This window comes from Arachis hypogaea, chromosome 12, assembly GCF_003086295.3.
Source record: "Arachis hypogaea cultivar Tifrunner chromosome 12, arahy.Tifrunner.gnm2.J5K5, whole genome shotgun sequence".
Lineage (NCBI taxonomy): Eukaryota > Viridiplantae > Streptophyta > Magnoliopsida > Fabales > Fabaceae > Arachis > Arachis hypogaea.
The window spans coordinates 51,460,614-51,532,702 of NC_092047.1; the positions used below are offsets into that span (position 1 = coordinate 51,460,614).

General features: G+C 39.0%; 3 non-coding genes across 3 annotated transcripts; all 3 read left to right on the forward strand.

Annotated features, from left to right (window-relative positions):
- Window positions 1–8,591: 8,591 nt before the first annotated feature.
- LOC112732140 (small nucleolar RNA R71) lies at window positions 8,592–8,699 on the forward strand. The gene has a single exon (XR_003167877.1). It is a non-coding gene; the product is annotated as a small nucleolar RNA R71 (small nucleolar RNA).
- A 12,821-nt stretch (window positions 8,700–21,520) lies between these two features.
- Window positions 21,521–21,627, forward strand: LOC112732185 (small nucleolar RNA R71). The gene has a single exon (XR_003167921.1). It is a non-coding gene; the product is annotated as a small nucleolar RNA R71 (small nucleolar RNA).
- Window positions 21,628–63,336: 41,709 nt separating this feature from the next.
- LOC112731237 (small nucleolar RNA R71) lies at window positions 63,337–63,444 on the forward strand. Its single transcript, XR_003167025.1, has one exon. It is a non-coding gene; the product is annotated as a small nucleolar RNA R71 (small nucleolar RNA).
- Window positions 63,445–72,089: the final 8,645 nt, after the last annotated feature.

The window sequence follows — 72,089 nt, forward strand, 5'->3', positions numbered from 1 at the left end:
CCGGAGATGCCTCAAATGCATTTTCCTCCACAAAACTATTGGGAGCAAATCAACACCTCCCTAGGAGAATTAAGTTCCAACATGGGACAATTAAGGGTGGAACATCAAGAGCACTCCATCATCCTTCATGAAATTAAAGAAGATCAAAAAGCAATGAGGGAGGAGCAACAAAGACAAGGAAGAGACATAGAAGAGCTCAAGGACATCATTGGTTCCTCAAGAAGGAAACGCCACCATCACTAAGGTGGACTCATTCCTTGTTCTTACATTCTCTGTTTTTCGTTTTCTATGTTAAGTGCTTATCTATGTTTGTGTCTTACTACATGATCATTAGTAGTTAGTAACTATGTCTTAAAGTTATGAATGTCCTATGAATCCATCACCTCTCTTAAATGAAAAATGTTTTAATTCAAAAGAACAAGAAGTACATGAGTTTCGAATTTATCCTTGAACTTAGTTTAATTATATTGATGTGGTGACAATACTTCTTATTTTCTGAATGAATGCTTGAACAGTGCATATGTCTTTTGAAGTTGTTGTTTAAGAATGTTAAATATGTTGGCTCTTGAAAGAATGATGACAAGGAGACATGTTATTTGATAATCTAAAAAATCATAAAATTGATTCTTGAAGCAAGAAAAAGCAGCAAAGAACAAAGCTTGCAGAAAAAAAATGACGAAAAAAAAATAGAAAAAAAGGACAAAAAGCAAGCAGAAAAAGCCAAAGCTCTTAAAACCAAGAGGCAAGAGCAAAAAGCCAATAACCCTTAAAACCAAAAGGCAAGGGTAAATAAAAAGGATCCCAAGGCTTTGAGCATCAGTGGATAGGAGGGCCTAAAGGAATAAAATCCTGGCCTAAGCGGCTAAACCAAGCTGTCCCTAACCATGTGCTTGTAGCGTGAAGGTGTCAAGTGAAAACTTGAGACTGAGAGGTTAAAGTCAAGGTCCAAAGCAAAAAAAAAGAGTGTGCTTAAGAACCCTGGACACCTCTAATTGGGGACTTTAGCAAAGCTGAGTCACAATCTGAAAAGGTTCACCCAGTTATGTGTCTGTGGCATTTATGTATCCAGTGGTAATACTGGAAAACAAAGTGCTTAGGGCCACGGCCAAGACTCATAAAGTAGCTGTGTTCAAGAATTATCATACTGAACTAGGAGAGTCAATAACACTATCTAAACTCTGAGTTCCAATAGATGCCAATCATTCTGAACCTCAATGGATAAAGTGAGGTGCCAAAACTATTCAAGAGGCAAAAAGCTACAAGTCCCGCTCATCTGATTGAAGCTATGTTTCATTGATATTTTGGAATTTATAGTATATTCTCTTCTTTTTATCCTATTTGATTTTCAGTTGCTTGGGGACAAGCAACAATTTAAGTTTGGTGTTGTGATGAGCGGATAATTTATACGCTTTTTGGCATTGTTTTTAGTATGTTTTTAGTAGAATCTAGTTACTTTTAGGGATGTTTTCATTAGTTTTTATGATAAATTCACATTTCTGGACTTTACTATGAGTTTGTGTGTTTTTCTGTGATTTCAGGTATTTTCTGGCTGAAATTGAAGGACTTGAGCAAAAATCAGATTCAGAGGTTGAAGAAGGACTGCTGATGCTGTTGGATTCTGACCTCCCTGCACTCAAAATGGATTTTTTGGAGCTATAGAACTCAAAATGTGCGCTTCCAATTGCGTTGGAAAGTAGACATCCAGGGATTTCCAGCAATATATAATAGGCCATACTTTGGCCGAGTTTAGACGACGTAAAAGGGCATTGAACGCCTGTTCTACGCTGCTGTCTGGAGTTAAACGCCAGAAACATGTTACAAGCCAGAGTTGAACGCCAGAAATACCTTACAAACTGGCGTTCAACTCCAAAAATGACCTCTACATGTGTAACATTCAAGCTCAACCCAAGCACACACCAAGTGGGCCCCGGAAGTGGATTTATGCATCAATTACTTACTTCTGTAAACCCTAGTAACTAGTTTAGTATAAATAGGACTTTTTACTATTGTATTTAAAATCTTTGGATTATCTTTTGATCCTTTGATCACGTTTTGGAGGCTGGCCCTCACGGCCATGCCTAAACCTTTCACTTATGTATTTTTAATGGTAGAGTTTCTACACTCCATAGATTAAGGTGTGGAGCTCTGCTGTTCCTCATGAATTAATGCAAAGTACTACTGTTTTTCTATTCAACTCAACTTATTCGGCTTCTAAGATATTCTTTCGCACTTCAACATGAATGTGATGAACGTGACAATCATCATCATTCCCCCACGAACGCGTGCCTGACAACCACTTCCGTTCTACCTTAGATTGAATGAGTATCTCTTGGATCTCTTAATCAGAATCTTCGTGGTATAAGCTAGATTGATGGCGGCATTCATGAGAGTCCGGAAAGTCTAAACCTTGTCTGTTGTATTCTGAGTTGGACTCTGGGATTGAATGACTGTGATGAACTTCAAACTCGCGAGTGCTGGGTGATGGGATTTTTGTGGAAAAACAAATTTCCCAAAACACCAAAAACTAACCGGCAAGTGTACAGGGTCGTATCAAGTAGTAAAACTCACTTAGAGTGAGGTCGATCCCACAGGGATTGATGGATCAAGCAACTTTAGTGGGTGATTAGTTTAGTCAAGCTAACATTTAGGTGAAATTGGGTGAAACTTGAAGCAACAGAATGTAAATGACAAGGAATTATAAATTGCAGAAAGTAAATTGTGCAGAAATTATAAAGTGCAGTAAGTAAAATTGGACAGAAACTTAAAGAGCAAGAAATGTAAATTGCAATGACAAGAAATGTAAATTGCATGAAATATAAAGGGGAGTGGGTGCTGGAAATTAAAATTCAACAGGAAAGTGTAAATAGCAATCAAACAGAGAAGTAAAAGATGCAAAATCATGCAACAGATCTAAACAGAAGAGTAAAATGCCTTGAAGAATTTTAAAGACAGAAAAGCAATGCTTAATTTGCAGCAATTTAAAAGTGGTTCAAGATCTTAGGAGTGGAAGAGACTAGATAACAATTCTAGATCTCAAATCCTTCCTTGATCCAACAAGAACAATTGCAAAATGAAAATGAAGAGTAAATTGCAGAAGAGGAACAAGAGAAGTTGCAGATGGAGAATGAAAACAGAATTCCTTCCAATCTCAATCCAAAAATTCAAAACAGAGAAGAAAACTAAGAAAGAAAGCAAAATGAAAACTAAAGAGTGCACAACTCCCTATTGGAGCTAGCCTCTTTTCTAATCGAGCTCCCCTAATGAGATGGAATTGATGCCTTTATATAGGCTTTACAAAGTGAAAATAAAAATTGAAATTGAAATTCTAAACAAATTACAATTAAAATAAATTCCTAAGCTAACTAATCCTTGTGCCATTGAGTGATGATGTGGGCTTTGCTTGCTTTGGATTTGAGGAGAAATGGGTTTGGTTGACCTTGATTCAATTTGGAGAGGAATTGAATTAAAGAGAATTTTAATTGAATTTTGGCCCATGTGAAAATTGCTTCCAAGAGGATGCTCAGCTCACAAAGTGAGCTGAGCTTTGAGACTTAATGTGGGGAGGCTTTGCGTAGCGTATAATTGCTTGAGAGAGGCATCAGGGGAAAGCTCAGCTCACAAAATGAGCTAAGCATTGGTGCCTTGGTGCCAAAATTTGTTGCGCGCTTGTGTGCCCCTGGCCGTGTCAAGATGTTGCGCGCTCCACTCCCCTGGCCGTGTCAAATTGTGCTGCATGATGCCCATGGGTAGCGCTCAGCTCACTTTGTGAGCTGAGCACAATATGAGGCCAAGAAACAAGGAAAGGAAAGACCAAGCTCAGCTCATAAAGTGAGCATTATCGAAAGCACAGCGCTCTCTAAGTGAGTGCTACTTTGCCTTGGAGTGAGGTTCCAGCTTCGAGCCTTGGTGGAAGCATTGGCTGATTTTTTTGCTTGTTTTTAGCCCTTAAAGATGCATTTCATTCGTGCCACTATTTCATGCCAAATATAAGTTTCCATACATCGTTGGAAAGCTCTGAATGTCAGCTTTCCAACGCAACTGGAAGCACATCAATCAAACATCTGTAGCTCAAGTTATAGCCCTTGGAAGGAGGTATGATCATGCTGTGAGCGCCCAGATTTTAACTTAGCGAAAATTTTGCTTCCAAGTTGAAATTGCATCAGGGTAATGCTCAGCTCTCCAAGTGAGCGCAGCTTTGTGTGCTGATTGCAATTTTTCCTTTAATTTGGTCATGGGCCACGCTTTTAAAAGCGTGGCCTAAGGCTCCAAAGTGTACTCCAACTTCAAAGTGTTTCTCAAAGCTCTTTTTTTTCCTTTTTAGCTTATTTTGTGCTTCTTTGCTTCTTTTTCTTCTTATTTCCTACAAGATTTATAAAATTAAAAGATCAAGAAAATATATCATTTAAGCACAAAAGCATTCAATATTTAAGCACAAATCATCTATTTCTTGTATGAAAAAGCATAGAAAAACATGACATGGTGACATGTCATCACTGGGCGTAGTGACAGACGCAAAAGGAGGGTGAATCCTATTCCAGTATGATCGAGAACCTCAGATGATTAGCCGTGCTGTGACAGTGCATTTGGACCATTTTCACAAGAGGATGGGATGCAGCCATTGACAAGGGTGATGCCTCCAGACGATTTGCCATGCAGTGACAGCGCATCGGACCATTTTCCAAAGAGGATCAAAAGTAGCCATTGACAACGGTAATGTCCTTACATAAAGCCAGCCATGGAAAGGAGTAAGATTGATTGGATGAAGACAGCAGGAAAGCAGAGGTTCAGAGGAACGAAAGCTTATGCGTTTATCTGAATTTCTCACCAATGATTTATATAAGTATTTCTATCCTTATTTTATTATTTATTTTCGAAAACTCCATAACTATTTTACATCCGCCTGACTGAGATTTACAAGGTGACTATAGTTTGCTTCATACCAACAATCTCCGTGGGATCGACCCTTACTCATGTAAGGTTTATTACTTGGATGACCCAGTGCACTTGCTGGTTAGTTGTATCAAAGTTGTGAATGAAAAACGATTTATTAAGACGTGCGTACAGAGTTTCTAGCGCCGTTGCTTGAGATCAGAATTTCGTGCAACAGCTCTTTTGCTTGCTCCATCCTTTTCTTAATGATGGGCTTCTCTTCCTCAATGGGAATGTCTCCTTCTATGGAAGCTCCAGTTGAGTAACATAGATGGCAAATAAGATGAGGAAAAGCTAACCTTGTCCCAGGGGAGGGCTTTTCGGCTATTTTGTAGAGTTCAAGGGAGATGATTTCATGAACTTCTACTTCTTCTCCAATCATGATGCTATGGATCATGATGGCTCGATCCACAGTAACTTCAGATCGGTTGCTAGTGGGGATGATGGAGCGTTGGATGAACTCCAACCATCCTCTAGCTACAAGCTTGAGGTCCAGTCTTCTTAGTTGAACCGGCTTGCCTTTGGAGTCAATCTTCCATTGAGCTCCTTTCACACATATGTCCATGAGGACTTGGTCCAACCTTTGATTAAAGTTGACCCTTCTAGTGTAGGGGCGTGCATCTCCTTGCATCATAGGCAAGTTAAACGCCAACCTCACATTTTCCGGATCAAAATCTAAGTATTTCCCCCGAACCATTGTAATATAATTCTTTGGATTCGAGTTCTTACTTTTATCATGGTTCTTAATGATCCATGCATTGGCATAGAACTCTTGAACCATTAGGATACCGACTTGTTAGATGGGGTTTGTTAGAACTTCCCAACCTCTTCTTTGGATTTCATGTCGGATCTCCAGATACTCATTTCTCTTGAGCTTGAAAGGGACCTCGGGGATCACCTTCTTCTTGGCCATAACATCATAGAAGTGGTCTTGATGAGCTTTGGAGATGAATCTTTCCATCTCCCATGACTCGGAGGTGGAAGCTTTTGTCTTCCCTTTCCCTTTTCTAGAGGATTCTCCAGTCTTAGGTGCCATCAATGGTAATGGGAAAACAAAAAGCTTATGCTTTTACCACACCAAACTTAGAATATTGCTTGCCCTCGAGCAAGAGAAGAAAGAATAGATGAAGAAGAAGAAGAAAATATGGAGGAGAGGAGGGAGACGTGTATTCGGCCAAGAAGAGAAGAGAGGGTTGTGTGGTGTGAAAATGAGGAAGAATGGAGGGCTATATATAGGGAATGGAGGGGGGTAAGGTTCGGCCATAAGGGTGAGTTTTGGGTGGGAAATTGATTTTGAATTTTGAAGGTAGGTGGAGTTTATGAGGTAGGTTTATGGGGAAGAGTGGATGGATGTGAGTGGTGAAGTGGTGATAAGGAAGAGAGATTGAGGTGATTGGTGAAGAGTTTTGGGGAAGAGTGTTTATGGGATTGTGTGAAAGAGGGGTGAGAAGAAGTGAGTGGAGGTAGGTGGGGATCCTGTGGGGTCCACAGATCCTGAGGTGATCCTGTGGGGTCCAGAGATCCTGAGGTGTTCAAGGATTTACAACCTTGCACCAAATTAGGCATGCAATATACCCTTGCACACAACTCTGGGCGTTCAGCACCAGATTGGTGCTTGTTCTGGGCGTTGAACGCCCATTTGTTGCCCATTTCTGGCGTTGAATGCTAGAACCATGCTTGTTCTGGGCGTTCAGCGCCAGCTCTTCTCCAGGGTGCAATTCTGGCGTTCAAACGCCCAGATGCTGCCCATTTTGGGCGTTCAGCGCCAGAACCATGCTCTGTTCTGGCGTTGAACGCCAGCCAGATGCTTCTTACTGGCGTTTAAACGCCAGTAAGGTCTTCCTCCAGGGTGTGATTTTTCTTCTGCTGTTTTTGATTCCGTTTTTAATTTTTATATTTATTTTGTGACTCCACATGATCATGCACCTAATAAAACATAAAAATAATGAAAATAAAAATTAGATAAATAAAAATTGGGTTGCCTTCCAACAAGCGCTTCTTTAATGTCAATAGTTTGACAGTGGGCTCTCATGGAGCCTCACAGATGTTCAGAGCATTGTTGAGACTCCCCAACACCAAACATAGAGTTTGACTGTGGGGGCTCTGGTTGACTCTATTTTGAGAGAAGCTTTTTATGCTTCCTCTCCATGTTTACAGAAGGATGACCTTGAGTTGCAAACACAAGGGAGTCCTCATTCAATTGAAGGACAAGTTCGCCTCTGTCAACATCAACCACAGCTCTTGCTGTGGCTAGGAAGGGTCTTCCAAGGATGATGAATTCATCCTCATCCTTCCCAGTATCTAAGACTATGAAATCAGCAGGGATGTAAAGGATTTCAACCTTTACTAACACGTCCTCTACTTGTCCATAGGCCTATTTTCTTGAATTATGCCATCTCTAATGAGATTTTAGCAGCTTGCACCCCAAAGATTCCTAGTTTCTCTATTACAGAGAGGGGCATGAGGTTTATCCCTAACCCAAGGTCACATAGAGCCTTCTCAAAGGTCATAGTGCCTATGGTACAAGGTATTAAGAACTTTCTAGGATCCTGTTTCTTCTGAGGCAATGTCAGTTGATCCAGATCACTCAGTTCATTGATGAACAAGGGAGGTTCATCTTCCCAAGTCTCAATACCAAATAATTTGGCATTCAGCTTCATGATTGCACTAAGGTACTTGGTAACTTGCTCTTCAGTAACATCCTCATTCTCTTCAGAAGAAGAATACTCTTCAGAGCTCATGAATGGTGTAAGGAGGTTCAATGGAATCTCTATGGTCTCTAGATGAGTCTCGAATTCCTTTGGTTCCTCAGAGGGAAACTCCTTATTGATCACTGGACGTCCCAGGAGGTCTTCCGCACTGGGATTCACGTCCTCTCCCTCCTTTACAGGTTCGGCCATGGTGATCACTTCAATGGCCTTGCACTCTCCTTTTGGATTTTCTTCTGTATTGCTTGGGAGAGTACTAGGAGGGATTTCAGTGATCCTTTTACTCAGCTGGCCCACTTGTGCTTCCAAATTTCTAATGGAGGACCTTGTTTCATTCATGAAACTCACAGTGGCCTTAGATAGATCAGAGACTAAGTTTGCTAAATTAGAGGTATTTTGTTCAGAGTTCTCTGTCTGTTGCTGAGTGGATGATGGAAAAGGTTTACTATTGTTAAACCTGTTTCTTCCACCATTATTAAAGCCTTGTTGAGGCTTTTGTTGATCCTTCCATGAGAGATTTGGGTGATTTCTCCATGAGGGGTTATAGGTGTTTCCATAAGGTTCACCTATGTAATTCACCTCTGCTATTGCAGGGTTCTCAGGATCATAAGCTTCTTCTTCAGAAGATGCCTCTTGAGTACTGTTGGATGCAGCTTGCATTCCATTCAGACTCTGAGAAATCATATTGACTTGCTGAGTCAATATTTTGTTTTGAGCTAATATAGCATTCAGAGTATCAATTTCAAGAACTTCCTTCTTCTGAGGCGTCCCATTACTCACGGGATTCCTCTCAGAAGTGTACATGAACTGGTTGTTAGCAACCATGTCAATGAGTTCTTGAGCTTCTGCAGGCGTTTTCTTTAGGTGAATGGATCCACCTGCAGAAGTATCCAATGACATCTTAGCTTATTCAGACAGACCATCATAGAATATATCCAGGATGGTCCATTCTGAAAGCATGTCAGAAGGACACTTTTTGGTCAGTTGCTTGTATCTCTCCCAAGCTTCATAGAGGGATTCACCTTCTTTCTGTTTGAAGGTTTGAACATCCACTCTAAGCTTACTAAGCTTTTGAGGAGGAAAGAACTTGGCTAAGAAAGCCGTGACCAGCTTATCCCAAGAGTTCAAGCTATCTTTGGGTTGAGAGTCCAACCACACTCTAGCTCTGTCTCTTACAGCAAAAGGGAAAAGCATGAGCCTGTAGACTTTAGGATCTACTCCATTAGTCTTTACAGTATCACATATCTGCAAGAATTCAGTTAAGAACTGAAAAGGATCTTCAGATGGAAGTCCATGAAACTTGCAGTTTTGTTGCATTAGAGAAACTAGCTGAGGTTTTAGCTCAAAATTGTTTGCTCCAATGGTAGGGATGTTGATGCTTCTTCCATGTAAATTGGAATTAGGTGCAGTGAAGTCACCAAGCATCCTCCTTGCATTATTATTATTTTCTGTTGCCATCTCCTCTTCCTGTTCGAAAATTTCTGAAAGGTGCTTGCTGGATTGTTGTAATTTAGCTTCTCTTAGTTTCCTCTTCAGAGTCCTTTCAGGTTTTGGATCTGCTTCAACAAGAATATTCTTGTCTTTGCTCCTGCTCATATGAAAAAGAGGGAACAGAAAAATAATAATAATAGGGATCCTTTTTGCCCAAGTATAGAGGTTCCCTTATGTGAGTAGAAGAAAAGAAGAAGAGAAAATCTGAACTCAGAGAGAGAAAGAGGATTTTCGAAAATAATTTTTGAAAAAGAGTTAGTGATTTTCGAAAATAGTTTTTGAAAAAGGTTAGTAATTTTCGAAAATTAAAATCAAAAATTAAAATAATTAGTTAATTAAAAAGAAATTTTGAAAAAGAGGGAGATATTTTCGAAAATTAGAGAGAGAGGGTTAGTTAGGTGGTTTTGAAAAAGATAAAAAACAAACAAAAAGTTAGTTAGTTAATTGAAACAAATTTGAAAATCAATTTTGAAAAGATAAGAAGATAAGAAGTTAGAAAAAATATTTTAAAATCAAATTTTTGAAAAAGATATGATTTTGAAAAAGATAAGATAAAAAGATATTTTTGAAAAGATATGATTGAAATTAGTTTTGAAAAAGATTTGATTTTTAGAATCACAATTAATGACTTGATTCACAAGAAATCACAAGATATGATTCTAGAACTTAAAGTTTGAATCTTTCTTAACAAGCAAGTAACAAACTTGAAATTTTTGAATCAAAACATTAATTGATGATGTTATTTTCGAAAATTATGATATAAAATTAAGAAAAAGATTTTTAAAAAATATTTTTAAATTTTGAAAATAACTAAGAAAAATGAAAAAGATATGATTTTTGAAAAAGATTTTGAAAAAGATAAGAATTTTAAATTGAAAATTTGATTTGGCTCATAAAAACAACTGGATTTTAAAAATTTTTGAAAAAGTCAAATCTAATTTTCGAAATTTTAAGAGAGAAAAAGGGGAAGATATTTTTTTGATTTTTTAATTTTTTTATAATGAGAGAGAAAAACATGAAAATGATGCAATGCATGAAAATTTTGGATCAAAATAATGAATGCATGCAAGAATGCTATGAATGTCAAGATGAACACCAAGAACACTTTGAAGATCATGATGAACATCAAGAACATATTTTTGAAAAATTTTTAATGCAAAGAAAACATGCAGGACACCAAACTTAGAAATTTTTAATGCTTAGGCACTAAGAATTCAAGAATGTATATGAAAAACACCATACAACACAAAACAAGAAAACATCAAGATCAAACAAGAAGACTTACCAAGAACAACTTGAAGATCATGAAGAACACTATGAATGCATGAATTTTTCGAAAATTTTATGCAAGATGAACATGCAATTGACACCAAAATTAAAGTCTGACTCAATACTCAAACAAGAAACACAAAATATTTTTTATTTTTATTATTTTTTAAAATTTTTTTTTTTTGGTTTTTTTTCAAAAATTATATGAAAAAGAAAAAAAAATAAGGATTTCAAAATTTTTAATATGAATTCCAGGAATCTTCAATTCTTAGTCTAAAGCTCCAATCTGAGGGTTAGACATGGCTTAATAGCCAGCCAAGCTTTAGGAGATATAAGCAATTCCCTGACATGTGGAGGCCTCAGTCTAAAAGAATTTAGACATGGCTTTACAGCCAGCCAGGCTTCAACATGCTTCATGGAACACTAGAATTCATTCTTAAAAATTCTGAAATAATTTTCGAAAACATATGAGAAATTTTTGAAAGATTTTTTTGAAGATAAAACAAAAAGAAAATTACCTAATCTGAGCAACAAGATGAACCGTCAGTTGTCCAAACTCGAACAATCCCCGGCAACGGTGCCAAAAACTTGGTGCACGAAATTGTGATCTCAGGCAACGGCGCCAAAAACTTTATACGCACGTCTTAATAAATTGTTTTTCATTCACAACTTCGATGCAACTAACCAGCAAGTGCACTGGGTCGTCCAAGTAATAAACCTTACGTGAGTAAGGGTCGATCCCACGGAGATTGTTGGTATGAAGCAAGCTATGGTCACCTTTTAAATCTCAGTCAGGCAGATATAAAATAGTTATGGAGTTTTCGAAAATAAATAATAAATAGACATAAAATAAAGATAGAAATACTTATGTAATTCATTGGTTAGAATTTCAGATAAGCATATAGAGAAGCATTCGTTCCTCTGAACTTCTGCTTTCCTGCTGTCTTCATCCAATCAATCCTACTCCTTTCTATGGCTGGCTTTATGTAAGGACATCACCATTGTCAATGGCTACTTTTCATACTCTATGGAACATGGTCCGATGCGCTGTCACTGCATGGCAAATCGTCTGGAGGCATCACCGTTGTCAATGGCTGCATCCTATCTTCTTGTGAAAATGGTCCAAATGCTCTGTCACAGCACGGCTAATCATCTGAGGTTCTCGATCATACTGGAATAGGATTCACCCTCCTTTTGCGTCTGTCACTACGCCCAGCACTCGCGAGTTTGAAGTTCGTCACAGTCATTCAATCCCAGAATCCTACTCGAAATACCACAGACAACGTTTAGACTTTCCGGATTCTCATGAATGCCGCCATCAATCTAGCTTATACCACGAAGATTCTGGTTAAGAGATCCAAGAGATAATCATTCAATCGAAGGTAGAACGGAAGTGGTTGTCAGGCACGCGTTCATAGGGAATGATGATGATTGTCACATTCATCACATTCATGTTGAAGTGCGAATGAATATCTTAGAAGCGGAATAAGTTGAGTTGAATAGAAAAACAGTAGTACTTTGCATTAATTCATGAGGAACAGCAGAGCTCCACACCTTAATCTATAGAGTGTAGAAACTCTACCATTGAAAATACATAAGTGAAAGGTTCAGGCATGGCCGAATGGCCAGCCCCCATGATCTAAGAACTAGACGTCCCAAGATGTCAAATACAATAGTAAAAAGTTCTATTTATAATAATCTAGCTACTAGGGTTTACAGAAGTAAGTAATTGATGCATAAATCCACTTCCGGGGCCCACTTGGTGTGTGCTTGGGCTGAGCTTGAATGTTACACGTGCAGAGGCTCTTTCTGGAGTTGAACGCCAGGTTGTAATGTGTTTCTGGCGTTCAACTCTGGTTTGTGACGTGTTTCTAGCATTTAACTCCAGACAGCAGCGTAGAACTGGCGTTCAACTTCCATTTGAGTCGTCTAAACTCGGCCAAAGTATGGACTATTATATATTGCTGGAAATCCCTGGATGTCTACGGTTCAACGCAATTGGAAGCGCGCCATTTTGAGTTCTGTAGCTCCAGAAAATCCATTTTGAGTGCAGGGAGGTCAGAATCCAACAGCATCAGCAGTCCTTCTTCAACCTCTGAATCTGATTTTTGCTCAAGTCCCTCAATTTCAGCCAGAAAATACCTGAAATCACAGAAAAACACACAAACTCATATTAAAGTCTAGAAATATGAATTTAACATAAAAACTAATGAAATCATCCCTAAAAGTAACTAGATTCTACTAAAAACATACTAAAAATAATGCCAAAAAGTGTATAAATTATCCGCTCATCAATAGGTTATGTTAAAGCTTGGGTTAACTAAAGATTCAGTTTATAAGCTTACTTAGCCATATATGTATCCTTACCATTGCCTTGGCCCCATTACAACCTTGAAAAAGACCTCATGATGTCTGCATTGGTATATTAAATGTTGTTGATTGATTAGGAGAAGAACAAAAATTAGAAAGCATAATTAGAGAAGGATAGAGTGATTACCCTATACACTAGAGAGACTAGAGTGTACATACACCATCAGTGAGGGTTCAATGCTTGAAATTTTATGTTCCCTGCTTTCATGAGTTGTCTTCTTGCATTTTTAGCTGTTCTTATTGTATAAGAATTGAATTAGTGGAATTTGATTTGTAATTGTTTTGAAGAGCTTACTTACTTTTGATTAAGTGGACAAGAATCATATAGTTGCATTTACATATATAGGTTGCATTGCATTGCATGAGTTTCACATGTTCCTACTCATTTATTTTATCTCCTTCAACTAAGCATGAGGACATGCTAATGTTTAAGTGTGGGGAGGTTGATAAACCACTATTTTATGGTTTATAATGTGTTTAATTGTGTGGTTTTATCATGACCTTTACCCACTTATTCATATAATCAGCATGCATTTATATTTCCTTCCTAAAATTATTACATGATTGAAAACTTGCTTCCTAGAGACTTTTAATTATCTATTTTAATTCTCCTTTATTCCATTCGATACCGTGATCTGTGTGATAAGTGTTTCAGGCTTTATAGGGCACGAATGAGTTGAAGATTGGAAGGGAAGCTTGCAAAAATAGAAGGAACACAAGAAATTAAGGAGATGACCAACGAGAAGTGACGCGGTGATGAACGGAAACTTGACCTTTAACAAATCTCCCTCGGCAAGTATACCGAATTGTCATCAAGTAAAAACTCAAAATAGAGTGAGGTCGAATCCCACAGGGATTAATTGGTCAAGCAACTTTAATTGGAAGAATGTTCTAGTTGAGCTAAGTAGAAATTGGGTTGAGAATTGCAGGAAATTAAATGGCGGGAAAGTAAATTACAGAAAATAAATGACGGAAGGTAAATTGCAGAATCTTAAATGGGGAAGGGGAGTTTAGCATGAAAGTAAATAGCGGAAAGTAAAGAGAATGGGTAAGATCAGAAATGGGGAGTTCATTGGGCTTAGGAGATGTTGCATTATCCGGATCAAGTTCATTTTCATCTCTTCCTCAATCAATGCATTCATTGATCTCCTTGGCAATCTTAAGTGATTGAATTCCAATTCCTTGGTAATTCAATCTCTCAAATCAGATCAATAGCCAATTCCTTGGTCTAATTGCTCATGAGAAGAGATGAAGTGTGGTCACTGATTATACCATATGTATTTCCAAATTAAAGTATTGGAAGAATTATATGTCACCATATCCGCCCAAACCCCAATTTGGTCCAACATGAGAAAGCAATTCTAGCATGATATCTTCATTCCTCTTCCAAGGTTCAGAAGAGATCCAAGTATGAATAGCTTCTTTTCCAAGATAACTACTCAATTGGATGAAGATTGAAAGCTTTCTAGTAAAATCAAGAGAAAAGAGAGAAGAAGGATAATGAAAACTATTATTGATCCATCAAATTACAACAGAGCTCCCTAACCCAATGAAAGGGGTTTAGTTGTTCATAGCTCTGGGAATAAAAAACATAGATGGAGAGTACATTATGAGAATTTAACTAAAAGTTGCAGAGAAAGTAAAATACAGAGAGTAGTTCTAATAATGCCAAAATCTCCCTTTCTAATTCAAAACTACCCCTATATATACTATTCTTCTGATCTTCTAGTTGGTTCTTTAAGTCTTGGATATGGGCCTTTGGATCTTGAGTTTGAAGCAGTTATCCTCTTCAGTGGGCTTAGCTTTACTTGCAGAGAGAAAGTGTGAAGCAGGCAGGGACTTTAGCTTAGGACGTCAGTGGCGTTAACGTTAAGTGAAAGTGTGGGTTCGAGAACGTTAGTGACAATCACATTTTTCACTAACGTTCCTAAACCAGGGATGATCTACGTTATTGGGACTTATCTTTTCCAATAACGTTGAGAGTCCTCCCTTCCCCCTACGTTAGAGTTCACGTTAGTGTGGCTAACGTGACCTTTAACGTAGGCTTGCCAAATCTTCGAGAACGTTAGTGACACTTACCTTTGTCACTAACATTCTAAAACGCCCCTACTTCCCACGTTAGAGTCCTCCCTAACGTTGCCTCTTGGTCCTTCGCACACGTTATTGGGACTTATCTTTTCCAATAACGTTGAGAGTCCTCCCTTCCCCCTACGTTAGAGTTCACGTTAGTGTGGCTAACGTGACCTTTAACGTAGGCTTGCCAAATCTTCGAGAACGTTAGTGACACTTACCTTTGTCACTAACATTCTAAAACACCCCTACTTCCCACGTTAGAGTTCACGTTAACTAGGTTAACGTGACTTCTAACGTGGTAGTGATAGCCATCTCCAACGTTAGTGACAAAGGTGAGTGTCACTAACGTTGGCTCATCATTCTTTCCTCCACGTTAGCTTCCACGTTAACTAAGTTAACGTGGGAGTTAACGTTGCTCATAGTGGCTCATTCCAACGTTAGTGACAAAGGTGGGTGTCACTAACGTTGGCGATTCTTTGCTCCCTCCACGTTAGAGTCCACGTTAACTAAGTTAACGTGGCAACTAACGTGGCTCAAAGTGGCTTAGTCCAACGTTAGTGACAAAGGTGAGTGTCACTAATGTTGGCCATTCTTTTGCTTTCCCACGTTAGAGTCCACGTTAATTGAGTTAACGTGGCTCTTAACGTGGCCAATATGAGCTTGGTCCAACGTTAGTGACAAAGGTGAGTGTCACTAACGTTGGCTTCATTTTTTTCTTCCACGTTAGAGTTCACGTTAACTTAGTTAACGTGACTCTTAACGTGGGCTATGATGGCTTCGAGGATGTTATTGGCGATTACTTTTCTCATTAACGTTGCAAGCTAGCCCCCTTTCCACGTTAGTGGTCACGTTAGTTAGACTAACGTGGCTGTTAACGTGGTTCTTCCTTGCTCCCTTTGTCCTGAAATCAAGCAGTAGAGTGCATCAAAGTTCTAATCTAAGTCATGAGACATGCATCATCCAATTTGTCATTTAATTCATGCATAATTCTCATGAAATCATGTAAAGTGCACAATGTTTGCTTGAATTAAGATGTAAGTGAAATTCTACCCAAAACTTGCTTATTTCCTAAGAAAATGCATGAAACTACCCTAAAATAGTAAAGAAAAGGTCAGTGAAACTGGCCAAAATGCCCTGACATCACAACACCAAACTTAAAGCTTGCTTGTCCCTAAGCAAGTACTGGAACAAGAGATTGATGAATGGAATGCCAAGAGAAATGAATCATTATTGTGGAAGTCATGTCCTTGGTTTTATGGTGGTTTCATGCATAGCAACTTAGGTTCATTCCTTCACTGGCTTTCAGACCTTTATCATGTCTTGGAATACTCACTTGATTGCACCCTATGAGACTTTTATTCAATGATCCTTTTGTGGTTTTCAGGGTTTGATTGTGCTTTTTAGACTAGGTGCTCTGTGAGGGGCGACTCTTTAAGATAAGCTTTCTGCCAGCACTCCCGAACCAGTTGGTTCAAGGTGCTAGGTGTTAAGACACCCCTAAGGACTTACTCCCTCAAGTCTCTTTCCCCCATACATACACACCACATGCACATGGTTTGTTATTTTCTTCCCTTGAGGTCTTGGTGTCCAACACCTCTTTGGGTTACTAAATGTTCTGTAGCAAGGTTGCTCTTGATAGTGAATTTTCAGTTGATAATCCCGGGTTAGTTAACCCAAGTTACCAAGTGATGAAGCACTCCTAAGAACTTATTCATCCAAGCAGATCCTTGGTACAAGAGCACCACAGACACATCCCTCAAGATTCAAGCCCTTGGTGCCTAGCCTTATTCTTTATTAACTTTTCTTTCTTTTTCAACTCTTATTATTCTTTTCCTTTTTCTTATTAGGATCTTATTATTTAGCTAGTCTCATGGGGTGTGTTTCAAGCATATGATTTAGGACAGATAGTTGCCTTCCCACCTTGTTGGTGAACCAACTTAGCTAAGTGATTACTACACCACAAATCTAAGAACTCACTCCACCAATTGAACTCCACTCTGGTCTTTCATAACATCTCTTTTTATTTAGCTTAAAAAGGACAAGCATACAATAAGCAAGATGGAATTGAAAACAGGCAATTTGACTAGCAATCATAGACCTAAGCAAGGAGAATACTAAAAACAGAATTGAAAATTCTAAACTACCATGGAAGCATGTTCTATTTCATACATGATTTTCCTTATTTAAAACTTGAAAAAGATGGGACAATGAGGGAACTCCACCGCCTTTTACTCTTGGGGGTGCTCATGCTCTCCTTCCTGTTTGTCCTCCTTGTGTTTTTCTTGAGTGCTTGCACTCCCACTTCCCTTGCTTTTTCCAATCAACTTCTTCCAGAAGCCAACATCTTCCATCTTCTTTTTCAATGTTTCCTTCTGCTGTTTCACCTTCCTTTCCTCTTGTTCTGTGAGATCTTTTTGGACGTCATCATACCTAGGGATTGCAGAGTGTAGATTATGCATATGACTAGACATATAGTTCAACTTAGCTTGAGTGTTTATGTTGAACTCCTCCCTATGTAGTTGCCGTCCTTCATTCAGTACGCTAAACTCATTGAATGCCTTCGTCTGAGCTAACTGTCATTGATTGAGTTCTTGAAGGCGTTTGTCTTGACGCTCTTGCCTTTCAGTCACTTGATTGATGGCTTGAGTGAGCTGGGAGTAGTGTTCCATTTGCTGTTTCTACCACTCCCCTTGTTGATTCATCCAATTAGAAAACAGTTCTTCTTGACGATCCATCCTTTGGGCTTGAATGTGCAGTTGTTGTTCTTGTCCCTCCATATAACTCCTCGCTAGCTCCTCAATGGCTCCGTGAATGTGATTCAAGTTGATGTTGGTTGGATCATAGTACTCTTTTTGCTGATATTCTTCCTGTTGAGGTTCTTCTTGGTGAGGTTCTTCTTGTGGTGTTCTTCTCCCTATTTGAGGCCTTCTTTGTTGTTGGGCGGGTGTCACATGCGTTATACGCTGGAGTGTAACCATCCTTCCAGGGTTTACCCAAGTTGGGTTGCTGTCTTTGAAGACTACCTTGGCTTTCGTACACAGCCTAAGGATGGTGCTCGGGAACCAAAGTCTAGCACCTGGATCATTCTTCTCGGCTGATTCCTGAATCCCCTCAGCTATAATTTCGTTCACATTAATGCTTCCACCCTTTACTAAGCAGTGTACCATAGTAGCTCGAGTTACGTTGACCTCAGAATTGTTTGCAGCTGGGAGGATAGATCTCCTCACAAGTTCAAACCATCCCTTGGCTTCCGGGATGAGGTCTCCTCTCCTGATGAACCGAGGTCTTCTATCTGAATACCTTTCCCAGTCAGATCCTATAACACACATATCATTCACAATTTCTTCAAGTTCATTATTGTCGGGGCCATTACTTATTCTCACGTGATAACTGGGCTCATCAAAATGTGGTGATTTCAGCTGAAGAACCCTTGTTATGGCATTAGGGCTGAAGTCCACCTCTGTTCTTCTCACGTAACTTTTGAAGGTGGGGGCCTTGGTTTTGTCTTCTCTGACCATATTTGTATAGAATTCTTTGATGAGGTTTGCATTTATCTTTGCTTCTGGGTTCGTAAGCCTTTGCCAACCACTTTGTTCGATTTTTTCTCAAATCTGTGGGCATTCATCTTCGTTGAATTGGAATGTTAACTCAGGCAATATCTTCTTGAGCTTTATCCGTTCAAATTCACGTTCATGGAATGCAGTTTTGAACTTCCCTTTATCAAAAGGGTTGCTCTCAACCGGTTCCTTTCTCTTTTGCCTCTTGGAGCTTGATGATGCTATGAATGATTTTTGAAAAGTGAAGGTGTTGAGGTGAGTGATGAGTGGTGGAATTCGGTTGGGTTAAGATTGGGTGTAGTGAAGGGATTTGAGTTCCGGAGGAGTGGAGTATAAGGAATGGGAATTGGAATATGGAAGGGTTATGAACTAAGAACCACTTATATAGAGAAGTGGTGAGTGAATAGAAGGTGTGGATTGATGGGGTGGTTGTGTGATGGACGGATGGGGTTTAGCATGGGATGAGCACAAGGATCATCAACTTTATGATGGTGTTGGTTCAGTTTCCAAGCTTGTTCTTTTTCCAATGTTGCATGGCAACAATTCCCAATGTAATTCCCTTGGAGACACGTGTACAGTCCTCTCCTTTTGTGGTAGCCAAACCCTTCAATTGCCCCATCAATTCTCCTTTTAAAGTTTTTGTTTCTAACTACTATGTTCTGTTCATGAGTGCACACCAACTGACTAACTCAACATCCGTGTATGCAACATTGGCAACACCAAACTTAGTTTGGTGCCATGTGGTGTAAAAGATTTGTTCAAGGCCCCTAAGAGTGACATGATATGGGTTATATTTATGTTCTCTTAGTGTGCCTTGAACACCAAACATGTTCCTCACTATATGTTGCCCAAAAGGATTCATTTAAGTGCATGTCAAGTTGAGTTGAAATCCTTGAACCTTGCTTTATTAACTACTTTTAAAAGCATGTAAAACATGGGTTGCCTCCCATGAAGCGCTTCTTTAGCGTCACTAGCTTGACATTCTGCCTTTGTCATGGTGGTTGGTAATGCTTCAGATCTTCTCCTCTTACAGTAAACCTATATCCATTGGCTTCATCAATGATCTCCACATGTTCCAGGGAGAGAACTTTGTTGATGCTGAAAACCTTGGGTAACTGAGATGGGATGGTGGGGAGATGAGGTGGGATATCTAGGAAGTAAGCTGAGATCACTTTATCACCTGGAGATAAATCTTTTGTAGGGATCTTTTTATTCCTCCATCTCGTTGGTACTTTCTTCTTTGTTTCTTTTGCTGTTATCCTGCTCTTTGTGGTCTCTTTCCCTAGGGAGATTTTGTTGCTGGTCTCATATGATTCTGGTGGTTTTAGCTCCACTTGAGTTTCTTTTAGCTGTGACAGCTGTTGATTCTCTTGTTCATCACCCAAAGGAATTCCAGGGTGTACAGCTTGTGCTTTAATGCTTTTTTCTCCCACCATTGCTTTGTCATGCTCTGCTCTTAGTTTCTTGCCTTCCTGACTTGCTTCTTGTGAGGGTTTGAAGACGTTGAAGGTGAGTTGTTTGTCATGCATCCTCAGTATTAGCTCTCCTCGCTCCACATCTATGAGTGCTCTGGCTGTAGCTAAGAATGGTCTTCCCAATATGATTGGGTGAAGGTGACTTTCTTCCATTTCCAGTATGACAAAGTCTGTGGGAAGGAAGTAGTTCCCAACCTTCACCAGCACGTTTTCAACCACTCCAATTGCTTGTTTTTGAGTTTTGTCCGCCAGCCTGATGACTACGTCTGTGGGCATCAGCTCATTGATTTGCAGCCTCTTCATAAGGGATAAAGGCATTAAGTTGATGCTTGCTCCCAGATCACAGAGTCCTTTGTCAAACATTGTTTCTCCTATGGCACAGGGGATGTAAAAACTCCCTGGGTCCTTCCTTTTTGTAGGCAGCTCTGGTTGAATGAGAGCACTGCACTCCTTGTTCATCACTATGGTTTGTCCTCCCTTGAGTGAGCTTTTCCTGGTCAGCAGCTCCTTCATATACTTGATGTATGAGGGCATTTTTTGGAGAGCCTTGATGAATGGTATGTTCACATGGAGGGATGCAAATATGTCGAGAAACCTTGAGTATATTCTCTTCTCTACACCACCATTTAGTAATTGGGGAAAGGGTGCATAGAGCCTCAGCAACTCTTTCTGCGTAATTGTGGTTTCCTGAGGATTCTCTTCCTGCTTTTCTGCTGATGAATCTTCAGATTGTTCTGATGGTTTGTTCAGCTCTTCCTCAGTCTCCTTATCACTTATAGTAACCATCTTGCAATCTTCCCATCTGACTTTCTTTGCTTCACCTCTTGAATTTTTCTCTGTGTCACTTTGGAAGCTATCAATAGGTTTGGGAATCTTCTCAGATAGGTATCCCACTTGAAATTCTAGCTTCTTGATGGTGTCTCCTTGATTCTTGATATTGGCTCGCACCTCCTCTTTAAACACCTTGTTATCTTGAATCTCCTTGCATATGCCTTCATGTAGAGTCTCAATCCTTGATAGTCTTTCTTCCGATGATGGAGAGTTGAGATTGGAGGGATGAGAAGGGCCATTTTGACTTTGGTATGGATGTTGAGAAGTGTTGTTGGGGTGGTGTTGATATGATCTCTGTGTGGAATGTTGGTGAGCTGTATTGTTGTTGGGGTTATGGCGTCTCTGATCTTGGCCTTGGTCTTGTTGATTTCCCCACCCAAAGTTTGGGTGGTTCCTCCAACCAGGATTATATGTTTTGGAGTATGGGTCATGGTGCTGCCTAGGTGAATTTCCAATGTAGTTGGCTTGTTCCTGATCACCCTTTGCCTCTTCATTCACTCCTTCTTGAGTTGCTGCTGAAGTGGTGATTGCTGCTACTTGATTCCTCTCCATCTTCTTGGTGAGGTCAGCTAATTGCTTGGTGATCATCTTGTTTTGAGCTAGCAGTGCATCCACATTGTTCAGCTCTATCACTCCTCTAGTGTTGCCTATTTCAGAAGCATAGAAGTAGTCATTCTCTGCTACAGTCTCAATGACATCTATGGCTTCTTCAATGGTCTTCTTCTTATTCAGAGATCCCCTGGATGAGTGGTCTACTACCTTCTTTGATTCATATGAAAGACCTTCATAGAAAATGTGCAACTGCACCCATTCATTGAACATATCCGGCGGGCATCTTCTTGTCAGGTCCTTAAACCTCTCCCATGCTTCATATAGAGTCTCACCATCTTGCTGCCTAAAGGTTTGTACCTCAGCTCTCAACCTGTTGATCCGTTGAGGAGGATAGAATCTTGCCAAGAATTTGTTCACCACATCTTCCCAGGTTGCTAAACTTTCCTTTCGAAAGGATTCCAGCCATTTAGATGCCTTCTCCTTGAGTGAGAAGGGAAACAGAAGTAGTCTATAGGTGTCAGGATGAACACCATTAGACTTCACAGTATCGCATATCCTCAGAAAGGTGGTTAGATGTTGATTGGGGTCTTCTTGAACACTTTCTCCAAATGAACAATTGTTCTGAACAAGGCAGAATGGGTGTTTAACGCCCAGTCTGGCAGCATTCTGGGTGTTAAACGCCAGAATGGGCAGCACTCTGGGTGTTTAATGCCAGAAAAGGGTGTCTGGCGTCTGGCTGGCGTTAAACGCCAAAAATGGCAGACAGACTGGCGTTTAACGCCAGAAAAGGGTGTCTGGCTGGCGTTAAATGCCAAAAAGGGGCAGCAGACTGGCATTTAACGCCAGGAAAGGTAGCAGAGTTGGTGTTAAACGCCAGGATTGGCACACAGTGGGCATTTAAACGCCATAATGGTGCAGGGAGCAGAATTCCTTGACACCTCAGGATCTGTGGACCCTACAGGATCCCCACCTACCCCACCTCTTCTTCTCTCCTCTTCACACCTTTCCATAACCCTCTTCCCTAAATACCCTTGACCAATCACTTCAATACCTCTTCCCCATATTTTCTTCACCATTCACATCCATCCATCATAAACCCCACCTACCTCACCATTCAAGTTCAAACCACTTCCCTCTCTAACCCACCCCTTCATGACCGAATTCCCTCTCCCTCCTACCCTATAAATACCCCTCCTCACTACCTTCAATTTCACACATCATACACACTACTACCCCCTTGGCCGAAACCACTACTACCCTCCATCTCCTCCATTTCTTCTTCTTATACTCTTTCTTTCTTCTTTTGCTCGAGGACGAGCAAACCTTTTAAGTTTGGTGTGAAAAAAGCTCTGTTTTTTTTTTTCATAACCACTAATGGCACCTAAGACCGGATAAACCTCTAGAAAGAGGAAAGGAAAGGCAATTGCTTCTACCCCCGAGTCATGGGAGATGGAGAGATTCATCTCAAAGGTCTATCAAGACCACTTCTATGAAGTTATGGCCAAGAAAAAGGTGATCCCCGAGGTCCCCTTCAAGCTGAAAAAGAGTGAATATCCGGAGATTCGACATGAGATTCAAAGAAGAGGTTGGAAAACTCTCACCAACCCCATTCAACAAGTCAGAATCTTAATGGTTCAAGAGTTCTATGCTAATGCATGGATCACTAGGAACTATGACCAAAGTATGAACCTAAACCCAAAGAATTGGCTCACAATAGTTTGGGGGAATTTCTTGGATTTCAGTCCAGAAAATAGTGAGTGGGTTAGTCCAGTACAAGTGGTCTCGAAGAAGTCTGGTGTCATGATAGTGAAGAATGAGAATGGGGAACTTATGGCTACAAGGGTGCAAAATTCCTGGAGAGTGTGCATCGACTACAGGCACTTGAACTTGGCCACTCGCAAGGATCACTATCCACTACCTTTCATCGATCAAATGCTTGATCGCCTGTCAGGTAAATCGCACTATTATTGTTTAGATGGTTATACTGGGTATTTTCAGATCCATATTACTCCAGAAGATCAGGAGAAAACAACTTTTACATGCCCCTTTAGAACGTATGCATATAAAAGAATGCCTTTGGGTTTATTAATGCACCGGCTACGTTTCAAAGGTGCATGATGAGTATATTCTCAGATCTTCTTGAGCACTGTATAGAAGTATTTATGGATGACTTTAGTGTCTATGGTGATTCCTTCGATCTTTGTTTGGATAATCTTGCTAGAGTATTAGAAAGATGTGCTAGTTCAAACCTTGTGCTTAATTTTGGAAAATGTCATTTTTTGGTAAAGAAAGGTATTATTCTAGGCCATGTCGTTTCTAGTACAAGTATATCTGTTGATCCTACAAAGGTTGATGTTATTTCTAGTTTAACTTACCCCTCTTCTATGAGGGAAGTTCGTTCTTTTCTTGGTCATGCAGGTTTCTACTGGCATTTTATCAAGGACTTCAGTAAGGTTGCACTACCCTTTCCCATCTGCTGCAGAAAGACGTAGAGTTTGATTTGAGTGAAGACTACATGGAAGCATTTGACAAGATGAAGATTGCCTTGACCTAAGCTCCTATTGTGAGAGGGCCTGACCAGAATAGGCCGTTCAAGATCATGTGCGACGCATCTAACTATGTGGTAGGAGCGGCGTTGGCTCGGCACGAAGGTAAGGATCCTTATATTATTGCTTATGCTTCTAAAACTTTAGATAGTGCCCAGTCTAATTATACTACCACTGAAAAGGAACTGTTAGCCATTGCTTTTGCTTTGGATAAATTCCGGGCTTATTTACTTGGAATCAAAATGGTAGTATATTCAGACCATGCGGCTTTAAAATACTTACTAGCTAAGAAAGAGTCTAAACCAAGGTTAATCCGTTGGATATTGTTATTGCAAGAGTTCGATTTAGAGATCAAAGATAGGAGTGGTTCCCAAAATTTGGTGGTAGACCACTTGAGTCACATAGAACATATTAAAAGTGACTCCACTCCTATCAATGATGCATTTCCACTTGATAGCTTGCTTGCAATATATGAGGTGGTTCCTTCGTATGCACCCATAGCTAATTATTTGGTTAGTCGTACCTTCCCTCCAAATTTTTCTAAGCATCAAAAGGACAAGCTCAAGAGCAAGTCCAAGTATTACATATGGGATGACACATATTTGTGGAGATGTGGTGCTGACAAAATAATTAGAAGGTGTGTTTCACAATCTGAAATCCAATCTATTTTAGAGGCATGCCACTCTTCTGAGAGTGGTAGACACTTTGGTCCTCAAAGAACTGCAAGAAAGATTTTAGACTGCGGATTTTAGTGGCCCACACTTTTTAAGGATGCTAATATTTTCTGTGACTTTTGCCACCAATGCCAGAGGTTTGGAAACATATCCAAGAGGGATGAGATGCGCCAACAAATCATGTTGTTTTGTGAAATTTTTTATGTTTGGGGTATTGACTTCATGGGTCTATTTCCAAACTCGAATGGTTTTTTATATATTCTGTTAGCTGTTGATTATGTTTCTAAATAGGTGGAAGCAATTCCTACCCATACTGATGATACTAACGTGATTGTTTCTTTTGTTAGAAATAATATTATTTGTCACTTTGGATCACCACGAGCAATCGTGAGTGATCAAGGGTCTCATTTTCGTAACAGAAAAATGACAGGTTTGCTGAAGAAACATGGCATCATTCACAAGGTGGCGATGGCTTACCATCCCCAAACCAATGGCCAAGCTGAGGTGTCGAATAGAGAGATCAAGTGCATACTCGAGAAGATTGTTAAACCTTATAGAAGGGACTAGAGCTCTAGGCTTGGAGATGCGCTATGAGCTTATCGGACAGCTTACAAAACACCCATCGGAATGAGTCCCTTCCGCCTAGTCTATGGAAAGGCTTGTCAACTTCCGGTAGAGGTGGAACACAAGGCTTACTGGGCTGTAAAGGAATGCAACTCAGGATTGGGAGGAGCCGGTATTGAAAGAAAACTACAGCTGGAGGAATTGGAGTACCTTCGATTAGAAGTGTATGAAAACTCGAGGATCTACAAAGAAAAGGTGAAGGTGGTGCACGATAAGAACATCAAGAGGAGAGAGTTTAGAGCTGGGGATCAAGTCCTTCTCTACAACTCAAGGTTGAGGTTAATGCCGGGCAAACTGAGGTCAAGATGGAATGGACCCGACATGGTGGAGAAGGTGGAACTGTATGGAGTTGTCCACCTAAGTCACCCCTCAAGCCCTACCATTTTCAAAGTCAATGGCCACCGTTTAAAGCTGTATCATGGTGCGAAAGTGAAGAACAACAAGGAGATGGAGATCTTCCTCTTGAAGGATCCAGGAAAGGAAGAGGACTGAGCCTATGGACCGTCCAACTTAAGAACGTTAAAGAAAAGTGCTAGGTGGGAGGCAACCCACCATGGTATGATCTTCCTTTTTATTGTTCTATTTTATTAATTTGCTTCTGTTTATTTCCTTAGTTGTCTTTCTTAATTTTCAAATCAGCATGTTTTCCTTTTGTTCTGAGTTATATAAAAAAAAAAAACACATCCCACGCGTAAGCATCATCGACGCGCACACGTCATAGGGATGTGGGCACTCTCTGGTACATTTTTTCAAGAGTTAGGTTAGAAATGTGCTGGTGGGGTGCCCGGCGCACAACCCACCCCATGCGTACGCGTGCCCGATGCATACGTGTCACCAGCAATTTTTACATCTTATGCGTGTGTGTGAGTGACGCTCACGCGTCGTATGGCAATTCGGCGCACTATAGTACAAAAACCCAAGAGTTGTGCTGGCACTATGCTGAAGTCGTGCGTTTGGCATGACGAGTAGTCACGCATACAGGTGGCTGACGCTTACGCATCACTGGAATTTCTACTTACCCACGCGTACGTGTGGGAGACGCGCACGTGTCACAGCGTGAATCCAATTGAATTAGCGCGCCGCCCAAACCTCCTTCTTCTTTCATCCCTTTTTTCTTTCTTTAATTCTAATTCTTCTTCATTCTTCTTCTCTCTTCTTCCTTCCTTCTTACTTCCTTCTTCTTCTCCCCCCTCCACCACCACCGTCGAACCACCAACTCCTACAGCCACACTTTCTTTTCCTTTTCTTTTTCTCTTCCTTCCCCTCTTATCTCATTCTTACTCCCATAGTGAGATGCCAAAACTATTCAGAAGGAAAAAGCTATTAAGTCCCGCTCATCTAATTGAAACTGAGCTTCATTGGAAACTCTGAGATTTATTGTATCTTACTCTTCTTTTTATCCTACTGTGTTTTTAGTTGCTTGGGGACAAGCAACAGTTTAAGTTTGGTGTTGTGATGAGTAGATATTTTATACACTTTTTGGCATCATTTTTGTATAGTTTTTAGCATGTTTTGTTTAATTTTTATTAAGTTTTGATAGGTTTTAGGTTAAAATTCACATTTTTGGATTCTACTTTGAGTTTTTGTATTTTTGTGCAATTTCAGGTATTTTATGGCTGAAATTGAGGAGCCAGAGCAAAAGTCTGATTCAAAGACAGAGAAAGCACTACAGATGCTGTCCGGATCTGACCTCCTTGCACTCGGAAGAGCTTTCCATAAATATATAATAGTATATACTCTGCTTTATAATAGAAGGCCCAAAACTGGCGTTCAACGCCAGCCTCCTGCCCCATTCCAGGCGTCCAGCGCCCAAAGGAGGAAACCAACGTCCAAACGCCCAAAGAGGACCCCCTAGCCAGAGTTCAACGCCCTAGAGGCCTCCTAGCATGTGGGTCTCTTCAAAGCTCAGCCCAAACACTCACCAAGTGGGCCCAGAAGTGGTTTTTAGCACTAAAAGACTGTTTCACCCTTTCTTATGTAATCCTTAGTCATTAGTTTAGTATTTAAGGGATATTTTACATAATCTCAAGGACTTTATACCATATTTTCGTTTATCATTATGTTTTATATCAGTATGAGTTTCTAAACCTCCTAGGTTGAGGGGAGGAGCCCTGCTGAGTTTTATGGATTAATAAAAGTATTACTGTTTCTCTTCAATCCGTGTTTAATTTAATTTTAAGATGTATTTTCGTTCTTCGACATGATGAACAAGATGACCCGTGACAATCATCTTCATTCTTCATACTAAGACCGCGTGCCTGACAACCACCTGTGTTATTCTTGGGTTCGTGTGAATACTTAAGTGGAAAGAATTGAACCGCCATCTTGACTATACATCTTTTAGACGGCTAATCCACGACCTCGTTGAGGACTTCTCAAGACACCAGTTCAGCCAAGGTATGGGAAGATTAGGGTCTCTGTGGTCGAGGCTAGAACCAAGGCGCAGCATCCGGAAGATTCGACCTTGTCTGTGGCATTTTGAGTAGGATCACCAGAGAGAATGAACCGCAAGAACTTCACCCTCAATCATAATGGATATGCACTAACCCTGGGGAGCAGATCTAGAGGAGTATTGGCGGCTTCTCAAACCAGCGTCAATCACATACAGCCTGCCATAGAAAAAATCATTCACAATTGAAGAAGACAGTAAAACCAGAGTTAATCCAAACGGACAAAGCAACTCCAAGCCTTAACCATCTTCTTATTCTTAAAATCAAACCTTGTAATTCCATCTTCCATTCCTTTTATGATTTTAACCAAATTCAAACCAATAACTCTTCTATCCGCCTGACTAAGATCTAGAAGATAACCATAGCTTGCTTCAAACTAAAATCCTCGTGGGATCGACCTTGACTTGCTCAGGTATTACTTGGACGACCCAATGCACTTGCTGGTTCAGCTGTACGAAGCGTGGGGATTCGTGCACCAACCCCCTAACAAAAATTTTTGCCCTTGAAAATTTCGGTTACTAAAGAAAGTAGATGGAAGCACTCTCCGAATACCTCACCCTCGAAACAGTCGATCTCCGTCAGGTCAATTACCGTCTTCATCACCGTTTCTAGTTCAGATGTGTCGTCCTCTCAACCTGTAAAAGTAAAATTATATATATGTATATATATATATATATATAGTGAAAAAGATTAATAACTAGGAGCCTAGTGCACGGAAATTAACTCCGCACAATTGAACCAGCAAGTGCACTGGGTCATCCAAGGAATACCTGAGGTGAGTCAGGGTCGATCCCACGAGGATTTTTCCTACTGTCAGGCGATTAGAAAAGATAGTTTGTTCTGATAAACGCATAAAACATAAATAGGAATGAAATTACTTAATTTGAGTGAAACCAATGATAAGGGAACAGTTGAGGCTTCAGAGATGCTTCATTCTTCTGAATCAACTTTTCCTACTGTCTTTCTCCAACTGTGAGTGATTCCTTCCATGGCAGGCTGTAAGTGATCAACACCGTACGATCGCGGCCGCTGAATCTTCCTTTCTCCGGCCGAACGCCAGGTTTAGTGTGCGCCCAATTTGAAGGAGGGTGAAGCTCTTGCAGTTCATCTCCTTGGTGATCCTACTCAAATCGCCACAGACAAGGTCGAATCTTCTGGATTAGAGAATGCTTCACCTTTGGCTCTAGCCGCTACCACGAAGACCCTAATTTTCCCATACCTCAGCTGAACTGGTGTCTCGAGAAGTGCCCAACGAAATCGTGGATTATCCTTCTGAGAGATGTATAATCAAGCTAGGGGTTCAGTGATCTTTGATTAGGACTCACACTGAACCCATGTAGAATGAAGATGATTGTCACGAATCATCCCATTCATAAGGTTGAAGAACGAAGATACATCTTAGAATAGAGTCACACACAAATTGAATAGAGCAGTAGTTCTTTTATTAATCCATGGAAATCAGTAGAGCTCCTAACCTTAACCTAGGAGGTTTAGTGACTCATACTGTACATAATAGTATTTGAAAATATGATATGCTGGAGAAAGATCCTAAACATGGTTGATCTTCTCCTATATATACTAGTCTAGTAACTAAGGATTACAGAAATATGATAAACTAGTTTAATAGTTCAAAAATCCTCTTCTGGTGCCCAGTTGGTGAGTGTTTGGGCTGAGCTTGAGTGTCTCCCACGTGTTAGTGTCCCTTAGGGGCGTTGAACGCTGGCTAGGGACCCCCTTTTGGGCGTTGAACTCCAGTTGCTCCCTTGTGGGCACTGGACGCCAGGACTGGGGCTAATGGCTGGCGTTGAACCACAGTTTTGGACCTTCATTTCCGAAACAAAGTATAAACTATTATATATTTCTAGAACGCCCTGGATGTTAGCTTTCCATAGCCGTTTAGAACGCGCCATATGGACCTCTATAGCTCTAGAAAAGCTCCTTCGAGTTCACGGAGGTCAGATCCTGACAGCATCTGCAGCCCTTTCTCTGCTTATGAATCAGACTTCTGCTCAAGCTCCTCATTTTCAGCCAGAAAATACCTGAAATCATCATAAAACACACAAAATCAAAGTAGAATCCAATAATATGAATTTTTCACTAAAACCTATGAAAATATAATAAAACTTAAATAAAACATAGTAAAAACTATATGAAAGTAATGCCAAAAAGCGTATAAAATATCCGCTCATCAGAACACCAAACTTAAACTGTTGCTTGTCCCCAAGCAACCAAAAATAAAGTAGGATTTAAAGAAATATAAGGATGCAATAAATTTTAGAGTTCTCAATTAAGCTTAGCTTCAAATAGATGAGCGGGACTAGTAGCTTTTTGCTTCTGAATAGTTTTGGCATCTCAATTTTTATTGAGGCTTAGAATGATTAGCATCTTTAGGAAATCAGAATCTAGATGATTTTATTGATTTTTCTAGTTAAGTTCTTTTTAATTCTTGAACACAGCTTCTTTAAAGTCTTGGCCGTGACCCTAAGCACTTTGTTTTCCCGTATTACTACCGGATACATAAATGCCACGGACACTTTAACTAGGTGAACCCCTTATGATTGTGACTTAGCTTTGCTAGAGTCCCCATTCAGTGGTGTCTAGAGTTCTCAAGCACACTCTTTTCTTTGGACAACGACTTTAACTGCTCAGTCTCAAGTTTTTCACTTGACACCTTCACACCACAATCATATAGTTAGGGAACCAGTTCAATTGAACTGTTTAGGCTAAGATATTTCTTCTTTTAGGCCCTCCTAAGTATTGATGCTCAAAGCCTTCGATCATTTTCCCCTTGCCTTTTGGTTTAAAGGGTTATTAGCTTTTTGCTCTTCGCTTTTGTTTTTAAGAGCTATTGGCTTTTTTTACTTTTTATCTCTTTTCTGCTTGCTTCTCTTTTATATATAATATATATATATATTTTTTTTTTCTTTTTTCTTTTTTTTTTTGCTGCTTTTTCTTGCTTCAAGAATCAATTTTTGGATTTTTCAAATCATCAATAATATTTCATTTTTATCATCTTTCTTTCAAGAGCCAACATTCTTTACTCCAATATCAAACATGTACTGTTTATTAATACATTCAGAAAATAAAAGCAATGCCACCACATCATATAATTGAACTATTCTTAAGATAAAACTTGAAATTCATGCATCTTAATTTTCTTTTTCAATTAAATTTTTTTCTTTTAAGCAAGGTGAGAGATTCATGGAATATTTCATAACTTTAAGACATAAAGACAGATGATCATGCACTAGAAACAGACAATAAAACAAAATACACAGAAAATAGAAAATTAAAATAAACAACAGGGGAGTAAAGGGAACGAATCCACCTTAGTGATGGCGGCTACTACTCCTTCTGGAAGATCCAATGGAGTACTTGATTTCCTCTATGTCATGCCCCTGCCTTTGTTGTTCTTCCCTCATCACTCTTTGTTCCTCCCTCATGGCTCTTTGATCTTCTCTTATGTCATAGAAGATGGCGGAGTGTTCTTGATGTTCCATCCTCAGTTGACCCATGCTAGTGCTTAGTTCTCCAAGAGAAGTCTACAAATGATCCCAATAGCCTTGGGGAGGAAAATGCATCCTTTGAGGCATCTCAGGAATTTTTTGTTGAGGCAGTTGCACAGGTTCTTGTGCATGCTCTCTTACGTGCTCCATCCTCTTCTTGGTGATGGGCTTGTCCTCCTCAATAGGAATGTCTCCTTCTATGATAATTCTAGATGAATTGCATAGATAGATAAGGTGGGGGAATGCCAACCTTGCTAAGGTAGAAGGCTTCTCAGCTATCTTGTATAACTCTTGAGGTATTACCTCATGTACCTCCACCTCACTTCCAATCATGATGCAGTGAATCATAATGGCTCTGTCTATGGTCACTTCTAACCGATTGCTAGTGGGATGATAGCGCGTTAGATGAATTCCAACCATCCTCTAGCTAGTGGCTTGAGGTCAAGCCTTTTCAGTTGGATAGGCTTACCTTGAGCATCCCTCTTCTACTGAGCTCCTTCCACACAAATATCTGTGAGGACTTGGTCTAGCCTTTGGTCAAAGTTGACCCTCCTAGTGTAAGGACGTGGGTCTCCTTGTATCATGGTGTCTAGTAACCCATGCATTGGCATAGAACTCTTGCACTATCAAAATCCTAACTTCTGGGATTGGATTATTTAGGACTTCCCAACCTCTCCTCCAGATTTTTCTTCAGATCTCTGGGCACTCATTCTTTTTCAGCTTAAAGGGGACTTCAGGAATCACCTTTTTCTTTCCACTACTTCATAGTAGTGGTCTTGATGAGTTTTGGTGATGAATCTCTCCATCTCCCAATATTTGGAGGTGGAAGCAACTACTTTCCCTTTCCTCTTCCTAGAGGATTCTCCAACCTTGGGTGCCATAAGTGTGAATGGAAAGCAAAAAATAAGGCTTTTCCAACACCAAATTTAAAAGCTTTGCTCGTCCTCAAGTAAAATAAGAAGAAAATAGTAGAAGAAGAAGGGAATAGAGGAGATGGAAGGAGATAGTGGGTTCGGCCAAGTGAGGCTAGTAGTGTATGAATAGTGTGTGTTGGAGAGGTGGTTTAAGGGGTTATTTATAGGGGATGGGATGGGGTAGGGTTTGGTTATGGGAAAGATAAATGGGAGGGAAAGTTTGAATTTGAAATGGCTGGAGGTTATGATATTTTTGTGAAGTGATATGGATGTGATTGGGTTAGGGTTTATTGGGAAGAGTGAAAGTAAGAGAGAAAAGAAGTGGGGTAGGTGAGAAATCTGTGGGATCCACTGATCCTGAGGGGTTAGGGAATTCGAGTTCCCTGCCCCTTGTGGGCGTTGAACGCCCTTGAGGAAGCTCCTGCTTGGCATTCAACTCCAGGTCTGTGCTTCTGTTTGGGTATTGAACGCCCAAGGTCTGCCTCCTGCCTGGCGTTCAATGCCAGGTTTCTGCCCCATCACTGGCGTTCAACGCCAGTAATGTACTCCCTGGCTGGCATTCAACGTCAGCATTATGCTCCCTGGCTGGTGTTTAATGCCAGCAATGTGCTCTTCATGGGCGTTGAACGCCCACTCTGGCCTCCTGGCTAGCGTTCAACGCCAGTAGGGTCCCTGCTCTAGGGTGTTCTATTTTCATCTCTGACTGTTTCTGTTTCTATTCTAACTACTGCACATGATCATAAACTCAAAGAAAACATGAAAATTAATTGAAATAAAAATAAGAAAACATTAATTATTGATGAGTTGCCTCCCAACAAGCACTTCTTTAACGTCAATAGCTTGACGGTTATCTCCTTACGGAGAAGGATAGGGGCTCAGAATTTCGCCCCTTATAGTGAATTTCTTGCCTGTGCTCTCATGGATAAGTTCCACATGTTCCAGAGAAAAGATCCTGCACATAGTGTGTGGGATGACTGGATTGTCTATGAAGACACCTCTCATGGCAGGTGAGAGGCCTTCAATGGGGATCTTCTTGTCCTTCCAGCCTTTAGGTACTTTCTTTTTAGAACTTTTGTTTTCCAGTGCTTGATAATGGCTGCCCAAAACCATACTTAGAATTGGTGTTTGGGGGCTCTGCATAGCTCTTGACGTTGGGATTTTTGCCAGTAAAGAATTTCATGAAAATAGTCGCGTTGTAGATATAGTCTCTAAACCGACAGAAATCCCTTCGTACAAACGTTTTGGTTGTCACAATTAACAAACCCCTTTAAAATTGATAACCGAGTATTTAAACCTCGGGTCGTCTTCTCAAGGAATTGCAGGGAGGTATGTTCTTATTATTGGTTATGAGTTTGGTTATTGGGGTTTAGGAAGTAAGGTGGGAATATGTTATATGACAAATAAAATAAAATAATAATAATAAAATCTCTTGGCAAGGTATAAGAATTGGAATTCCTATCCTAGTTATCCTTATCAGGTGTGAAGAGAATTGGGTTTTAATCCCACTTGGTCATCCTTTATTAAACAAAGGAAGGTTAAGTGGACTGATCAGCTTGATTCTCAAGTCCTAGTCAACTCCTGTGGAGAGACTAGTGTTAGAGCAATCCTAGCTCAAGCAAAATCTGCCAATTTCAATCACTTGCTGAGTTTGATAACTCAAGTATTACCAATCACTTGACCAAAGCCAAAAGGGAGAAAAATATCTAAATTAAATTGAAAGCAATCTTAAATAGAGCAAAGCAATCTTAAATCTGAATGACCTCAAATAACATTAATTAAGAAAATTATATGTAACATGGAAGAGTTCATAAATTAAATAAAAATAAAGAACCTGGGATTGAGAGTCACTCCTAAAAACTAAGAGAAGTCCTAAATCCTAATCCTAAGAGAGAGGAGAGAACCTCTCTCTCTAAAAACTACATCTACTCCTAAAATTGTCAATATGAGAGCCCTCATTATGAATGGATGCATTCCCCTACTTTATAGCCTCTAATCTGTGTTTTTTGGGCCGCAAACTGGGTCGAAAACAGCCCGAAAATCGCTGGAGAAGAATTCAAACACGCTGATTTCCGTCACAGCAACGCGGCCGCATGGAGCACGCAGTCGCATCACCTAGCGTCAGAGAAACTATGGCATATTATATATCAAATCGAAGCTCTGGATGTTAGCTTTCCAACGCAACTGAAACCGCGTCGTTTGGACCTCTGTAGCTAAAGTTATTGCCGTTTGAGTGCGAAGAGGTCAGGCTGGACAGCTTAGCAATTTCTCCAACTTCTTGTATTCCTTCCACTTTTGCATGCTTCCTTTCCATCCTCCAAGCCATTCCTGCCCTATAATCTCTGAAAACACTTAACACACATATCAAGGCATCTAATGGTAATAAGAGAGGATTAATAATAAGCAAATATAAGATCAAAGGAGCATGTTTTCAATCAAAACACATAATTAGGAAGGAAATATAAAACCATGCAAATAGTATGAATAAGTGGGTAAAGAGTTAATAAAAACCACTCAATTGAGTACAAGATAAACCATAAAATAGTGGTTTATCAACCTCCCCACACTTAAACACTAGCATGTCCTCATGCTAAGCTCAAGAGAAACTATAAACATGAAGAGGAATGGTAAAATGTATGAAATGCAATCCTATCTATATGGATGCAACTAAATGTGAAATACTTCTTCCTACTTGGTTAAAAGTAAATCAAATCCTCCAAGACAAATACAAACCAATTTCCACTAATTCAAATCGTACAATAAAAAGCAAGTAAACTTGTAGGAAGATAGCTCATGAAAGCAGGGAACATAGAATTAAGCACTGAACCCTTACTGGTAGTGTATATCACTCTAACTTTCAAGTGTCTAGGGTCAATCACTCTATTCTTCCCTAGTTATGCTTTCTAAACCTTGTTCTTCATCTAACCAATCAACATTATTTAATGTACCAATGCAAACATCATGAGGTCTTTTCAAAGTTGTAATGGGGCTAAGGTAAAGGTGAGGATATATATATGGTTAAGTGAGGTATGAATTAAATCTTTAATTAACCTAAACTTTCACCTAACATACATATACTCTATATAATTCTAATTCATGCCTAGCTACCCAAAATTCCCACTTTTACATCACATACTCATGTATCAACTTTTTCTTTTTAATTTATCACATGTGCATTGATTTTTCATTAACTTAACATTGGGGTAATTTTGTCCCGTTTATTTATTTATTTATATTATATATACTTTTTTTCTTTTTTCTTTTTTTTTTCATTTTTGTTTTTTTTTCTTTTTTTTTTTTTGTAGAGAAATAAACATAACTTATCAATGCACATGGATTTTCTATTATTTTTCTATTTTGGTTTTTCATGAGTAGGTTCCCAAATTTCCAATATTCAAATAAATTAGAAACATGATACATTCCCTTATTAACCCATGTTCCACAGTTTCCCCACACTTAATTGTTACACAATCCCTATCTTAAGCTAACCAAAGATTCAATTGGGATATTTAATTATTTTTTTGCTTAAGGCTAGTGATGTGGTAAAATATAGAACAAAATAAATGGGGATAAAAAGGCTCAAGGTGGCTAACAAGAGTGATTTAAATGGTAGGCTTATTTGGGATAAGTGAGCTAAAATCAAACAATGGCCTCAATCATATGCAAGCATGTAAATACACTAAATAATGGACATATAGACTGAAACAAAGTAAAGATCACAATTATAGAGAAGTAAACACACAAGAATAAAATATTTATGGTTAAATAATGTAACCATATAAATAAGCTCAAATCTCACAGGTTGTATGTTCTTTAGCTATAATTCATGTTCCAAATACAACTTCCAAACAAGTTTTAACATAAAAAAAAAAATTTTTTCAATTTAAATTAGTGAAATTTTTCAAAAATAGAGTCCTAAAAAGAAATTTATTATTTTAACCAAGTAGTAACTAAATGCACAAAATCAAATAAATATACAATCAAATATGCAGATGCAACAATGAACAAATAAAGAAAATAAGATTATTGGTGTTGAAAAGAAAGTACTAACCCACGGAGATCGGTATCGACCTCCCCACACTTAAAGGTTGCACCGTCCTCGGTGCATGCTAAGATGTACAAGTGGACGAGCTATTCCAACTGATGCTTTTCTTCAAGATTTGTGCAGATGGACTTGTTTGTCTCCCCTTTTAAGCGTCTTCCGGTTCTCTTCCTGGTGGCCATCCTGAAAGAAAAAGGGAAGAAAGGTAACCCAATAATAGAGATAAGAAAATAAATGAAGTATGGTTGGGTTAATGCCAAATGATAAGGGTCTCATTTACATGGAAGCTTCAACATGTACGTGAGAAAACAAATAAAAGCACATGGCAATTCAAGAGTGCAATAAATTGCAACAATAGGGAAGAGAGTGTGGGTAAGGAGAGGTAATGTAAATTCATGTCAATGCAAAAAGTAATACAGGTATAAAAGATTGGCATTGATATAAATAATATAACCTATCCAGAATAAAACAAGTCACTAAGCACCCAAAAATAATTCAAGGGAAGATGCAACAGTTAAATATGAAAATTTTTAACACCAAAGGAAAAATAATTAATTTAGAAAAGAAAATAAAAATATGCACAAAATTAAAATGCAATGAATGAAAGTATGCAAATAAATAAAATAAAATAAAAGATAAGAAGAATGAGAAGGGAAAGAAATAAAGTAAGAAAGAAAGAAGAAAGAAGAAAAGATAGAAGAAATTAGGATTGGGAAAGAAAAATAAGATAATTGGCACTAATCTAGATAGGTTATGCGACGCTGGCGACGCGGACGCGTGAGTGACGCGGTTGCGTGGTACGCGATAAGGTCAGGTGATGCGGACGCGTGGGTCATGCGATCGCGTGGCCTGATTTGTGCGATTGGCGCGAGTGCAGCCTCGCATTCGCACAACTCTCTGTTTGAGATGTATTTTTGCAAAAAATCTGGGTGACACGGTCGCATGGTTGACACGATCGCGTGGATGGCCTATTTCCAATATGACGCAGACGCGTGGGTGACGCGTTTGCATGGGAGGGCTTGGGCTTCCAGCACGAGTCCAGCCCCATTCCAGCTTAACCTTCGGCCATGCACCCTTGTGACGTCAATGTACATGGCACGCGGCCGCCTGGGTAACGCAGTCGCGTGGGAGGCCAAAGTTCCCATGTGACGCGGACGCGGCGGCGACGCGGTTGCGTGGGTCGACTTGTGCCACTGGCACGTCTCCAGCCACGCTCCAGTGTGACTCTCTGTTCGTTTTTATTTTCTCCCCTCTCCTTGCGACGCGGACGCGTCGCTGATGCGGTCGCGTCGCGTGGCATTTTTTTATCTGAAAAGAAAATGCAGAATGCAGTGTTAATATGAATGTGATGCAAAACTCCAGGTTCAATAGAATAAAATAAAACTCAAAAACAAATAAAACTAAATAAAAATGAAAAAGGAACGATCATACCACGATGGGTTGTCTCCTACCTAGCACTTTTAGTTATTGTCCTTAAGTTGGACATTTGGGGAATCCTTTGTTATGGTGGCTTGTGCTTGAACTCATCCAGGAATCTCCACCAATGTTTATGATTCCAATGTCCTCCGGGATCCCAAACTAGGTGCAGAAAGCTTTCAAGTAAGTTAAAGCAAGTGACCAGGCCCCAAGAATGGTGATTTCTGGGATGAATTCCGTGGTCCCAGACCTTGGCTTTGCACCCGTCTTCTTGTTGATCATCATTTTTCCACTTGGGTAGTGAACAGTCGGAATTCTCACTGAGACATCCAAACAGCTTCCTAGACCCATTCAGTTGAGTTTTATACCAACCTTTGCATTTAAACTTAAAGCTTCCAACCATAATGAACCTTGCTTGACAATTCTTATCACTGGCCATCTTCTTCTTACTCTTAATGCCACAAAGAGCTCTAAGTTGACCATCTGTCTCCAGTAGCCTATATTCAAGTGGGATTAGAAAGCTATGGGATATGAATTTTACCCACTTGAATGTTGTGAAGGATGATGGCAACTTAGGGGAGGGGTTTCCAACAACTTTGGCAAGGTAATTTCAAGCTCCACTCCCTTGTGCTCTTCTTTGACATCTTCTACCTCTTGATCAACCTCTACAAAATCTTCAACCATGATCTGCCTTGGAGGTTGTATGCTCTTCTCAACATCAACATCAAACACCGTGGAAGGAGGCTCTGTGACTGGACTTTCCAATGGAGGTATAACATCTCTTAAGTCTGCAACCACTTCTTCCTTTTTAATAATTACTGCTTTGTCCAGTTGTTTAAGTATAAAATCGTACTCATCCTTGATGTTTTTCTTTCTATGACAACTCCTTTCAACTATTCTTTCATCTTCAAGGGTCTCTCCTACCCTTACCTGTAGGGCCTCCTCTAGCTCTTTATGAAGTATGGATTCACGAAGATGATTCCTTCTTTCCTGTTCCATATCAATAGCATAATTGGATCATCTTGCTCTTGGATTGATGGATGTGGGTGCTCTTCCATGGATGGTGGTGATGGGATGGAGAGATTATTCTATTGTTGACAAGGAAGTGCACTAGAGCTTGAGGGTTGATTGTTGAAGGTATTTGGTGGTCTGATTTGGGTGAAGAGAGCTTGTATAGTAGAGTTTAGATCGGCAAGTGCTTTCTCCATGGAGGTTTGGGGTAGATAGGAGGGTTCATTTGGTTCATAAGGTGGTTGGTATGGTGGATGAGGGTTAGGGTCATATGGAGGTGAATGGTGGAAAAGGGCTTGTGAGTATGGTGGTCCCAAGTTGTGTTGAGGAAGTTCATAGGCATATGATGGTGGTTGTTGATAGTCCATTGGAGGTGGTTGTTGCCATGAGGGTTGATCAAATCCTTGTGGCTCCTCCCATCTTTGATTGTTCCAACCTTGATGCCTGTTCTCATTGTCTTCCTGTAACATAATTGTAACCAGACTCATAGCCAAAGGGGTGAGAGTTCATAGTAGTAAATAAAAATTAAAAATGAAAATAAAAATAAAAATAAATTTAAATTAAAAGGTTATTTAAATTTTTGAATTTGAAAATTAAATTTTGAAATTTGATTTTTGAAATAAGATAAGATAAGATAAAAATTTTAAAAATAAAAATCTGAAAATTTTTTTTTTGAAAAAATTAATTAAAAATATTTTTAAATTTAATGAGGAAAGAGAAAAATAATAAAATGACACCAAATTTCAAATTTTTAGATCAAAACGAAGAAAACAACTAAGAACAGCTTGAAGGTCAAGATGAACGTGAAGAACAACTTGAAGATCAAGATGAACACTAAGAACAAATTTTTGAAAAAAATTTTTTTTAATAATTAAATAAAAACAAATAACCTCTTAATTTATGAAAAAGTAAAAATAAAAACAAAAATAAAAACAAATAAACAAGCAAAAGAAAAATATTTACAATAACCAATAATAAGGCACACGTTTGCAATTCCCCGGCAACGGCGCCATTTTGACGTTAGGATTTTTGCCAGTAAAAAATTTCATAAAAATAGTCGCGTTGTAGATATAGTCTCTAAACCGACAGAAATCCTGATACATGCTCGGAAAGACAACAGGGGCATTCTAAGACACAAGGGCAGAATGGGAATTTCACACTTCCAGAGGGCCCCATCACTAGAGCACATGCAAAGAAGCTCAAGGAGAGCTTTGGGAACCTGGCAGCGCTTATGCATATGGAGCTACATCAAGTTCTAACCAAGGAAGAATGGACAAGACCCATTGGGTTAAGTCAGGACAGCAAGAAGCCCAATAATGCTTTCCGAATTCAGTGGGAGGCATAATTTATCTTTAAATTTTGAAAATTCTAGACTTTTGTTTTAGTTTGTTATGTGGTCAAAAGTTGTTAGAAGACTTGTTTTATCTGCTATGCTTAGTAGTATTTTTAGGGATTTTTAAATTTAAATCAAATCTGATCTAATCTAATAAGATCAAATCTGATTTAAATTAGTTATCATATCTTTAGGATTTTAAAATTTAAATCAAATCTGATCTGATCCAATAAGATCAAATCTGATTTAAATTAGTTATCTTATCTTATCTTTTATCTAGTTTGTTTGAGGTCTATTTAAACACCTTCTGGTGAGACAATTTACATAACTTTGATGAATAAATTTTCAGTTGCTGTTAAGCACGTTTATTATGTGAGAAGTGAGGTGAGTGATTTGCTTCGCTTGTTGCATGAGGAAGATTGAAGGATCCAACACTAAGGTGATCTGCGTGGTGGTTTCTTTCAGTTTTCGTCCCTCTGATCTAGGTTGTCAAGGACAGGTTCTTTGAAGGTCTAGTAGGGAATCCTTTCCGGTGACCTAGGTTGCTAAGAACAGGTATCTTAGAGGTCTAGTAGGAAAAACCTTTATCTTTTATATTTCCGCTGTGTCTCTTTTTTTTGGCTAATAAATTCCTCTTTTAATCCCATTCTTTTCTGGTCCCCCTTCCATTAGGATTTTACTACTTTGAATGTATTCAACCCTTTATCTATCTTTTTTTTTATTTTCTTATCATCTGGTATCAGTTACAGGTCGTAGGTAAATTCTTATTTATCTGCACGTTCCAGGATTTTTTTTTTAGTCTCTTTAGTTTTCTCTATAATTTCTGCAAATTTACTTTAAAATAAAAAAAAATGATATTTTTTCTTAAGTTCTATTACTGCAATTTCTGTTTATTTCAGTAAAAAAAAAACAAAAAAAAAAAACAAAAACAAAAACAAAAACAAAAAGCAAAAAAAAAAACAAAAAAACAAAAAAACAAAAAAAAAAGAAATTTTAAATTTTCTCCTTGTTTTATCCTTTTCAATTTTCTTTGAGTTCCAATAAGGATTCAATTTTGCTAGTTTTGTCCTCCTAGTATCACTTCTTGCGTCCTTTGTCACATACTTTACTTATCCTCTTGTTAAGTTGAACATCTCTATCATTCAGATTATCTTAGTTTGGTGTCTCAATTCCTCATCTTCCGAAGTGCAACTTGTTAAAGCAATCCAAGAGTGGAAAAAGGCAAGAGTGGTGAGCTCAACAGAGGGTAAAAGCCACGTACTGAGTGAAACACGAGTGTCCTACTCTGAGTGATACACGTGAGAGGAGTGTTGTAAGGCCTTTTCTTTTTACTGGTTCATTGATGGCTAACACTGAAGAGAACCCCGATCCGCAACTAAATTTCTGCATCGACGCACTTACTAGCATCCTTACAAATATTCAACAACGTCTTGATGACATGGATTCCCGCATTAACTCTTTCTCTCCTAAGCGAAAAGCACGGTCACGAGAATCTGTTCATAATGATTCTACGGAGTCTGAGGAGGAGCCTTCATCCAGATCCCGGCCTCATAGACAATCGGCAGATGTTGATAGTAACCTTAATGCTATCAAGATGCGCATCTCAGAATTTAAAGGCAGAAGTGACCCTGAGGAGTACCTGGAATGGGAACGAAAGGTGGAGCTCTTATTTTAATGTCATAACTACTCTAATGTGAAAAAGGTAAGACTAGCAGCTGTCGAATTCTCGGATTATGCCCTTGTCTGGTGGGCCGAGCTGGACAAACAGAGGAGGCGGAATGACAAACCACCAATTCTGTCTTAGGAGAAGATGAAGAAGGTCATGCGACAACGGTTTGTCCCTTCTTACTACTACAGGGAGCTACATCAATGGCTCCAACGGTTATACCAAGGTTCTAAGTCTGTAGATGAGTATCATAAGGAGATGGAAATGCTACTAATCCAGGCAAACATCGAGGAGGAGTATGAGGCTACTATGGCACGTTTTTTAAGTGGGCTGAACCGAGACATTGCAAATACTGTCGAACATCTCCCATATGTGACTATGGAAGACTTGGTGAACCTAGCTATCAAGGTGGAAAGACAGCAAAAGGGAAAAGGGCTGCGTAATTCTACTTCAAGGTGGGATTCGAGAGGTGCTAATTTCGGGGAGAAGACTGGATCCAAACCTACCGAATCAAAGGAGAAGCCCACAGAGCAGCACAGGAAGACACACACGCCTAATTCCATTTCTAAACCTCCTGCACGGTATCGTGATATTACCTGCTTTAAGTGCCGCGGATTAGGCCATTATGCTTCCGAGTGACCAAATAAAAGGACCATGGTAATTAAAGCAAATGATATTTTCTCAGAATCTGATAACTCAGATGGGTTTGAAGACATGTCACATGCGGATGATGCTACAGATCATGAAGTTATAGTTGAGTATGCTGTTAGTGGCGAGACCCTTGTTACTAGGCGGATCTTAAATGTACAAGCCAAGGACGATCGTCTAGAACAGCGAGAGAACATCTTTCATACAAAAGTTTTGTTGGGAGATAAGGTTGGACTCATGATCATTGATGCTGGAAGTCATACAAACGTTGCTAGCTCTACGTTGATCACAAAGTTGGGGTTGAAATGCACCAAACACCCTAACCCTTACAAACTGGAGTGGCTAAGTGATGTGGGTGAATTGAAGGTTATGAAGCAAGCCCGCATACAGTTCTCTATTGGGAGATATAGTGACGAGGTACTTTGTGACGTGGTTCCCATGCAGGCTTGTCATCTACTTCTAGGCCGTCCATGGCAGTATGATAGGAAGGTGACCCATGATGGTTTCACAAACCGATACTCTTTCACCTATCTTGGGAAGAAGATTACCCTTGCACCTTTAACACCTAAAGAAGTGTACCTGGAGCAACTGAGCATGCGCAAATCTACTACAGAGTCTTTAGGATGTGAGAAAATTGAAAAACAGGAGGGTAAAGAGAGAGCTCTGAGAGATGAAACGTGTGAGAAAAAGAGTCAGAGTCTGAGTAAAAAAGAGAGTTTTAAAAGAGAAACATCTGTGGAGAGTGAGAGTGCTCACAAAATATGTTTTTATGCAAAAGAAAGGGATCTGAAGCATGCTAGTTTAAGAAAAAAAGCATTGGTGTTAGTACGATTTAGAGAGTCTTTACTTTCTACCATTGAAACTAACCATGACCTGCCTAGTGCTTTTATTTCACTCTTGCAGGAATTTGGCGATGTCTTTCCAGATGAGCTACCCCCAGGTTTACCTCCGTTACGAGGCATTGAGCATCAGATTGACTTTGTTCCCGGATCAAGCATTCCTAACCGGCCAGCTTACCGGACCAATCCTAAGGAGACAAAGGAACTACAATGGCAAGTCGAGGACCTTTTGGCTAAGGGTTTTGTGAGAGAAAGCATGGGTCCTTGTGCTGTTCCAGTACTGTTGGTACCAAAGAAGGATGGCTCATGGAGGATGTGTGTTGACTGCAGAGCTGTAAACAAGATTACGGTAAAGTATCGCCATCCTATTCCTAGACTTGATGATATGCTTGATGAATTACATGGATCTGTTGTTTTTACTAAAATAGATTTAAGGAGTGGTTATCATCAAATACGAATGAAGCTTAGTGATGAATGGAAAACAACCTTCAAAACTAAATATGGTTTGTATGAGTGGTTAGTTATGCCATTTGGTTTGACTAATGCACCTAGTACATTCATGAGATTAATGAATCATGTTTTGCGAGAATTTTTAGGTAAATTTGTGGTTGTTTATTTTGATGATATCCTTATCTACAGTAAATTCCTTGATGATCATATTTTGCATGGTCAATCTGTTTTAGAGGTACTTAGAAAGGAAAAATTGTATGCTAATCTCCAAAAGTGCTCGTTCTGTCTAAGTAAAGTCGTATTCCTAGGTTTTGTGATAAGTTCTGCAGGGATTGAGGTAGATGACGAGAAGGTGAAGGCTATTAGAGAATGGCCCACACCTCAGAGTGTCTCTGATGTTAGAAGTTTTCATGGTCTTACGGGTTTTTATCGGAGGTTTGTTAAAGATTTTTCTACTATTGCTGCACCTTTAACTGAAATCATCAAGAAACATGTTAACTTTAAATGGGATGACGAACAAGAAATTGCCTTTAACACCTTGAAAGAATTATTGTGTTCTGCCCCCATTCTTATTTTACCGGATTTTTCTAAAACTTTTGAAATCGAATGTGATGCTTCCGGAATTGGTATAGGTGCTGTTTTAATGCAGGAAAAGCAAGCAATCACCTATTTCAGTGAGAAGTTGAATGGATCCCGTCTCAACTACTCAACTTATGATAAGGAGCTTTATGCCTTAGTGCGAGCTTTAGAAGTGTGGTAGCATTATTTGCTACCTAAGGAATTTGTGGTACATACTGACCATGAATCTCTCAAACACTTGAAGGGTCAAGGGAAGCTAAACAAGAGACATGCAAAATGGATAGAATTCCTTGAATCCTTTCCGTACGTAATCGCCTATAAGCAAGGTAAGGAGAATGTGGTTGCTGATGCATTATCTAGAAGATATTCATTAATCACAACCCTTACTTCTAAACTGTTGGGTTTTGAGTGTATGAAGGAATTATATGCATCTGATTCTACTTTTGCCTCTATCTATGCTGCATGTGAACATGGTGCACATAACAAATTCTACAAGCATGATGGTTTTCTTTTTCGGGGTAATAGGATTTGTGTACCTTCTTGTTCTATTCGGGAGCTACTTGTTCTAGAATCACATAGTGGGGGTTTGATGGGTCATTTTGGTGTGCATAAGACTTTGGATATTTTATCTGAGCATTTTTATTAGCCCCACATGCGTAAAGATGTCGAAAAATTTTGTGCCAAATGCATTACCTGTAAACAAGCTAAATCTAAGTCCTTACCACATGGTTTGTATACTCCTTTACCTGTTCCTGTGCATCCATGGGTTGATATTTCTATGGATTTTATTCTTGGTTTGCCTAGAACTAGGAGAGGTCGAGATAGCATTTTTGTTGCGGTAGATAGATTTAGTAAAATGGCTCATTTTATTGCTTGCCATAAAACTGATGATGCCACAAATATTGCTGACCTATTGTTTAGAGAAGTTGTGTGCTTACATGGTGTTCTCCAAACTATTGTTTCTGATCGTGATGTCAAATTCTTAAGTCACTTCTGGAAAGTTTTGTGGAGTAAGTTGGGAACAAAATTTTTATACTCAACTACTTGTCACCCTCAAACTGATGGTCAAACTGAAGTAGTAAATAGGACATTGGGAACCTTGTTGCGTGCTATTGTTGGTAAGAATTTGAAAACCTGGGAAGATTGTTTACCTTTTATTGAGTTTGCTTATAACCGAACAATCCATTCTTCCACTGGTTTTTCGCCCTTTGAACTTGTCTATGGTTTTAATCCTCTAACTGTCTTAGATTTAATGCCTCTACCCTTGAGTGATCTTATTAGCTTAGATGGAGTAAGCAAGGCTGAAAAAGTTAAAGCAATACATGCAAAGGCTCGTGACCTCATTGAGAGAAAGAACAAAGCCACGGCAGAAAGGATTAACAAGAGCCAAAAGAATATAGTCTTCGAACCAGGAGATTGGGTTTGGGTACATTTGCGGAAGGAGAGATTTCCTACTCAGAGGAAGTCTAAACTTGATGCTAGAGGGGATGGCCCATTCCAAGTGCTAGAGAAGATCAATAACAACGCCTACAAGATTGACCTACTAGCTGAGTATAATGTTTCTGCCACTTTCAATGTTTCTGATCTCTCTACTTTTGATATGGACACAGATTCGAGGACGAATCTTTTTGAGGAAGGAGGGAATCATACATGCTCGGAAAGACAATAGGGGCATTCTAAGACACAAGGGCAGAATGGGAATTTCACACTTCCAGAGGGCCCCATCACTAGAGCACATGCAAAGAAGCTCAAGGAGAGCTTTGGGAACCTGGCAGCGCTTATGCATATGGAGCTACATCAAGTTCTAACCAAGAAAGAATGGGCAAGACCCATTGGGTTAAGTCAGGACAGCAAGAAGCCCAATAATGCTTTCCGAATTCAGTGAGAGGCATAATTTATCTTTAAATTTCGAAAATTCTAGACTTTTGTTTTAGTTTGTTATGTGGTCAAAAGTTGTTAGAAGACTTGTTTTATCTGCTATGCTTAGTAGTATTTTTAGGGATTTTTAAATTTAAATCAAATCTGATCTAATCTAATAAGATCAAATCTGATTTAAATTAGTTATCATATCTTTAGGATTTTAAAATTTAAATCAAATCTGATCTGATCCAATAAGATCAAATCTGATTTAAATTAGTTATCTTATCTTATCTTTTATCTAGTTTATTTGAGGTCTATTTAAACACCTTCTGGTGAGACAATTTACATAACTTTGATGAATAAATTTTCAGTTGCTGTTAAGCACGTTTATTATGTGAGAAGTGAGGTGAGTGATTTGCTTCGCTTGTTGCATGAGAAAGATTGAAGGATCCAACACTAAGGTGATCTGCCCGGTGGTTTCTTTCAGTTTTCGTCTCTCTGATCTAGGTTGTCAAGGACAGGTTCTTTGAAGGTCTAGTAGGGAATCCTTTCCGGTGACCTAGGTCTATCTTAGAGGTCTAGTAGGAAAAACCTTTATCTTTTATATTTCCGCTGTGTCTCTTTTTTTTTGGCTAATAAATTCCTCTTTTAATCCCATTCTTTTCTGGTCCCCCTTCCATTAGGATTTTACTACTTTGAATGTATTCAACCCTTTATCTATCTTTTTTTTTATTTTCTTATCAAATCCCTTCGTACAAACGTTTTGCTTGTCACAAGTAACAAACCCCTTTAAAATTGATAACCGAGTATTTAAACCTCGGGTCGTCTTCTCAAGGAATTGCAGGGAGGTATGTTCTTATTATTGGTTATGAGTTTGGTTATTGGGGTTTAGGAAGTAAGGTGGGAATATGTTATATGACAAATAAAATAAAATAATAATAATAAAATCTCTTGGAAAGGTATAAGAATTGGAATTCCTATCCTAGTTATCCTTATCAGGTGTGAAGAGAATTGGGTTTTAATCCCACTTGGTCATCCTTTATTAAACAGAGGAAGGTTAAGTGGACTGATCAGCTTGATTCTCAAGTCCTAGTCAACTCTTGTGGAGAGACTAGTGTTAGAGCAATCCTAGCTCAAGCAAAATCTGCCAATTTCAATCACTTGACCAAAGCCAAAAGGGAGAAAAATATCTAAATTAAATTGAAAGCAATCTTAAATAGAGCAAAGCAATCTTAAATCTGAATTACCTCAAATAACATTAATTAAGAAAATTATATGTAATATGGAAGAGTTCATAAATTAAATAAAAATAAAGAACCTGGGATTGAGAGTCACTCCTAAAAACTAAGAGAAGTCCTAAATCCTAATCCTAAGAGAGAGGAGAGAACCTCTCTCTCTAAAAACTACATCTACTCCTAATATTGTCAATATGAGAGCCCTCATTATGAATGGATGCATTCCCCTACTTTATAGCCTCTAATCTGTGTTTTCTGGGCCGCAAACTAGGTCGAAAACAGCTCGAAAATCGCTGGAGAAGAATTCAAACACGCTGATTTTCGTCACTACGACGTGGCCGCATGGATCACGCAGTCGCGTCACCTAGCGTCAGAGAAACTATGGCATATTATATATCAAATCGAAGCCCTGGATGTTATCTTTCTAACGCAACTGAAACCGCGTCGTTTGGACCTCTGTAGCTAAAGTTATAGCCGTTTGAGTGCGAAGAGGTCAGGCTGGACAGCTTAGCAATTTCTCCAACTTCTTGTATTCCTTCCACTTTTGCATGCTTCCTTTCCATCCTCCAAGCCATTCCTGCCCTATAATCTCTGAAAACACTTAACACACATATCAAGGCATCTAATGGTAATAAGAGAGGATTAATAATAAGCAAATATAAGATCAAAGGAGCATGTTTTCAATCAAAACACATAATTAGGAAGGAAATATAAAACCATGCAAATATGAATAAGTGGGTAAAGAGTTAATAAAAACAACTTAATTGAGTACAAGATAAACCATAAAATAGTGGTTTATCAGCTCTGCACTGAGAGAGATGGTTGATGCACTTCATGTTTAGAATTGTGCTTCCTTCAACTGAGGTAGAATGAGCATTATGAACGTTGAATACAAGACAGTCCTCATTTAATTGCAGAACTAGTTCTCCTCTGTCTACATCAATCACAGCATTGGCTGTAGCTAGGAAGGGTATTCCAAGGATGATGGATTCATCCTCTCCCTCCCCAATATCCAAGGTTATGAAGTCAGCAGGGATATAAAGGTCTTCAACCTTCACTAAGACATCCTCTACTAGTCCATAAGCTTTTTTCATGGACTTGTCTACCATCTCTAGAGAGATTCTTGCAGCTTGTACCTCAAAGATTTCTAGCCTCTCCATTACAGAGAGAGGCATTAGGTTTATGCTTGATCCTAGGTCACACAGAGCCTTATCAAAGGTCATTGTGCCTATGGTGCAAGGGATTAAGAAGTGTCCAGGATCTGGCTTCTTCTAAGGTAACTTATGCTGAACCAAAGAATTAAGCTGATTGGTTAGCACTGGAGGTTCTTCCTCTAATGGCACTGTGCTAAACAACTTGGCATTCAGCTTCATCAGAATTCTTAGGTACCGAGCAACTTGCTCTTCCCTAGTTTTCTCTTCCTCATCGGAGGAGGAGTACTTTGCAGATTCTATGATCTTCAACCAAGCATTCAAGGGAACTTCAATGGGTTCCTCATGAACCTTGAGTTCTATCTGTTCTTCAATAGGGAAGTTCTCAGTGGGATAAGGGTTGTCGACTATCCCTATTGTGGCGTTCAACGTCTGAACTTGTGTTTCTTTGGGCGTTGAACGCTCAGCTTGAATACCTTCACTGGCATTCAATGCCAGTTGTTGTGCCTTTGTGGCTGTTGAACGCCCAGTAAGGACCTCCTTACTGGCGTTCAACGCCAGAATTGAGGGCTCATTGGGCGTTGAACGCCCAGTTACTTCCCCACAACTGGCATTCAATGCCAACTTCTCTGCCACTTTGGGCGTTGGACGCCCAGTAGAAGTTTCCTTACTGGTGTTCAACGCCATGTTAGGTGCCAATTTGGGCGTTAAACGCCCAGTAAGGCCTTCCATACTGGCGTTCAACGCCAACTCATCCTCTTTAGATTCGGCCTCAGCCTCTGTGGTGATGACCTTGCACTCTTCTCTTGGGTTTACTTCAGTGTTACTAGGAAGAATATTAGAAGGAGTCTCAAGGATTCTCTTGCTTAGCTGACCAACTTGTACCTCCATATTTTTTATGGAGGACCTAGCTTCAGTTATGAAACTATCAGTGGTCTTAGAGAGGTTGGAGACTATTGTGACTATGTCAGAAAGGCTCTGCCTAGGAGTTTCCAAGTGTTCCTGAGAAGATGGGAATGGTGGTCTGTTGTTGAACCTATTCTGGGTTCTTCCACCTTGATTATTATTGAAGCCTTACTGAGGCTTCTGTTGATCCTTCCATGAAAGGTTAGGATGATTCCTCTATGAAGAGTTGTAGGTGTTTTCATAGGGTTCTCCCATGTAATTCACCTCCTCTAGTGAAGGTTGACTTGGATCATAAGCTTCTCCTTCATAGGAGGCTTCTTGAGTGCTGTCAGTTGCAGCTTGTGATCCAATCAAATGCTGAGAGATCATATTGACCTGTTGGGTCAAGATCTTGTTCTGAGCCAATATGGCATTCAGAGTATCAACCTCTAGGACACCTTTCTTCTGAGCTACCCCATTGTTCACAGGATTTCTCTCAGAAGTATACATGAATTGGTTATTTGTAACCATTTCAATGAGTTTCTGTGCCTCTGCAAACATTTTCTTCAAGTGGAGTGATCCACCAGCAGAATAATCCAAGGACATCTTGGATATCTCAGATAGACCATCATAGAAGATTCCTAGGATAGACCATTCTAAGAGCATGTCAGGAGGATACCTCCTGATCAGTTGCTTGTATCTTTCCCAAGCTTTATAGAGGGATTCACCCTCTTTTTGTCTGAAGGTTTGAACTTCCACCCTGAGCTTGCTCATCTTTTGGGTGGAAAGAACTTGGCCAAGAAAGTATTGACCAACTTTTTCCAAGAGTACAGGCTTTTCTTAGGTTGAGAATCCAACCATATCTTAGCTCTGTCACTAATAGAAAAAGGGAAAAGCATCAGTCTATAGACCTCAGGATCCACTCCATTGGTCTTAACAGTATCACAGATCTGCGAAAATTCAAATAAGAACTAATGTGGATCTTTCAATTGAAGTCCATGAAATTCACAATTCTGTTGCAAGAGAGAAACTAACTGAGGCTTTAGCTCAAAGTTATTAGCTCTAATGGCAGGTATAGAGATACTTCTGCCATAGAAGTCAGTAGTTGGTTGTGATGAGCGGATAATTTATACGCTTTTTGGCATTGTTTTTAGTATATTTTTAGTATATTTTGATTAGTTTTTATTATATTTTTATTAGTTTTTATTTAAAATTCACTTTTCTAGACTTTACTATGAGTTTGTGTATTTTTCTGTGATTTCAGGTATTTTCTGGCTGAAATTGAGGGACCTGAGCAAAAATCTGATTCACAGGCTGAAAAAGGACTGCAGATGCTGTTGGATTCTGACCTCCCTGCACTCAAAGTGGATTTTCTGGAGCTATAAAAGCCCAATTGGTGCGCTCTCAATTGCGTTTGAAAGTAGACATCCTGGGCTTTCCATCAATATATAATAGTTCATACTTTGCTCGAGATTTGATGGCCCAAACAGGTGTTCCAAGTCAGCTCAAGAATTCTGGCGTTTAACGCCGGAACTGGCATAAAAACTAGAGTTAAACGCCCAAACTGGCACAAAAGCTGGCGTTTAACTCCAAGAAAAGTCTCTACACATGAAAGCTTTAATGCTCAGCCCAAGCACACACCAAGTGGGCCCGGAAGTGGATTTTTACACTAAACACCCTATCTTACTAATTTTCTGTAACCCTAGGTCACCAGTTCACTATAAAAACTACTTTTAGTGATTCATCTTATACCTCATGACACTCTATACATTTCTTATTGTATTCTCTACGGCATGAGTCTCTAAACCCCATTGTTGGGGGTGAGGAGCTCTGCTGTTCTTCATGAATTAATGCAATTACTACTGTTTTCCATTCTATCACACTTGCTTCTATTCTAAGATATTCATTCGCACTTCAACTTGATGAATGTGATGATCCGTGACACTCATCATCATTCTCACCCATGAACGCATGCCTGACAACCACCTCCATTCTACCTTAGATTGAATGCATATCTCTTAGCCTCATGATTCAGATCAGAGTCTTCGTGGTATAAGCTAGAATTATTGGCGGCCATTCCTGAGATCCGGAACGTCTAAACCTTGTCTGTGGTATTCTGAGTAGGATCTGGGAAGGGATGACTGTGACGAGCTTCAAGCTCGCGATTGTTGGGCATGTGACAGACGCAAAAGGATCAATGGATCCTATTCCAGCATGATTGAGAACCGACAGATGATTAGCCGTGCAGTGACAGCGCATTTGGAATGTTTTCACTGAGAGGACGGGAAGTAGCCATTGACAACGGTGATGCCCAACATAAAGCTTGCCATGGAAGGAGCCTTGCGTGCATGAAGAAGAAGATAGTAGGAAAGCAGAGATTCAGAAGACAAAGCATCTCCAAAGCCTCAACCTGTTCTTCATTACTGCATAACAAGTATTTATTTCATGTTCTTTTACTTTCTACAATTAAATCTGAGAATTATTGATATCCTGACTAAGAGTTACAAGATAACCATAGCTTGCTTCAAGCCGACAATCTCCGTGGGATCGACCCTTACTCACGTAAGGTATTATTGGACGACCCAGTGTACTTGCTGGTTAGTTGTGCGGAGTTGCAAAAGTGTGATTGTAATTTCGTGCACCATGGGTATAGTGAAATCACCCAGAACCTTCCTTGCATCTCCTTCATTATTCAGTTCAGCTACCATGTCTGTACTTTCAGTTTCTTTTTCGAAAAGTTCTGTAAGATCTCTTCCAGAGTGTTGTGCTTTAACTTGTTGCAAACGCTTCCTTAGAGTTCTCTCAGGTTCAAGATCAAGATCTAAGAGAGGTTCTTTATCCCTGTTCCTGCTTATAAGCAAGAAAAGGAAAACAAGAAAAAAGAAGAATGGGAGCTCTATGTTCAAGAACATAGGACTCCCTGTGAGATGTGAAGAAGAAAGAAGAATGAAGATAGAGAGGAGAGAAGAAAAATTCGAATAAAAGGGAACAAGAATTCGAAAATTAGAAGTAAAAAGAGAAAATATTTTTATTTTTATTTTATTTATTAATTAAATTTGAAAATAAAACTAATTAACAAAAAAGATTAGAAAATTAAAGTATGATTTTTGAAAAAGGAGAGAGAGAAAGAGAGAAGATATTTTTGAAAATTAGAAGAGAGAGAAAACAAGTAACTAACTAAGAAAGATTTGAAAATAAGATAAGATAGAAGATTTGAAAAAGATTTAATTTTGAAATTTTGAAATTTGGATTTTGAATTTTGAATTTTAAAATTTGAAATTTGAAAATTGAAATTGAATTAGGATAAGAAAGATTTTGAAAATTGAATTTTAAAACTTGAATTTAAAACAAGATAAGATAGAGAATTGAAAAAGATTTGATTTTTGAAAAGATTTGATTTTGAAATTAAAAACTAAGATAAGATAAGATAATAATTTGAAATCAAATGAAAGATAACAAAAGATAAGAAAAATATTTGAAAAAGTTTTGAATTTTAAATTTTAAAAGAAAGATAAGATAAGATAGAATCAAATTAAGAGAAAAGATTTCAAAAGATTTTAAAAAGATAAGATTTGAAATTTGATTTTTGAAATTAAGATAAGATAAGATTTTGATTTTGAAATTAAAATTTAAAATTTTATTTGGAATTTTCAAAAATTAAGGTAAAAAGATAGAAGTGATATTTTTTTTAATTTTTTAAATTAATGAAGAAAGAGAAAAACAACCAAAAGACACCAAACTTAAAAGTTTTAGATCTAAGGACACAAAAATTCGAAAATTGCAAAGAAAAACACCAAAAGACACCAAACTTAAAACTTTTAAGATCAAAACAAGAAAAGAAACAAGAACAACTTAAATACCAAGAAAGAACACAAAGATGATTTTTAAAAATTCAAAGCAAATAAAGAACAACTAAAGGACACCAAACTTAAAAATTGACACAAGACTCAAACAAAAGACACTATTTTTGAAATTTTTTGGAAAAAGACACCAAGAAATTTGAAACTTTTACCAAGAACAAGAACTAAAGACTCAAACAAAAAGATAAAGATTAAAAAGAAAACAAAGATTTTTGAAAAGATTTTTTATTTTTTTTATTTTTTTCGAAAAAGAAAAATAAAAAACTCAAACAAAATAAAAAACAATACCTGATCTAAGCAACAAGATAATCTGTTATTTGTTAAATTCGAACAATCCCGGGCAACGACACCAAAAACTTGGTGCATGAAAATTAACTCCGCACAACTGAACCAGCAAGTGCACTGGGTCATCCAAGGAATACCTGAGGTGAGTCAAGGTCAATCCCACGAGGATTGTTGTTTTGTAACAAGCTATGGACACCTTGTAAATCTTAGTCAGGCGATTAGAAAAGATACTTTGTTGAGATAAACACATGAAACATAAATAGGCATGAAATTACTTGATTTGAGTGAAACCAATGATAAGGGAACGGTTGAGGCTTCGGAGATGCTTCATTCTTCTGAATCAACCTTTCCTACTGTCTTTCTCCAACTGTAAGTGATTCCTTCCATGGAAGGCTGTAAGTGATCAATGTCGTACGGTCGCGGCCGCTGAATCTTCCTCTCTAAAGTCGAATGCCAGGTTTAGTGTGCGCCCAATCTGAATAAGGGTGAAGCTCTTGTAGTTCATCTCCTTGATGATCCTACTCAAAACGCCACAGACAAGGTCGAATCTTCCGTATCAGAGAATGCTGTGTCTTTGGTTCTAGCCTCTACGATGAAGACCCTAATCTCCTCATACCTCCGCTGAACTGGTGTCTCGAGAAGTCCCTAACGAAGTCGTAGATTAGCCTTCTAAGAGATGTATAATCAAGCTGGTGGTTCAGTGATCTCTGGTTAGGACTCCTTCTGAACCCATGTAGAACGAAGATGATTGTCACGGATCATCCCATTCATAAGGTTGAAGAACGAAGATACATCTTAAAATAGAGTCACACACGATTGAATAGAACAGTAGTACTTTTATTAATCCTTGGAAATCAGCAGAGCTCCTAACCTATACCTAGGAATTATAGTGACTCAAACTCTACATAATAGTATTCGAAAATATGATATGCTGGAGAGAGATCCTAAACATGGTTGATATTCTCCTATATATACTAGTCTAGTAACTGAGGATTACAGAAATATGATAAACTAGACTAATAGTGCGAAAATCCTCTTATGGGGCCCACTTGGTGAGTGTTTGGGCTGAGTTTGAGTGTCTCCCACGTGCTAGTGTCCCTTAGGGGCGTTGAACGCTGGCTAAGGACCCCCTTTTGGGCGTTGAACTCCAGTTGCTCCCTTGTGGGCGCTTGGTGCACGAAATTGTGATCATCAATGGCGCCAACAGCTTGGTACGCACAATTGTAATCTCAACTCCCTGTCACAACTCCGCACAACTAACCAGCAAGTGCACTGGGTCGTCCAAGTAATAAACCTTAGGTGAGTAAGGGTCGATCCCACGGAGACTGTCGGCTTGAAGCAAGCTATGGTCATCTTGTAAATCTCAGTCAGGCAGATTCAAATGGTTATGGAGAATTGATAATTAAAAGATGAATAAAATATAAAATAAATATAGAGATACTTATGTAATTCATTGGTGAGAATTTCAGATAAGCGTATGAAGATGCTTTGTTCCTTCTGAACCTCTGCTTTCCTATTGCCTTCATCCAATCATTCATACTCCTTTCCATGGCAAGCTTTACGTCGGGCATCACCGTTGTCAATAGCTACTTCCCGTCCTCTCAGTGAAAATGTTCCAAATATGCTGTCATCGCACGGCTAATCATCTGTCGGTTCTCGATCATGTGGGAATAGGATCCATTGATCCTTTTGCGTCTGTCACTACGCCCAACACTCGCGAGTTTGAAGCTCGTCACAGTCATCCCTTCCCAGATCCTACTCGGAATACCACAGACAAGGTTTAGACTTTTCGGATCTCAGGAATGGTCGCCAATAATTCTAGCCTATACCACGAAGGTTCTATTCTTAGATTAGAAACCCAAGAGATACACATTCAAGCTATTGCAAGTAGAATAGAGGTGGTTGTCAGGCACGTGTTCATAGGTGAGAATGATGATGAGTGTCATGGATCATCACCTTCGTCAGATTGAAGAACGAGTGTATATCTTAAAGAAGAAATAGGATTGAGTTGAATAGAAAAACAATAGTACTTTGCATTAATTCATGAGGAACAGCAGAGCTCCACACCTTAATCTATGATGTGTAAAAACTCTACCGTTGAAAATACATAATAACAAAAGGTCTAGGCATGGCCGAATGGCCAGCCTCCCAAGGTGTGAACATACAAGTTCCAAGATGAAAAGTATGATCAAGTGTGTCCAATACAATAGCAAAAGGTCCTATTTGTAGAAAACTAGTAACCTAGGGTTTACAGAAATGAGTAAATGATGCAGATTCCACTTCCGGGTCCACATGGTGTATGCTTGGGCTGAGCATTGAAGCTTTCACGTGTAGAGACTTTTCTTGGAGTTAAACGCCAGCTTTTGTGCCACTTTGGGCGTTTAACTCCAGCTTTTATGCCAGTTCTAGCGTTTTGACGCCAGAATTTCTACGCTGACTTGGAATGCCAGTTTGGGCCACCAAATCTTAGATAAAGTATGAACTATTATATATTGATGGAAAGCCCAGGATGTCTACTTTCCAACACAATTGAGAGCGCACCAATTGGGCCTCTGTAGCTCCAGAAAAGCTACTTCGAGTACAGGAAGGTCAGAATCCAACAGCATCTGCAGTCCTTTTTCAGCCTCTGAATCAGATTTTTGCTCAGATCCCTCAATTTTAGCCAGAAAATACCTGAAATCACAGAAAAACACACAAACTCATAGTAAAGTCCAAAAATATGATTTTTATTTAAAAACTAATAAAAACATAATTAAAACTAACTAAAATATACTAAAAACATACTAAAAAGAATGCCAAAAAGCGTATAAATTATCCGCTCATTGATGCCAAGGCATCTTAGGCTAGTTTCACTAGCCTTTTTCTTTTATTTTTAGTTGTTTTATGCATTTTCTTGAGCCTTAAGTAATCATTTTGGGCCAAATAGTCATGCTTGTCTTAAAACATTCAACATGAAGATTTTGATGCAAATTCCATGAGTTTTTAGTTATATTCCTTGAAAGCTATGAATGGAAGAATTCTCATGAATTTTTGCAAGACTTTGATGCAATTGTTTGGATGATTTCAGGGAAGAAGAGGCTAGGCAAGGAAGCAACAAAATCAATAAAGGAAGCTTGAATATCACATGTGGAGTTTAAGATCCAGTTTAAGCCTAAACTGGAGCTTAAACGCCAGAATCATGAAGGCTAAGAAATGCTGGAACTGGCGTTTAACCTCCAGTTTAACCTTAAACTGGAAGTTAAACGCCAGAATGAGAATTTCACCAAGGAAGCATTTCCACGTTTAACCTCCAGTTTAACCTTAAACTGGAGGTTAAACGCCAGAATTGAGAAATGAACCAGGATGGCTTTCCTCCATTTCCACGTTTAAGCTTCAGTTTAACCTTAAACTGAAGCTTAAACGTGTTCGACAATTCCACACTCCAGGGTTGCCTTCTTCCATTTCCACGTTTAAGCTTCAGTTTAACCTTAAACTGAAGCTTAAACGTGCTCGAGCTTGTGCCTCCAGGGAGTGCCAGCGTTTAAGCTCCAGTTTAAGCTTAAACTGGAGCTTAAACGTGTTATATGGAACAGCTTGACCATGCCTTCTTCAAACATAAATAACTTGAGCTACAAAACTCCAAATGAGGTGATTCAAAATGCATTGGAAAGAATACATCTAGAGCTTTCCAAGCATATATGGCATGCATGGTGGATACTAAAAATTGAGGGAGAAAACAGCCCCGTAATGTGCATAGAAGAGCATAGTACCAACATGCAATCAGGCCAGCTGACCTCTTCACCTTCCATGGAGTATAACTCGAGTTGTAGAACTCCAAATGATGCGCTTCCAGTTGTATTGGAAAGTAGACATCCAGAGCTTTCCAACGATGTATAGAAGTATGGGGTGGACAATGCAACTGAGCTCCCAAAATTGGCATTTTCGAGCACGTTTAAGTGACTTAAACGTTGGCTTAAACGCTGTCAAACCAACCAGCAACCTTGTCACCTTCAATCAAGCATAACTTGAGCTATAGAGATCCAATTGAGGTGCTTCTAGTTGCGTTAGAAAGCTGACATCCATAGCTTTCCAACGAGGTATAATAGTCTATATTTGGCATCAAATTGGCAAGGTTGACAAGAGAACAAAGTGACGACTCAAGAAAGGGGGGTGCAACGTTTGAGTGTAGTTTAATGGATCATTATCCTTTTTGGATCAATTATGTCACTCTACCCTTCAAGCAAGCAAGGCCCATCAACAACACCAAATCAAGGCCACAAGAATCATCTAGAATAGTTTATTTTCATTTGATTGTAATTTGCTTTGAATTTCATTTTCATTTTGTAATTTAGGGAGCCTATTTAAAGGCCTTAGTTTCTGCATTTGAGAAACACGGGGGATTGAAGGGGAATCCAGCCCCTGAGGGGGAGAGAACTGGAAATCATTTTCTTTTAGTTTTGTAATTGAATTTAGAGCTATGACTCACTAAACCCCTTTCATTGGGTTAGGGAGCTCTATTGTAATTCAATGAATCAATAATAGTTTTATCTTCTTCTTCAATCTTTTCTCTTGAATTTTGTTAGAAAGCTTCTCGATCTAATTCCATTGGGTAGTTGTCTTGGGAAAGAAACTACCCATAATTGGAATCCTTCGGAACCTTGGGAAAGGAATGGAGGATTCATGCTAGAGAAGCTTTCTCACAGTGAATTGGATTGGGGTTTGGATGGATATTGTGACATGTAATCCTACCAAATTGTGGTTCATGAAACTGTGTGGTATAATCAGTGATCGAGCATCATCTCTTCTTATGAACATTTAAACCAAGGGATTGGGAATTTGTTCGTTTTTAGAGAGAATTGGTGAGCCAAGGGATTGGGATCCAATCATATAAGATTGCCAAGCAAAATTCAATGAATGCATTGGTTGAGGAAGGAATAAAAATGTTTTGATTCGGAGATCTCAATATCTCCTAACACCCAATGAATTCCCCATTTTTGATCTACCACTTTCTCTTTACATTCTGCAATTAAATTCATGCAATCACCCCATCCCTTTTAATTTCAGCAATTTAGCTTCTCGCTCTTTAATTCATGCAATTTTACATTCCGCAATTCTCATCTAAATTTTGATTCCGCTCAACTAGAACATACTTCTAATCCGAATTGCTCACTCAACCAATCCTTGTGGGATTCGACCTCACTCTATTGTGAGTTTTTACTTGACGATAACCGGTGCACTTGCCGGAAGGAATTTTGCCGATCGTGCAATTTCCTAAATCGTAGCATAACAAGTTTATGCGCATCACTCATCACAACACCAAACTTAAATTGTTGCTTGTCCCCAAGCAACTAAAAATAAAATAGGATAAAAAGAATAGAATATACAATAAATTCCAAAAACATCTATGAAGATCAGTCTTAATTATATGAGCGAGGCTATTAGCTTTTTGCTTTTGAACAGTTTTGGCATCTCACTTTATCCCTTGAAGTTCAGAATGATTGGCTTCTATAGGAACTCAGAACTTAGATAGTGTTATTGATTCTCCTAGTTCAGTATGTTGATTCTTGAACACAGCTACTTTATGAGTCTTGGCCGTGGCCCTAAGCACTTTGTTTTCCAGTATTACCACCGGATACATAAATGCCACAGACACATAACTTGGTGAACCTTTTCAGATTGTGACTCAGCTTTGCTAGAGTCCCCAATTAGAGGTGTCCAGGGTTCTTAAGCACACTCTTTTTGCTTTGGACCATGACTTTAACCGCTCAGTCTCAACCTTTTCACTTGACACCTTCACGCCACAAGCACATTGTTAGGGACAACTTGGTTTAGCCGCTTAGGCCAGGATTTTATTCCTGTGGGCTCTCCTATCAACTGATGCTCAAAGCCTTGAATCCTTTTTATTTTACCCTTGCCTTTTGGTTTAAAGGGCTATTGGCTTTTTCTGCTTGCTTTTTCTTTCTCTTTCTCTTTTTTTTTCGCCATTATATATTTTTTCTGCAAGCTTTTCACTGCTTTTTCTTGCTTCAAGAATCATTTTTATGATTTTTTAGATTATCAATAACATTTCTCCTTTTCCATCATTCGTTCAAGAGCCAACAATTTTAACATTCATAAACAACAATTTCAAAAATATGCACTGTTTAAGTATTCATTAAGAAGAACAAAAAGTATTGCCACCACATTAAAATAGTTAAACTATTTAAAATTCGAAATTCCTGTATTTCTTTTTCTTTTGCAATTAAAAACATTTTTCATTTAAGAAAGTTGATGGATTCATAGGACATTCATAGCTTTAAGGCATAGACACTAAGACACTAATGATCATGTAATTAAAACACAAACATAGATAAACATAAAGCATAAAAATTTGAAAAACAAAAAATAAAGAACAAGGAAATTAAAGAACGGGTCCACCTTAGTGATGGCGGCTAGTTCTTCCTCTTGAAGATCTTATGGAGTGCTTGAGCTCCTCAATTTATCTTCCTTGCCTTTGTTGCTCTTCTCTCATTACTCTTTGGTTTTCTCTGATTTCATGGAGGAGAATGGAATGCTATTGGTGTTCCACCCTTAGTTGTCCCATATTGGAACTTAATTCTCCTAGGGAGGAGTTAATTTGCTCCCAATAATTTTGTGGAGGAAAGTGCATCCCTTGAGGCATCTCAGAGATTTCATGATGAGGAATTTCCTCATGTTCTTGTCTGTGAGTGGGATCTCTTGTTTGCTCCATCCTTTTCTTAGTGATGGGCTTGTCCTCATCAATGAGGATGTCTTCCTCTATGTCAATTCCAGCTGAATTACAGAGGTGACAAATAAGATGAGGGAAGGCTAACCTTGCCAAAGTAGAGGACTTGTCCGCCACCTTGTAGAGTTCTAGGGATATAACCTCACGAACTTCTACTTCCTCTCCAATCATGATGCTATGGATCATGATGGCCCGGTCTATAGTAACTTCAGACCGGTTGCTAGTGGGAATGATTGAGCGTTGGATGAACTCCAACCATCCCCTAGCCACAGGCTTGAGGTCATGCCTTCTTAGTTGAACCGGCTTCCCTCTTGAATCTCTCTTCCATTGAGCTCCCTCTTCACAAATGTCTATGAGGACTTGGTCCAACCTTTGATCAAAGTTGACCCTTCTAGTGTAGGGGCGTGCATCTTCTTGCCTCATGGGCAACTTGAATGCCAACCTTACATTTTCCGGACTGAAATCTAAGTATTTCCCCCGAACCATTGTAAGCCAATTCTCTGGGTCCGGGTCATACTTTGATCATGGTTCTTGGTGATCCATGCATTGGCTTAGAATTCTTGAACCATTAAGATCCAGACTTCTTGAATGGGATTGGTAAGAATTTCCCAACCTCTTCTTCGAATCTCATGTCGGATCTCCGGATATTCACCCTTTTTGAGCTTGAAAGGGACCTCGGGGATCACCTTCTTCTTGGCCACAACTTTATAGAAGTGGTCTTGATGCACCCTTGAGATGAATCTCTCCATCTTCCATAACTCAGAGGTGGAAGCTTTTGCCTTCCCTTTCTTCTTTCTAGAGGTTTCTCCGGCCTTTGGTGCCATAAATGGTTATGGAAAAACAAAAAGCAATGCTTTTACCATACCAAACTTAGAAGGTTTGCTCGTCCTCGAGCAAAAGAAGAAAGAAGAGAGTAGAAGAAGAAGGAATAGAGGAGATGGAGGGGGGTTAGTGTTTCGGCCAAGGGGGTGAGTAGGGTGTATGATGTGTGAAAATGAAGGAGTGAAGATGGGTTTATATAGGAGTGGGGAGAGGGGTAGGGTTCGGCCATGTATGGGTGGGTTTGGGAGGGAAAGTGGTTTGAATTTGAATGGTGAATGTGGATTAGTGAAGAGATTACGGAGAAGAGGGTAGGATTTGATAGGTGAGGGGTTTTTGGGGAAGAGGTATTGAGGTGATTGGTGAAGGGTATTTGGGGAAGAGTATTATGAAAAGGTATGAAGAAGGGAGAGAGTGAGTTGAGGTTGGTGGGGATCCTGTGGGTCCACAGATCCTGAGGTGTCAAGGATTTTTCATCCCTGCACCAATTAGGCTTGCAAAACGCCCTTTGCTGCCAATCCTGGCGTTAAACGCCAGGTTGCTACCCATTTCTGGAATTTAACGCCAGTTTCTTGCCCTTTTCTGGCGTTAAACGCTAGTCTGGTGCCCATTTCTAGCGTTAAACGCCCAGAATGGTGCCAGACTGGGCATTTAACACCCATTTTGCTGCCCTTACTAACGTTTAAACGCCAGTAGGCTTCTCCTTCAGGGTGTGCTATTTTTAATACTGTTTTTCATTCTATTTTTGCTTTTTCAGTTGTTTTTGTGACTTCTCATGATCATCAACCTACAGAAAACATAAAATAACTATAGAAATTTAACATAGATAAGTAAAATTGGGTTGCCTCCCAACAAGCACTTCTTTAATGTCAGTAGCTTGACAGTGGGCTTTCATGGAGCCTCACAGATACTCAGAGCATGATGACGGCCTCTTAACACCAAACTTAGAGTTTGGTTGTGGCCTCCCAATACCAAACTTAGAGTTTGAATGTGGGGGGTTTTGTTTGACTCTGCATTGAGAGAAGCTTTTCATGCTTCCTCTCCATGGTTAAAGAGGGAGATCCTTGAGCCTTAAACACAAGGGAGTCCTCATTCACTTGAAGGACCAATTCTCCTCTGTCAACATCAATCACAGCTTTTGCTGTGGCTAGGAAGGGTCTGCCATGGATGATGGATTCATCCATACACTTTCCAGTGTCTAGGATTATGAAATCAGTAGGGAAGTAGTGTTCTTCAACCTTTACCAAGACATCCTCTACAAGTCCATAAGCCTGTTTTCTTGAATTATCTGCCATCTCTAGTGAGATTCTTGCATCTTGTACCTCAAGGATCCCTAGCTTCTCCATTACAGAGAGAGGCATGAGGTTTATGCTTGACCCTAGGTCGCACAGAGCTTTCTCAAAGGTCATGGTGCCTATGGTACAAGATATTGAGAATTTTCCAGGATCCTGTCTCTTCAGAGGTAATTTCTGCCTAGTCAAGTCATCCAGTTCTTTGGTGAGCAAGGGGGGTTCATCCTCCCAAGTCTCATAACCAAATAACTTGGCAATTAGTTTCATGATTATTCCAAGGTATTTAGCAACTTGCTCTTCAGTAACATCTTCATCTTCTTCAGAGGAAGAATACTCATCAGAGCTCATGAATGGCAAAAGTAAATTTAATGGAATCTCTATGGTCTCAGTGTGAGCCTCAGACTCCCATGGTTCCTCATTAGGGAACTCTTTGGAGGCCAGTGAATGTCCATTGAGGTTTGCCTCAGTGGAGATCACTGCCTCTTCCTCCTCTGCAAGTTCGGCCGTGTGGGTTATGTTGATGGCCTTGCATTCTCCTTTTGGATTCTCTTCTGTATTGCTTGGAAGAGTACTAGGAGGGAGTTCAGTAACTTTCTTGCTCAGCTGACCCACTTGTGCCTCCAAATTTCTAATTGAGGACCTTGTTTCAATCATGAAACTTTAAGTGGTTTTAATTAGATCAGAGACTACAGTTGCTAAGTCAGAGTAGCTCTGCTTAGAATTCTCTGTTTGTTGCTGAGAAGATGATGGAAAACGTTTGCCATTGCTAAACCTATTTCTTCCACCATTATTGTTGTTGAAGCCTTGTTGAGGAATCTGTTGATCCTTCCATGAGAGGTTTGGATGATTTCTCCATGAAGGATTATAGGTGTTCCCATAGGATTCTCCCATGCAATTCACCTCTTCTATTGCTGGATTCTCAGGATCATAAGCTTCTTCTTCAGATGAAGTTTCTTTGGTACTGCCTGTTGCTGCTTGCAAGCCAGACAGACTCTGAAAAATCATATTGACTTGCTGAGTCAATATTTTGTTCTGAGCTAATATGGCATTCAGAGTATCAATCTCAAGAACTCCTTTCTTCTGATTTGTCCCATTATTCACAGGATTCCTTTTAGAAGTGTACATGAATTGGTTATTTGAAACCATTTCAATGAGTTCCTAAGCTTCTGCAGGCGTCTTCTTCAGATGAAGAGATCCTCCAGCAGAGCTGTCCAATGACATCTTGGACAGTTCAGATAGACCATCATAGAAAATACCTATGATGCTCCATTCTGAAAGCATGTCAGAAGGACACCTTCTGATCAATTGCTTGTATCTTTCCCAGGCTTCATAGAGGGATTCACCTTCCTTCTGTTTGAAGGTTTGGACTTCCACTCTAAGCTTGCTTAATTTTTGAGGTGGAAAGAATTTTGCCAAAAAGGCATTGACTAGCTTTTTCCAAGAGTTCAGGCTTTCTTTAGGTTGTGAATCCAACCATGTTCTAGCTCTGTCTCTTACAGCAAAGGGAAAAAGCATAAGTCTATAGACCTTGGGATCAACCCCATTGGTCTTGACAGTGTCACAGATTTGCAAGAATTCAGCTAAGAACTGATGAGGATCTTCCAATGGAAGTCCATGAAACTTGCAATTTTGTTGCATCAAAGAAACTAATTGAGGCTTAAGCTCAAAGTTGTTTGCTCCAATGGCAGGGATTGAGATGCTTCTCCCATAGAAGTCAGGAGTAGGTGCAGTAAAGTCACCAAGCACCTTCCTATTGTTGGCATTGTTGTTGTTTTCGGCTGCCATGTCTTTTTCTTGTTTGAAAAGTTCTGTTAGGTCCTCTATAGAGAGTTGTACTTTAGCTTCTTTTAGCTTTCTCTTCAAGGTCCTTTCAGGTTCAGGATCAGCTTCAACAAGAATGCCCTTGTCCTTACTCCTGCTCATATGAAAAGAGAGGAGAAGAAAATGTGGAATCCTCTATGTCACAGTATAGAGATTCCTAGGGGTGTCAGAGGAAAATAAAAATAGAAGGATGAGGTAGAGAAGAGAGAATTCGAACTTATCAAGAGGGATAGAGTTCGAATTGTACATTGAGGAGGAGTGTTAGTCCATAAATAGAAGGAGATGAGAAGAGGGGAAGAATTTTCAAAATTAAAGTAAAAAGATTTTGAAATAATTAAAAGAAATTTTGAAAAATTGATTGATGATTTTCGAAAACTAAAATTGAGAAGGTAGTTAAGTGATTTTAAAAAAGATTTTGAAATTAGAAATAAAAAAGATATGATTGAGAATTATTTTGAAAAATATGTGATTGAGAAAATATGATTGAGAAGATATGATTGAAAATCAATTTAAAAAAAAGAGAAAGTTTTAAAAATTAAATTTGATTACTTGACCAACAAGAAATTAAAAGATATGATTCTAGAATTAAAATTTGATCCTTTCTTAATAGGCAAGTAACAACTTGAAAATTTTGAATTAAATCATTAATTGTAGCAAAGATTTTCGAAAATAGTAATAAATAGAAAAAATGGAAAGAAATTGATTTTGAAAAGATATGATTGAAAAGATATGATTTGAAAAAGATTTGATTTTGAAAAATTATGAATATTTGAAAAAGATTTGAATTAAAAACAAAATCTTCCCTCTAGTGTCCTCCTGGCGTTAAACTCCCAGAATGGCATCCATTCTGGCGTTTAACGCCCAAAATGCTACCTTTTTGGACATTTAACGCCCAGCCAGGTACCCTGGCTGGCGTTTAAATGCCAGTTTTCCTTTCTCACTGGGCGTTTAGAATGCCCAGCTTTTTCTGTGTAATTCCTCTGCTAAATGTTCTGAATCTTTAATTCTCTGTATTATTGACTTGAAAAGACACAAGTTTAAAAAAAAATTTGAATTTTTAATGATGAGAAACAATAAAAAATGCAACTAAGATCAAATAAACAATGCATGCAAGACACCATACTTAGAAATTTTCTTATTAGAGACACTAACAAATTGAAAATGCATATGAGAAACAACAAAACACACAAAACAAGAGAGATTGAAGATCAGAGCAAGGAAATCATCAAGAACAACTTGAAGATTAATGAAGAACATAATGCATATATTCGAAAAATTACAAGAAAAATAAAGACATGCAGGACACCAAACTTAAAATTAGACATTAGACTCAAACAAGAAACATAAAATATTTTTTATTTTAAGGATTTATAAAATTTTTTTTGTAATTTTTTCGAAAATTAGGTGGAAAAAGAAAATAGGGACTTCAAAATTCTTAATGAGAATTCCAGGAATCATGCAATGTTAGTCTAAAACTCTGGTCCAGGAATTAGACATGGCTTACTACCCAGCCAAGCTTTCAGTGAAAGCTTCGGTCCAAAACACTAGACATGGCCAATGGCCAGCCAAGCTTTAGCAAATCATTACGTTCAACAGCAAGATCGATAGAAATCAACAAGCTCTTATGATGATAAGTTGAAACCTCGGTCCAAAAGATTAGACATGGCTTCACAGCCAGCCAGACTTCAACAAATCATCATGAAACTCTAGAATTCATTCTTAAAAGTTCTGAACAACAAAATAGAAATCCATATTTTTTTTGAAATTTTTCGAAAATTGAAAAGTAAAAAGCTTAAACATAAAATAAAATTACCTAATCTGAGCAACAAGATGAACCGTCAGTTGTCCAAACTCGAACAATCGCCGGCAACGGCGCCAAAAACTTGGTGCACGAAATTGTAATCATCAATGGTGCCAACAGCTTAGTACACACAATTGTAATCTCAACTCCTTGTCACAACTCCGCACAACTAACCAGCAAGTGCACTGGGTCATCCAAGTAATAAACCTTACGTGAGTAAGGGTCGATCCCACGGAGACTGTCGGCTTGAAGCAAGCTATGGTCATCTTGTAAATCTCAGTCAGGCGGATTCAAATGGTTATGGAGAATTGATAATTAAAAGATGAATAAAACATAAAATAAAGATAGAAATACTTATATAATTCATTGGTGAGAATTTCAGATAAGCGTATGAAGCTGCTTTGTTCCTTCTAAACCTCTGCTTTCCTATTGCCTTCATCCAATCATTCATACTCCTTTCCATGGCAATCTTTATGTTGGGCATCACCGTTGTCAATGGCTACTTCCCGTCCTCTTAGTGAAAATGTTCCAAATGCGCTGTCACCGCACGGCTAATCATCTGTCGGTTCTCGATCATGTTGGAATAGGATCCATTGATCCTTTTGCGTCTGTCACTACGCCCAACACTCGCGAGTTTGAAGCTCGTCACAGTCATCCCTTCCCAGATCCTACTCGGAATACCACAGACAAGGTTTAGACTTTCCAGATCTCAGGAATGGCCGCCAATAATTCTAGCCTATACCACGAAGGTTCTAATCTTTTAGAAACCCAAGAGATACACATTCAAGCTATTGCAAGTAGAACAGAGGTGGTTGTCAGGCACGTTTTCATAGGTGAGAATAATGATGAGTGTCACGGATCATCACCTTTGTCAGATTGAAGTACGAATGTATATCTTAGAGAAGAAATAGGATTGAATTGAATAGAAAAACAATAGTACTTTGCATTAATTCATGAGGAACAGCAGAGCTCCACACCTTAATCTATGGTGTGTAGAAACTCTACCGTTGAAAATGCATAAGAAGAAAAGGTCTAGGCATGGCCAATTGGGCAGCCTCCCAAGGTGTGAACATACAAGTTCCAAGATGAAAAGTATGATCAAGTGTGTCCAATACAATAGCAAAAGGTCCTATTTGTAGAAAACTAGTAACCTAGGGTTTATAGAAATGAGTAAATGATGCAGAATCCACTTCCGGGCCCACTTGGTGTGTGCTTGAGCTGAGCATTGAAGCTTTCACGTGTAGAGACTTTTCTTGGAGTTAAACGCCAGCTTTTGTGCCAGTTTGGGCGTTTAACTCCAGCTTTTATGCCAGTTCTAGCGTTTTGACGCCAAAATTTCTATGCTGACTTGGAACGCCGGTTAGGGCCATCAAATATTGAGCAAAGTATGGACTATTATATATTGCTGGAAAGCCCAGAATGTCTACTTTCCAACACAATTGAGAGCACGTCAATTGGGCTTCTGTAGCTCCAGAAAATCCACTTCGAGTGCAGGGAGGTCAGAATCCAACAACATCTGCAGTCCTTTTTCAGCCTCTGAATCAAATTTTTGCTCAGATCCCTCAATTTCAGCCAGAAAATACCTGAAATCATAGAAGAACACACAAACTCATAGTAAAGTCCAGAAATATTATTTTTATTTAAAAATTAATAAAAACATAATTAAAACTAACTAAAATATACTGAAAACATACTAAAAAAATGCCAAAAAGCGTATAAATTATCCGCTCATCAGCGCTGGACGCTAGGACTGGGGCTGGTAGCTGGCGTTGAACACCAGTTTTGGACCTTCATTTCCAAAACAAAGTATGGACTATTATATATTTCTGGAAAGCCGGCTGTTAGCTTTCCATAGCTGTTGAGAGCGCGCCATTTGGACTTTTGTAGCTCCAGAAAAGCTTCATCGAGTGCACGGAGGTCAGATCCTGACAGCATCTGCAGCCCTTTCTCTGCTTCTGAATCAGACTTCTGCTCAAGGTCCTCAATTTCAACTAGAAAATACCTGAAATTACCAAAAAACACACAAACTCAAAGTAAAATTCAAAAATATGAATTTTATACTAAAACCTATAAAAATATAATAAAACTTAAATAAAATATAGTAAAAACCATATGAAAGTAATGCCAAAAAACTTATAAAATATTCGCTCATTAGAGCCTTTGAAGAAAAGGGTAAATCAAAATCGGTAAAACAAAAAGCACAACACTCACGAAGCGATAAAGTAAATGAAACAAGATAGAGAAAACTAACAAGATTATATACTAAGAGTTCCAAAATACAGATAACAAAACTCAAAACTCGGCTCGTGAAGATAAATTGGCCCGAGCATATAAGTGTATATACATGTATATATAAGAGAACCAAAATACACCAAAAATACAGAGTTACAGAACCTATGTCTCTAAATATAACCTCTAAGAAGAGTTAATACAATATATACATAAACAGCTGTGATAAATAGGTATCAAAATAAATACATATAACCAAAATAGAGCCCCAAAACATAAGGATCTTCGGTAATCAGAAGCTTCCAGCATGCCTTAGTGAGGAGCCTTACGTCCTGCATCTGAAAAACCATGAAATCCGCACGGGGTGAGAACCGGAGGTTCTCTGCATGGTAACAGTGCTCACGTATCTATCATATAATGTCCTGAGAAAGCCAAAGGCAGTCCTAGAACTTCCAACATATAATTAAATCTTATAAACACAACTAAACCATAAAATAAATAGGCAATTAGCTAAGGATCTTCGTTCTATTCTAATACTCCCCTTCCAACTCCTCCGAACCTCCCAACCTCCACTGGTATATTGGTTCAAGCACAATTATTACAAACAAGAAAATCACAAATAGAAAGCATATTGGTGTGCGAAATTGACTCCACAATATTCGCACAAATAGACCGGCAAGTGCACCGGGTCATCCAAGTAATACCTCAGGTGAGTAAGGGTCGATCCTACGGAGATTGTTGGTTTGAACAAGCAATGGCTATCTTGTAGATCTTAGTCAGGCGGATAGAAAATATAGTTGTTGTGAAAACGCATAAAATAGAATAAATAGAGTTACTGAATAGGTGTGAAATCAGTGATGAGAGAATGGTTAAAGTTTCGGAGATGCTTCCTCCTTCTAGATCAACTTTTCTCACTGTCTACTTCAACTTCTGATAATTCATCCTATGGCAGGCTGTAAGTGACTAACGCTAGGTCAGTGGTCATAATTCTCCTTTGCTTCAAATCAAACGCCAGGTCAGTGGTCATCATATTTGAATGGGGGTGAAGCTCCTGCAGTCCATTCCCTTGGTGATCCTACTCAAAATGCCACAGACAAGGTCAGATCTTCCGGATTAAAGAATGCTACTTCTTGATTCTAGCCTATACCACAAAGGCCCTAATCGCCCCGTACCTCGGCTGAACTGATGTCTCCAAGTCCACAAGAAATTCGTGGATTAGCCGTCTAAGAGATGTATAATCAAGCTTGTGGTTCAATACTATCCCGTCAAGGACTCACAAGAACCCATATAGAATATGGATGAAGGTCAAGTTACACTCCCAATCCATTAGGATGAAGAACGAAGATACATCTTAAAATGGAACCAAGCATAGATTGAAATAGAATAGTGATATTATTAATCTATAAAAATCAATAGAGCTCCTAACCTTGACCTAGGAGGTTAGTGACTCATAGCTTATAGAAAAGTAATGAAAGGTTTGAATGAGCAAATGTGAGGTAGAAGATCCTAAACATGGTTGATCTTCTCCTATATATACTAATCTAATAACTATGAAGTACAAAAATATGATAGAATGGTCTTGTAGTGCGAAAATCCACTTTTGGGGCCCACTTGGTGAGTGTTTGGGCTGAGCTAAGGGTGACTCCACGAGCTAGTACTCTTCTTGGGCATTAAATGGCAGCTTTGGACTCCTTTTTGGGTGTTGGACGCCATCTGCTCCCTTTTGGGGGTTCAACGCCAGGAAGTGTGTAGGCGTTGAACGCCAATTTTGGACCTTTATTTCCAGGGCAAAGCATAGAGTATTATATATTTCTGGAAAGCCCTGGATGTTAGCTTTCCAATGCCTTTGAGAGCATGCCATTTGGACCTCTATAGCTCCAGAAATGCTCCTTTGAGTGTACAGAGGTTATAATCCGACAACATCTGCAGTCCTTTCTCTGTCTCTGACTCAGACTTTTCCAAAGCTCCTCAACTTCAGCCAGAAAATAGCTGAAATAATCATAAAATGCAAAAATACAAAGTAGAATCGAAAAATGTGAATTTTACACTAAAACCTGTAAAAATATAACAAGAGTTAAACAAAACATAATGAAAACTATATGAAAATGATGCCAAAAAGCGTATAAAATATCTGCTCATAGGAACACCAAAATTAAACTGTTGCTTGTTCCCAAGCAACCAAAAACAAAGTAGGATTAAAAAGAAGATAAGGATACAATAAATTTCAGAGTTCTCAATGAAGCTCAGTTTCAATTAGATGAGCCAGACTAGTAGCTTTTTGCTTCTGAATAGTTTTCACATCTCACTTTCCTTTGAAGCTCAGAAGTGTTGGCATCTTTAGGAACTCAGAATTCAGATGATATTATTGATTCTCCTAGTTTAATTCTTTTTTTATTCTTGAACACAGCTTCTTTTGAGTCTTGGCCGTGACCCTAAGTGCTTTGTTTTCCAGTATTACCACCAGATATATAAACGCCACAGACACTTAATTGGGTGAACCCCTTAGGATTGTGATTCAGCTTTACTAGAATCACCAGCCAGTGGTGTCCAGAGTTCTTAAGCACACTCTTTTCGTTTTGGATCACGACTTTAACTACTCAGTCTCAAGCTTTTTACTTGACACCTTCACACCACAAGCATATAGTTAGGGAAGCAGCTCATTTGAACTGTTTAGGCCAAGATTTTGTTTCTTTTAGGCCTTCCTAACCATTGATGCTCAAAGCCTTGGACCTTTGCTCTTGCCTTTTGGTTTAAAGAGCTATTAGCTTTTTCCTTTTCTTTCTTTTTCTATTTTTTTCGCAAATTTTTTTTTGCATTTTTCTTCTTCTTTTTCTTTCTTTTTGCTGCTTTTTCTTGATTCAAGAATCAATCTTTTTGGATTTTCCAGATTACCAATAACACTTCTCCTTTTTCATCATTCTTTCAAGAGCCAACATTCTTAACTCCAACATCAAACATGCACTGTTCATTCATGCATTCAGAAAATAAAAGCAATGCCACCACATCAAATAATTGAATTATTCTTATGATATAACTTGAAATTTATGCATCTTTACTACTTCTAAAAAATCATAATTTTATTTAAGTTCAATGAGATGATAAGAGGAATATTTTATACCTAATTTGAAAAAAGAAATAGAAAAACTTAAATCCTAATAATGCTCATGCAATTCTCAAATTAAAAGACAGAAACTTAAATAAAAATTTAAATGCTACTAATGATCATGTAAATCTAAACATAAGAAACAAGAATTAAAATAGACAAAGAAATAGGGAGGTGGAACTCAACCACCTTAAGCATGGTTGGCGTTAGGCTCTTTAGGGGATAATTTCTAACACTTCAGTTCTTCTAGCTCACGCCCCTGCTTCCCTTGTTCCTTGACTAGTTTGCAAAGCATGCTAGTCTGATCTTTTTACTCCTCTCTTAATTGATCCAAGGTGGTTTGCAATTGTGCGACAGATGCTTCTAGCTGGGTCTAATATTCAATTGGAGGGATCTGTTGTGTTTGAATAAGCTCAGGTGTCTTCCTTTTGAGAAGTTCATTTGGTATTTTGGAGCTTTCCATCACTTGCTTGGTGATTGGGCTTTCTGCTAGGATAAATGAGTCTCTGTTAATCAGGACTCCAGCCTCTTTACACAAGCAAAAGATAAGGTTTGGATAGGCCAATATGTCTTAAGTTGACATCCTGTTTGCAACCTTGTACAGCTCAAAGGGGATTAGTTAGTGGACTTCCACCTCATTCCCCATCATGATGCAGTGAATCATCACAGCCCTTCTAATGGTAACTTTAGAGCAGTTGCTAGTAGGGAGTATGGGATGCCCAATGAAATCCAGCCAACCCCTAGCAATTGGTTTGAGACCCATTCTTTTCAGTTGGTTTAGATTACCTTTTGTGTTATTGATCCACTGAGTTTCAGGCAGACATATGTCTTCTAGAATATGAGAGGTTTGAAAATAGTTGTTCTGTTGTCTTCTTTCTTGCTTCTTGAAGTGGATTTTCCACTTTTGGAGCCATAGAATTCGAATGGAGTGAGAAAGCAAGGCTCTTTCCACACCAAACTTAAAAATTTTGCTTGTCCTCGAGCAAAAAGAAGAGAAAGAAGACGAAGAAGAGGAGAAGTATTCGAATGGGATGTGGATGAGGGAGTGTGTGGTACGAATGGTATATATAGGGA